Source organism: Solanum lycopersicum, chromosome 2 (assembly GCF_036512215.1).
Source record: "Solanum lycopersicum chromosome 2, SLM_r2.1".
NCBI lineage: Eukaryota > Viridiplantae > Streptophyta > Magnoliopsida > Solanales > Solanaceae > Solanum > Solanum lycopersicum.
In genome coordinates, this window is record NC_090801.1 from 62454266 (window position 1) to 62512311 (window position 58046).

The 58046-nt window shown below is 34.0% G+C and overlaps 1 protein-coding gene and 4 long non-coding RNA genes across 27 annotated transcripts; all 5 read left to right on the forward strand.

The window, feature by feature from the left end:
* The first annotated feature begins 4066 nt into the window (after nt 1-4066).
* LOC101259904 (uncharacterized) lies at nt 4067-13942 on the forward strand. 11 transcript variants are annotated; one of them, XM_069293804.1, is made up of 12 exons: nt 4100-4196; nt 4971-5085; nt 5155-5218; nt 5309-5455; nt 6034-6161; nt 6312-6610; nt 7128-7196; nt 7403-7533; nt 11051-11171; nt 11608-11700; nt 13290-13414; nt 13581-13942. In XM_069293804.1, exons 2-8 carry the CDS (start codon nt 5041-5043, stop codon nt 7422-7424), a joined length of 774 nt encoding a protein of 257 aa, XP_069149905.1. In that variant the 5' UTR covers nt 4100-4196; nt 4971-5040; the 3' UTR covers nt 7425-7533; nt 11051-11171; nt 11608-11700; nt 13290-13414; nt 13581-13942. The 11 variants fall into 11 exon arrangements, with proteins under 11 accessions (XP_069149908.1, XP_069149910.1, XP_069149912.1 ...); XM_069293803.1 differs by having other exon boundaries at nt 4114-4196; nt 4966-5085; XM_069293808.1 differs by having other exon boundaries at nt 4126-4196; nt 5155-5225.
* A 13682-nt stretch (nt 13943-27624) lies between these two features.
* Nucleotides 27625-43910, forward strand: LOC104645778 (uncharacterized). 4 transcript variants are annotated; one of them, XR_011214794.1, is made up of 11 exons: nt 27625-27764; nt 28169-28284; nt 28381-28482; nt 32760-32868; nt 32971-33157; nt 33344-33437; nt 37402-37513; nt 40190-40285; nt 40957-41176; nt 42357-42504; nt 43427-43910. It is a non-coding gene; the product is annotated as an uncharacterized lncRNA (long non-coding RNA). The 4 variants fall into 4 exon arrangements; XR_011214793.1 differs by lacking the exon at nt 27625-27764 and having other exon boundaries at nt 28145-28284; XR_011214795.1 differs by lacking the exons at nt 27625-27764; nt 37402-37513 and having other exon boundaries at nt 28145-28284; nt 43427-43713.
* On the forward strand, nt 34189-34989 carry LOC138341839 (uncharacterized). Its single transcript, XR_011214797.1, has 3 exons — nt 34189-34325; nt 34755-34779; nt 34852-34989. It is a non-coding gene; the product is annotated as an uncharacterized lncRNA (long non-coding RNA).
* LOC138341840 (uncharacterized) lies at nt 37583-37871 on the forward strand. Its single transcript, XR_011214798.1, has 2 exons — nt 37583-37689; nt 37792-37871. It is a non-coding gene; the product is annotated as an uncharacterized lncRNA (long non-coding RNA).
* A 2381-nt stretch (nt 43911-46291) lies between the features above and the next one.
* On the forward strand, nt 46292-57646 carry LOC104645777 (uncharacterized). Of its 10 annotated transcripts, XR_002026875.3 has the most exons (8): nt 46295-47217; nt 47790-47881; nt 48842-48938; nt 50382-50474; nt 50901-51089; nt 51763-51941; nt 52029-52134; nt 57410-57646. It is a non-coding gene; the product is annotated as an uncharacterized lncRNA (long non-coding RNA). The 10 variants fall into 10 exon arrangements; XR_011214799.1 differs by having other exon boundaries at nt 46292-46647; nt 47032-48938; XR_739928.4 differs by having other exon boundaries at nt 46293-47217; nt 47790-48938.
* The last annotated feature ends 400 nt before the right edge of the window (nt 57647-58046 follow it).

Genomic DNA, 58046 nt, shown 5'->3' on the forward strand with positions numbered 1-58046 from the left:
GCGCCAGATACATCAAATCGTTAAGTAAGATACATTACATTTTATACATGATACACTAATTTGATGCGCGAGATACATTTTTATACATGATATACTAATGTGATGCGGGAGATATACTAATGTGATAAGCGAGATACATTAACTTGATGTGTGAGATACACTAATGGGATATGCGAAAATAAGGCATTTGGAAATTTGTAAAATTTATTATGAATAATGATAGTAAATTAATAGGTGAGATTTTTGTAATTAATCCCAACGAAAAGGGCACCATCTTCTAATATGTCTTCAAATCAGATTGGGCCATCTTTATCGTGTCTCGGCCTAGGTTTTCTAAAGGGGAAGGGATGCGACACCTAGATGGGCCTGCTGGACCAACTTTAAAAGTTCCTTACATATGATGAATTCAAAAAAGGGATAATTGTATATAATAGCAAATTAATAATATAAAATAAATGGAGTAGTTATTGTTTGATTTAATTGTGCCTCATAGCAAACGTTTGTCAATGTTTGCCAGTCGCCTCTCTCCCAAAACTCTCACTCGCCGCTCTCCCTCTGCTTGCCTCTCTCGCTTTATACAACAGAAGTGTATAAGTTGTATTTCTGTTTTGTATAAAGCGAGAGAAAATTGTATACACACATGCAAATAACATATATGTTCATGCTATATGCTTCATTATACAATTTACAAACATTTTACTTCGATTTAATTGTATACAAATGTAAATTTTATACGAATATTGCAGCGAAAAAGGCCAGCGAATTATACAATTGCAGTGAAATACAATTTTCGCTCGCTTTATACAACAGAAATGTATAAATTATGTTTCTGTTTTTGTATAAAGCGAGAAAAAACATATATCTTCTTCCCATACACTTATAATTATACAATATACAAACATTTTACTTCGATTCAATTGTATCCGAAGCAAAATTTATACACATATTGCAGCGAAATAGGTCATCGAATTATACAATTGCGCATTATACAATTGTAGTGAAATAGGCCACCGAATTATACAATATAGGCCAGCGAATTATACAGTTGTATATGTATAGTGAATTATACAGTTATATGTTTGCTATGGAGCGCAATTATGCAAACTTTGCTATAAAAAAATACGAATTTTTTGTTTGCTATATGTGAAATTTGCCCTTATAGATGTGGTAAAGTGTATATTGTGATACACTTGGGTCTTTTAGGCCCAATACCTTAGGTTAGAGTAGGTGGTTCACGACATACTTTATGAAATATTATTGAGAAAATTTTATATATGGCAAACTTAATTGATTAAATAATATTATATGGGTATAGTTTACCTAATTATATTTTATGAGTATTGTTTAGTTATTTAGGTATCTTTAATTTTATATATAACGTTTCTTTTACAATTTTCTTTTAGAAAAAGTGGCTTGTAACTGAAGCGTTAAATAAGCTAACAACAAATTTAGATAATGCCATAATTTAAGGTAAACGTTCAAATTCATTATTTTGTTTCAAAAAATAAGAAGTATACAACAATTGAAAGACAAGATTAACTTGTTTGTGCGCTTTGACGAAGCAACAGTTCATCTTCTTTTTTTTCTGTATATTCGAATACATTTAATGGTTCATTGGATGAAAATTCATGTTTATTATTGCAATAATTATACAATGTACTATTGGATTTACAAATTTGGATATATGTGCGTTCCTTAGTGTGTTGAGAATTGTATATGTCCATAACATAAGTGTATATAATTTTTTGTGGAGTGTTTTTCTTTTGAAAACTGATTTTAATGTTTATCATAAACGGCAGTATGTTGTAGCAGTAATTTCAATTTGTAGTTGTATATTAAGTTTTTTTGTATACAAAGGTCGTGTTATTTTATTGTATATAAGTATGAAATTTTAATTTTGTATCTATTTGCATTACCTGTGATATAGTTTTGTAGTATACGTTTTGTGATTTCTAATTTTGCATATACAAATACTGAAGTAATGTATATGTTGAAAAAATATATAAATTTTTTAAGATGAAAACCCATAAGATACAATTATATACTTTTTTGACGTGGTTTTTGTATATTAGAAAAAAATCAGTGTAAACATAAGTTTATCACTATTTATTAATATGATTGTATAAAAGTGTTGTATTAATGGTATATATGATTTATGTGAATGATTTGAAAGCTTTAAAAACTTTCAACCAATATAAAAGTGTTTGTATCAATTTGCTTTAAAAGCTTCAACCAATCGACCTTTAGTGACAGGATAATTTCCTGGAAAATACTCAGCAATGATTCTATTGAGTTGATCGGTATCAAAGCAGAAGTCAGCAACATTATCAGAACAATTCAAACCAGAAATTATTGCAAACTCCCTGATTGTGAATTGAAGCGTTGTGCCATTTATATAAAAAAGTATTGCATTGACAGAACTACCTTTCAACTCCCTCACCATAAAGCATCTAAACAATTGCGCTTGCACATGACATCGTCTCATTGTTGTCAACTGTGCAAAACACAATGATGTAAATATACGATTATATTGATTTGGAGGCAGTTTATTCTGAAGCTCATTCAATGTATTGATTTGCGTATAACATTGCATGCGAATTGTCCTTTTTTCATGGTTCTTGCAAATAAACCTGACTACCTAAAAAAAACGGGAAAAAGCTACATTATTTCAATCAAGGGCTACATATAAATACATTTTTTGTATACATAACAAAAAAAAAGAATAAATTAAATATACATTTGTAATTGCGTTTCTTTTGTATATATATACAAACTTACTTTTTTTGTATATTAGTTTGTGTACGTGAATAGTACTTAAACATGTCAATATATTCAACTGTCTAAATGACTTTGTATGTATTACAATAATATATATATACTTAACTTCAATAATTTGCATATAACTACTAAAATATACAAATTATGATCATATATGAAATTTTTCCATCTCTATAACTAAATACAATTACTTTTTGTATATGTATACAAAAACAAAAATAATATGGAGCATTTAATATACAATCCACTTCTATCCCTATTAAAACTTAGTATATTATTCATTATATATAACTTAAAATATGTATAAACTAATCAAATCTACCGACACGTATTATAACTAAAGGAATATACAAATAAATGATGGATGATATATACAAATAACTAAAACATATGTGTACTAAACATGCAATATACTATATATAATTACGTGAATACAAAATTACTTAAACAAACAATTTTTTGTATATTGACACCTAAGTAACAAAAATATTGTATCTAAAGTTGTGTTTTAAGCCACTACCTCATGATTGTGATGTTCTTTAGATCCGTCAATTTCAAATGCACTCTCCTTTGAACCACTGTTTACTGTTTTTCTCTTTCTTTCTCCTTGTACAATTTTAATGCCTCTAGCTTTGGAATTGTTAAGAACTTTTTGAACTGCCGTAGGGTCATATTTTTTCTTTGATCTCAATTCTTCCATTGTTTGTTCATGTTGAACTTGTTTGGATTTTACCATAGACTCTACATCAACACAAAAATTTGAGTTAAACTCATTAAAAACGAAGGTAAATTGTCAACAAAATTGACATGCAATGGAATACCTCTAGTAATCGTCATAGATGAAGATGATTCATTCATTTTGATTTTGAAGAATTTGTAATTTAACAAGAACAATCGATTATTTCACCAAAAAAATATGAAAAAAAGTAAGAAACAAAATACATATACAATTGTTGAATAAGGAAAAAAAATTGTACACGACTAAATTTTAGGATTACCTGTGAAAGTTGAATTCAATTTCGAAAGGAATAAATTGAATTTTTGCCAATTGGAAATTCAAAATCGAATAGAAGTATTGATTATAGAAAAAAAAAGTGGAATATGAATAGGAGAGATAATATTGATTTGTATAAAATTATTTACAAAATTAAAAAAAAAACATTTTATATAATTAATTTAAGAATAGGTGGTGTACCTCATTAATTATAGTAAAAAAAACCCACTATAATTATATAAAGTAAATAAATTAAACTATAGCCTTTATTATATAATTTACTTGTAATTTTCCCTATAAATAACCTATTTACATTGTTATTTAATAAAAAATACAAGTTCGATAACTACTGTGATTTGGCTTAGACTTGTATGCTTCCTTGTTTTCTGTCGCTTTTCTGCGATTTCTGCGGACTCTCAGTCTGGTAAGATCATATTTGAAATTTGAGAGTCTTCTTTGATGTTAATGGGTGTTTTATCGTGATTTTTAATTACTCTTTTCATGGACGATGTATTTGTTTGTTCAAAATAGAGAATGAAACACAAAGATTGATTCGAGTTAAGCTAATAACTTACTAATCTAGTGATGGAGTTGCACAGACTTTCATTGACCATCAAAATAGTAATATATAAACCCTAGTTTAATGCCGAGATTAGTTGTATTATGTTGGGTATATTTGGTTTGGTGTATTAATGGTAGTTTTGCCTTTTAACTGTGTTTATACGTGTATTAATAACCCTTATATTGCTAATAGCCTAATAGCATGGTTTGCTATTTATCAGTTATACATCATAGGACATAGGCTGAATATCCTACCATCAAGGAATTAATAATACTGATACATAAATTTTCTAACGAAGACTATCAACATTGGTAGTTGGGACATAATAACATAATTTTCCATTAGGAAACATGGAATGCAGGATATAGAGTGGAAGGCTTCTTTTGTCTGATTTATTTTAGTTGTCGTTGATTCTTTTTTCCTGCTCTATTGTTCCTTCGTGTGTTTTATTCAAATGTGTTTTTTCTTGATATTTTTGTTATATATCCCTATTATTCTTTATGTGTTCTAACCTAGTTCAAGTATCCGACTTTGGTATGTTTTATGGATGTGGTGATGTTTTATTGATATGATTTGGTACAACATATCAAGCCTTTTTTCATCTATTAAAATTGTCACTGCCTTGTTTTAGTTTAGGTTTTTTCATTGTGAGAAGTATTGTCACATAACAGTGGTGATACGGGAGAGTACTTGATATGAAGCAGCGATGTTGAGATCAGATATCCAACTTTATTATTATTATTTTGATCCCGTATGAGTATTTCTGTTATATCTAATCATTGAGATAAATTTATAAGAGTAAAAGTGACTTACTTTGTAGGTAAATTATGAGTTTTCATGGTATCAAAAGGGAGCGAGTGACTCCTTGGAAGAGGGTGCCAAAGGTGCACTGTGAGTTTCATAATTTTTTTCTTCTATTTTCTTTTGATATTAAAATTCATTTGTTTATGTTGTTTTGTTGTGAAATAATATAGGTCCTGATGTTGAAAGGGAATCAATGAATAACAAACCAAAGCGACGAAGATTTTATTTATATCCGCAAAATAGGCACTTAGATGCTTACACGAAGAGGGCTGCTTTAACAGTTTCCAGATCTGTCGTCAGTCTTGAATCATACTCTGGTACTTGTTCATAAAAAAATCTTTTATTTTCTCATAGTTGCTTGCTTGGATTCTGATGGACTTGAAATAGTAAATAAAAGAACAAGTACTGCTGGTTCACACTAGATACACTGATATTTCAACAAGAAGTCTGTAAAAAACATATCAATAGAACACTACCAACACCATAAATTATGATTAAACTGATCATAACCTTTCTAGACATTCGAGAGGCTAGAACTCTCCCAGAATTTCCCATTTTTTTTTATTAATCAATGCATGGTATTGGAAAATTGTTGGGGACTGTGATATCATTAGAAGCCCGATAATCCACTCAAAATTGCCAACTTCTATCCTTCTTCTTAACCCATAAAACTAGACTAGAATATGGACTAGTACTAGCTTTAATGATTCCCGCAGCCAACATCTCTTTGATCAAACACTCGATTTCTGCTTTTTTTGAATGAGGATATTGATATGGACGAATGCTTCTTGTTTCTTTTATTGCTTGGAGACTTAATCTTTTCACTTTTATTATCTTTAGTCCTAACTTTTGTTTAGGTTTTACCTATTATTGTTACTTTTGTGTTTATTGTCAGGGGAAGAGATGATATTTCAATGTTCTGGAACTATTGTAGACAGTGTAGACACTTGCAACATAATATTAACCACTGCAAGTCTCCTCAGGTGTTCCACAAATAGAAATTCTGTAGTAGATAATATCAAGGTTGGTATATTTTTGTTATGTTGTCAAATTTGTCTAATAATTTCTTGACCAAATTTGTATTTGTCAATCTCATGATAATTGGTGATCCTTTGCATGTTATTTCTTGCCAAATTTTGCTAGATAAATTGATAATAATAACTATATGTTTAGGTTATCGTGCACCTATTCGATGGGAGATCATTTGATGGTCATATTGAATCATATGACTTCCACTACAACATTGCTGCCATAAAGATTCAATTAGACACACTACTCCCAGTTGCATCCCTGGCTTATTTAAATGATTCCATTGTGATTGATCCAAGCCAACTACAGGATTCTGAGAAGAAGTCATTTCAACTTTGCCCTCATTCAAATTCATTTGATCTTTTTCCTGGAGTTTCAATTATTGCACTTGGTCGGCTTAATAGGAAGCCATACGATATCATGGCTGCTCCTGGTGAATTCAGGTTGGTGTTTGATTTGAATTTTACTTTGATGCTATCACTTCTTTGAACATAAAGAGGTGGGATTTATGTGTTATCACCTGTTCATTTTGAGTCTTGGTTTGTAATTGCATGCCCTTAGAGAAACGGATTTATTCCTAGTCATTTGTGGTCCATAAGCATCACATCAATGTTTTTGGCGATTTTGCTACTGGTGTATATTTTGACAAAGCATGTCGAATGCATCTTTTGTGCGCATTGGAATCATTTTCATAAGCAGACAAGCCTTAGCTGATTATTGAGAGGGTAGAAATTCCCCAAATCCTTGCTTTATTTTCTAATATCTAAAAAGTAAGGGGTATGGTGGATTATGGGTGGTAAAAGTATGTTCACTCATTTACGTAAGTTGTTTTTGTTAAACATAATGTGTACTTCCTTCCAGCACACCGACTCTCACACATGTACACTCTCATTGCATACCTGTTTGCTATGTTGGTTATTGCGACTTATCTCTCAAATTTTTAATGGTTGATCATTGTAGCATTGATCGATGTCACTATGGCGATTTCTACTGTAAAGAGCTTTTCATGACGACTTGCAAATTACAATAGTAACTTCTTTCACACCCTTTTTTCTTTTAAACAAAAACTCTCTTTCACGCTTACATCTTACTTTGGTGGATAGTGGCACTGTTCATTTTGCTTTTGGAAATATTCTTAATCAATGACAAATGATATGCATATTTTATGATATCATGTGTATTTTTAGTAGAATAACTGCTAATTTAGGGATTTCTTGATTCATTCTTTATTGTAGTGCGGTGATGGGGGTCCACTGATTAATCACTATGGAAAAATCATTGGTATCTGCTTTTATGCCGTGGGCTGTTCTGTGTTCTTACCAATCAATATAGCTTCCATATGGTGGGAGCATCATAAGAAATATGGGTATGCTCTGAATCTTTGCCTTTATTGTTTGCTTGTTATGTGGTAGTACCATTTTTCTTTTTGCAACTGCCAGTAGAATACCTGAATCTCATAAATTTATTATTTTGTAAAGCAAGCACGGTGTCTCAAATTGTATAGCCGACCCTATTGACACACCAAAAATTTCTACAAGACATCTTACATTGAACATATTTTGTAGTTATGTAGGTTCTCTACTTCTTGAATGCGGCTTATTATATTGATGTGATTCAAAGGACTTGTTTTAAGTCATTTGTAATTAGTTAATGGTCTTTGGGATGCTTGATGCATTGGAAGCTGCCAAAACAGGCATGTGAAGTGAATATTTGTAGTGAAGTTCAAGAAATAGGAACTCGTTGAGTTATGTAAAATGTACTGTATTTTGTTTGTAGTTCAGAATAGATCTTAAATTGATGTTTGATTAGATAAGGAGAAGCTTAATTGTAGTTTAATGCACATGAGACCTAGAAGTACGGTCTAAATATTATATTCCACTTGTTTGTGTCATTAGGGGGATCTTCTTTTCTTTATATTGTCTTACAGCTTTTGTAGTTCAATAAGGTGTTTGGTTGATATTTAATGTTGGTGTGTATATTTCTAACTTCCATGCTGCTGAAGTACTTGCACATCCTGATTTTTGGTTCTCTTTATTTTTGACTCATCTGTTTGAGAAATGACAAATAATTTTCGAATTCCATGTCTAGAAAAATGGAATAGAATGAAATCTGTAGATAATATATGCAATTTTTAAGCTAATACAATTACTAGCAGTGGAGTCCTTGAGTTATTTGAGGCAAGTCTTGCCATGGTGGCATTTCTGGACTCTTGGTATGTCTCTTGACAATGAATATGCAAGAATGCTGGTTCCATTATTCTAACCAAAAAGTAAATTTGGATCTCCTTATCCAATTGGGATGTAATTCTGTATTGGATAATGACTTGTACTTTTGTTCAAACCCATTTACTACTTTTGCTTCACACCTACCTTACAAAAATAAGAAACGGAAAAAATAATCTGCAGCAGAACTCTTTAACCATAGTCGACCTGATGATCTGTGTCATTGTTAAATTTATCTCCCTCAAGTGTGTAATCTTACATCAGCTTCCGTCTCTTCATCCTCCTACTGAATTGAGAAAGGGCAAAAGCAGTTGGTGGCTTGAGAAAACTGCTAGCATTCAATCCAAGAAGTTGTCCAGTGACCATAGAAATACTTTTCACTATGTACTACTTCAAAATAACCAGTCCATCCATATAAGAACTCAAATAGGTAGCCATAGGAACAAACTTGCCTTTGCGTTTCTGTTTGCTGTGATGGCATTGACAGTGACCAAAATTAGCAGAAGGCTTTTTTTAATTTTTAGATGAGGGTAATTGTATATTCACAAAATCTCATCATCCAAAAAATGACGAGGTGGGAACTTACAATCCACAGGGGGCAGAGTACATCCTCAATATTTTCTATAAACTTTACATTTTCCGTATGAAATCAACTAAAGCTTCCTTCCCCCACCTTACTCTTGTTTACACGAAACATAGAGAAAGCTGAGGCAATCCATTCTTGATCTTCTGGATGGTGCTCCTTTTGGCTTCAAAACATCTTGCATTTCTTTCTTTATTTATTGTCCACCGAATGCGTATACTGTGATAATCTTCCACCAGTCTTCCTTTGCCCCTCTTCTTCCAATTCCTTTCCAGTTATTTAACACATTTCAAAAGTAGTCTTGGCATTACCCTACTAGAGAGCATGTTTCTAGTGCAGGAATAAATGGCCATTAATCACTGCTTCTTGGCCACTCAGAAGATACCTTGAGCAAATCTGTTAGCTTCTTCTTTTTAGCACTTCATGAGTTAAACATGCTCTTCCAATCACAAGCCATGTAAAACAAGAGACTGTGTGAGGAATTTTGATCTTCCAAATTAACTTCCAAGGCCAAGCCATTGTCAATGACCAATTATTATTCATCTTCCATTAGCAGGATTACTTTACTGTGAAGACTTAACTGAAATGCCCGAGGAGGTGTTCAGTACCCGAAGCAAACTTGCTACACTATCAACTTCTCAATCATTTAGAGCCCTTCTGGAGATTTGGTCCCATCTTTGTGGGGCCCACATCTGAGAGACAATGACATTTCTTTGTAGGCATATGATATGTAGATCTGGGATAGGGCTTTTAGACTGTCTTCTCCCTTACCAGTGTTCATTCCAGAAATTTTCTTGCATACCATCTCCCAGTTTGATGGACATGTTGGTATTAAACTTAGGCCATATCCTTGTGATGGTTTTCAACACACTGTAGTCCAGTGATTCAGTAGCCCATATTTCTCTGCAATGAACCTTCTCCATAACCATTTCTGCGATGGACAAGCGATGTGTAAGCTGAGGTTCTTTACCCAAACCCATTTGATTTTTTGCAAGGGGATTGATTTTCCTTTCAACGATCTTGGGTATAGGGAACAAGCTCATCATATATGTGGGAATGGTATTCATCACTGATTTTATAAGTACTCTACCTCCGAGGTATAGGTACAGACCCTTCCAACGCCATGCTGATAGGCAGAAAAACAGGAGCATGGGTTGGAGTTTATGGAACAAAAAAATTGCTTATTCTGCCCTCTATTAAACTAGATTATAAAGAAGGGTGAACTACTTTAGTGCTTTAGAAAATATACCTTGAAAATGACTAATATTAATTTGATAAATGAGAAGTTAAATGTTTTCCTGCGAACAGGTTTTGCTTTTATTTTTGAAAGAAAAAGACAAATCAGAAAACTACTATGTCGGCCAGCATATCCTCAATTGATACCTCACGTTGTAAGGTCTTGTTGTGTTACCTAATTCATCATATAGCAACTAGAGTGTCGGCTATACTGATCTTATGTAGACCTTAATATCTCTAATATCGCTTAAACTGTCACTAAGTTGTATTTTGGGGTTTCTGAAAATGCTACATATTATAGTCAGCATTGTAATAAGCTTACAAGTTAGAGTATGGCGATATTAGAAAGTAGGACAAATAAAAGGTCTGAGGATAGGGAAAGATCATGATAAATAATCTGTACACTGGCGTTCTTTTTTTTTTTTAAAAAAGGAACTTATAAACGATTAGCACTCTCTTTTCAGAAGAAAGACCCCCTCCCCCCGTGAAGTTCAAACAATTGTGTAAAAAAAAAAGAATCTTTAATAACTTTTGCAAGTGATTGAATAGAAAATTTTGCAAAAGAAATAAAATTATAACCTTGAATTCTGGATTTTTTGGTGATTATATATGATGTTGTGCCATTCTCATATCCATACTGGATCTCTGTTTCTTGGTGTGTGTCAGTCCCTAAAATGTTTATTCCTCTTATGGTTTTTCTAATGTTAGGAAATATTTTTTCTACTTGATAATCTGCTTGTACATACCAAAATATAATGGGGAAAAATGGAGAGAGTTTGTGCTTATTGAAAATCTAAGCACACAATACCTTGTACTAATCTTAAGTTTTATTTCTATCATAGTCAATCACGTCCACCTTGGCTCGGGATGGAAGTAACTAACCTTTATGCAGCTAACCTAGAACTTCTAGAAAGAATTATTCCGAAGTTGCCTGACGTCTTGAAAGGTGTCATTGTTGAAGAGGTATGCTCTCTATTATTAAAGATTTTTTTGTGGAGAATTGATCTCTTAGATGCTATTGATGCCCCCTCTATTTTATGATTGCTGAAGTAAGTAGGGATGTCATAGCACTACGGTAGAATAGGCCAGGTCTGGGTGCAAGACGTTCTGATGGATGTGAGGTGCCTGTTTGTATAAAAGGGGGCATAAAAGAACAAATCATCAATCCCAAACAAGTTGGAATCCTCATTGTCAATGTTTTTAAAATTATTATAAGGAATTGTATTTAGAGGATCAACACTAAGCAAGAGAAATAAAGTTACAAATTAACTCTTCACAAAGTTATTATGAACTGTTTCTAAAAGAGTCAAAGTTATTGTTCAACCATGTATGCTGTTAGTTCAAATTTTGTTAAATTATTCTTTCTAATTGCTGGATAATTTGATAAATTGTCGTTTAGGTCGTACCTGGTTCTTCTGCTGAATCCGCTGGGGTAAAACACAATGATGTTATAGTTCATTTTGGTGGAACAAGAATTCACAGTTTCTTGGAGGTAAATTATTACCTTTCCTCTTGTAAAACCTTTCTTCTCGTTTTTACTTGGAGGTACGTTATTGCCTTTCTTCTTGTTATAGTTAAGAGTGTATTTAATTGCATCATTTAGAACCTTCATTAAGCTAGGGAGAGAGAACTATTCACAGGTCACTTTTCCGCCTTGTTGGAGTAGTGATTGTGGATATGGTTGTTCATTATTATGGTTCAATACAAAATTACTAATTTTCATCAGGATACGGTGGTTGCTTCTTCACAAGTTTAGTCCTCCTTATATCTGTTTGCATGTTCATCTGTATCATCATAGTTGAATCTTTTTACTTGCTTTCTGTTTATCATCCAATGCAGTATGCAAAATGTCTTATCATGCATGTTGTTTTTTTGTCATTTAAATGGTGGATGCTATTGTTGTTAATGTTCATATCTTACTATTGAAACCAGTAGACCACCCTTCCATTTGTAGCTAAGAAAGGGCTGTTATGTCGTGGTTCCAAGGATGCTAATTATTCTTTTCCCCTTTTCATTTACAGCAGTTCTTACCTCTAATGCCAGGAAGGCATTAGTTGGTCTAAAAATTTATAAATTGTTTTTAGTTTCTGTGAGATAATAAAATCACTTGTTTTCATATTTCAGTCTTCCTATGGTCTGTTTGGGAGTTGGGACATGAGCTATAAATTCACTTGTTTTCATATCTCAGTCTTCCTATGGTCTGTTTGGGAGTTGGGACATGAGCCATGCTTTAATCTAGCCTATATTTGGTAGCTCTATGAATGTTGATTTGTATATTCTTCATCTTGTCAACTGTATTACATGTTGGAATTTTCAACTATCTGGCATCTGGCAACTCTACCAGTCGATGGTTTACAGGTCAAGAATAAGTTATTCTGGTGTTTTTATTTGTACACGACTCATAGTCGCTAGATAGCAACATATGGTTGGAACATAGCAAATGTAAAAAATTAGTGAAGAAACTTATTCAAGTGTGTTTTCCCTCTTTTTTTTTGCACGATTGTTTAGGACATAATAATCACTTCATTTGCATTAGCTTTTTGGTTATGAAGATAGTTGTCATTAGTTGTATGGTATGTTTTTGAGACTGCCTATGTACACCCACTCAATCCCACTTATTATGCATGTTAAAAGTATGAATTTCCCAAGTAAAAAGGGATGAATTGTTAGGCCAGGCTATGGCTAAGCCAACAAATCTGAGGCCAAGCCTGGATTTTTATTAGGTCTAATTGATGCTATTACTAGTTGAATATTGAGTTCCTTTACTGTACCTAAATGCTATGTTGCTCGGACTCTTCAAAATGTTGATGGGTGCGTGTTGGATCCTCCAAAAATACACAGATCCGACACAAGTGCGATAACATTTTTGGAAAGTTCAAGCAATATGCTTAAAAGGCTTTCATGTGCTACTCTGCCAAAAAACCCTCCTTTTCTTCAAGTTGATCAATGCAACTTAGTAAATGTACTTTGATACACAGAAACACTATCAACAAAAACAAGGAGTAAAGAAACATGTGATAAAAAATGCATTTTCTTATTGGTATTAATAATCTTATCTTTTCTTATTCAAATTGTCATTAGCTATTTGAAAACATGTGGAATAATGTTGGAGAATCTATGGAGTTGGCTGTGATAAGAGCAAGTCATGATGTTCCTGTACATCTTAGGATGGTGGTGGAGGAGGTCACATCAGATAAATTATACAGGTATCATCTTCTTCTTAACATACAGAGGTGTAATTATGTGAACTAGGAACGTCTGATGCTACGAGGAGAACTTTATTAATGGAACTGTTGTTTCTCATTTCATTTTTGTCATTTTTCATGATGATTAATAATCATTCTCCGTGTCTTGAAACATACATTTTTTCAGATGGCCACTTTGGAAGGAATGATGACATTCGAGGATAGTAACATCTTAAGAGTTGCAGGCAATGGGAAGATGTATGGTGGTTCTAACATGCAATGCGAATTAAGCTAGTTGATCAGTGCTAACTTGAGTCTGCTATCTATTTTTGGGAACACTTTTTGGAACTCGAGATAACTTGAAACATTTTCTTTTTGTATATTATGTTCTCCATGCATTTTGTTGCATGTGTTTACAGCAGAAAATCTAGTTTAGTTTTGTTATGGATAACAGTTATTCTACTTAACTGCAATTACTACGAGGACACACGAATTTGATTACAAATTGTGTCAAGTTTAAATGATTACTAAACCTTGATTTCTTTGTCAGTTTTTCTTTGAATTCTTGCATGTATTCTCTTTTAAGAAAATTTAAAGGAAATCAAAGAAAGTTAATATTCTTGCAGCCCTATGTTGAGTGAGATGGGAGAATTAAGCGAAAGTATGAGGCTATTTGGAGCTCAGTTCGGTCAGGGTTCTCTTGTATCAACGATTTCTGATCAAAACCCTAAACCCTGAATCAATTTTCTGTTCTACTTAAAAGGAGAAATAGAAAAGTTTGACAACTATCTATTGTTAGATTTTCTTTTGAATTCTTGCATGCATTCTATTTTTTAGAATATATTGGTATCAGAAATGTCAAGGAAGTTCAAGAAATCTATTCTTTTTAGAAGAATTGTGTTCTTATTCTTGTAGTGTATGTGAAATTGTTTTTACATGCATGTAAAGGTTATTCAAAATAAAAGATTATTGTTACATGAATTTAGCGGAGAGTGTAATGGTTAACATTCATGAAACTACGAAGAAAAAAAACCCATCTCCCCCTGTTTAGTTTACTCTTTAAGTTAACATCTCATACTTAAAATTACACATCCCTCTCCTATAAGACTCTTTCTTTTACTTATGGTGAATGACGATTGAGATTTCTCCACCCTTAATTAGAGATTTCAAGTTTTACAAATAAAATGAACCATGCAATAATATAAGAATTCAAATTTAATTGAGAATCAATATTGATATCGAACGCCAATTGTATTAAAGGGTTGCGGGCATAGTTGGATATACCGTTGAAGGTGACCTTATGCATTATTAACTTGTTTTCCAAGGCTTAAATATTTTGCTAGCTGTTGTAAGACTTTTTAAAATAAAATTTTTATTGTACGTGAATAAAATTTTAAAAATTAATGTGTACATTTAACATAATACGAGAAATATATAAAAATAAATAAATAAATTAGGAGCGTAGAGTAAAATAAGGTGGACTTGAATTTTATTTTTTGAAAATAAAATGATAATATAATTTTTTTTAACAATATTTTTTGGGTATAATATTACAATCTTTAATTTTTGAGAAAATGCATAAAAAAATCCCTAAATTTTGGTAGCACAATCTACTTTACCACTTAACCTATTTGGGTATTTAAATACCTTCTCATCTTTGAATGAATTAAATACAACTTTAAGAATAGAATGTTACTCTTATCTGCAACATCATAGTCATGTAAGTACTGTGTCATTAATTTTCGTTTTTTTTTTGTTTATTCACCTTTTTTTTTTGCTTATTTATCTTTGAAAATAAAAAGTTTAAAATCATATATTTATATAAATTAGAACCATAGACGCGTCTACGTGGCTCCACCACAAGCAAGAATTTCTTTTTAAATTTATTTTTTTTCAAAACTAGCATTCCACTTTCATGAAAAGATGTGACTTTTATGAAATTTTGCTACTTTAACGAGGAGGTGCGACTTTAATCAAAAGTTGTAACTTTTATGAAAAGTTGTGACTCTAATGAAGAGTTACGATTTTTATGAAAAATTGTGACTTTTGTGAAGAGTTGCGACTTTATGAAAAGTTGTAACTTTTACGAAAGGTTGTGAACTTTCTGATAGGTTGTAACTTTTCCAAATAGTTGTAACATTTATGATAAGGCACAATAAATATTTGTTCACACTACATTTTGTTGTCTATAAATAGAATTTTATATCAACAAATTTTGATCTTCTTCTTCTACTTCCATTAAATCAAATAGTCATGATCATTTGTAGGCTGCAAATTTTGTTCATAATAACTTATGATTTGAGAATTGTGAAACTTAATCATTATCACAGATTCTTTAAATGCATATCAAGATAAAGAATAAAGACATGCAAAGTGATGAAACTTATTGCAAGTAAGGCAAATCCTACATGAATCAAGGTTGTTGGCATTCTGAAATTATGTGAGTAATCATACAGTTCTACACTTTCATTTTTTTTTAAACTTTAATTTGATTTGTATGAAGTGTAGTATTTTGTCTTGATTTCTTCACTCCTTTTATTGATTTGAAATGATGGTGTATCGAACAAATATTGTGAACAAGATTAATGTGAACAAACAAACAAATATTGTGAACAAGATTAATGTGGACTAGGATATGATATTTCAATTTTTTTACTTCCTTCTCATAATGTGACAACCCCCCTCGAGATTCACATTTTTTTTGTGACAACCCCCTCGGGATCCACATATTCAGGTATTGTCTCTGCCATGGGCGGCCATTCGCTCTTTTAATCCCCTCTTATTGGCATGCAATCTCAAGGGAGAATCGAACCCGTGACCTATGGCTCCTTTACATCCCTCCCAAGGAGATTGCCTCTTACCAATTGATCTGCAGCTCACGTGTGGTCATTGGATTCCTGTTCACGTGTGGTCATGCAATTGCTGTTCTCCGGTACAGGAAGTTACATGAAGCAGATTTCTGTTCTGCTTTTTATAGCCTCAAGAATTTCAAAGATGCTCATGTCATTCCTGTCGAGCCTATCCCGTGCGAGAGTACATGAGATATACCAAGTTATATTTCAGATCCTAAATTGATGTCGCCTGGTCCAAAAAGAGCACCAGGAAGATCCAAACTTGAACGGTGGAAGGGGTTCGCATATGTGGAATTCAAGAGGACAAAAAGCACATGCAGTAGATGCCATCAGGTTGGATACAATAGGAAGACTTGTTCAAATTATCCTGTACAAAAACAATGATATCGTACTGTTAAATCTGTGTTTTTGAGGGTTTACATTGTTATAAAATGTTTTTTATTGAATAAAATTACTTTTCATACAAATGTCATACGTTGTATATACAACTGTTCATATATTAACAAATTTTAACAATAATAATTCATATAATCATATAACATTTATTAAGTTATTGCATTCATAATGGGGACTACATACAAAATTTATACATTTATACAAATTCAATACTTGCATATAAAAAAATAATGTATGTTTATGTTATACATATTAAATTATAATATGTTATAATTCATACAATTTTCATACATTATTCATACAAGTAATATACATACAATTTGTTTCTGTTTGTATTTTGAAATATATATTTTTTCAAAATACAAACAGAAACAAATTGTATGTATATTACTGGTATGAACAATGTATGCAAGAAGGTGATACACATTTATTAATATATAATTGTATGATATAATTCATACATTTTTCATACATTATTTATACCAGCAATATAATTAATATATGTTTCTGTTTGTATTTGAAAGTGTATAGTATTCATGCAAAACAAATTTATGGAATAATTTAACATTACTATGTACTATATATCAAATTTTAATATGGCATTCATAATTCATATAATTTTCGTACATGATTCATACAGTGTTCATATATGTTAAAGTGAGACACATTTAGTAATAATCAATAATAATTTATATAAAACCATCAGTAGTCATAATAAAAAAATTGGGAAAATACATAAATTGTTCATAAGTTAAAAAAAAAACAATTCATTCAAAAAAATGTACATTGTGCCATGAAGATTTTTACTTCCTGATACGGAATTTTGGAGTAGGATAGTTGGTGGTGTCCATAATTTGTTCTTTATGAGTTCGAGGTCCACCCTTCTTGCTAGCAACTGTGCCTGTAACTTCACTTTTACTGATTGCGCCTTCATCATTTTTTGATTTTCCATAATTCCTAAGTAATGTAGCATATCTTTGACGATGATATTTTGAATCAATATCAATATGTGATATATCAAAAACACCATTGCTCATGTATTCGGCGAATAGAGATGTGTATAAACCACAATCACTGTATATAAATTGAAAAAAAAAATTGTATGAAAAAACTTGATACAAAAAAATCTATACACAATTCATACACATTTTATATATACAGTGAATCATACAATGAATCATACACAATTCATACAGTGAATCATACACAATTCATACAGTGAATCATACATAAAAAATACATGTTTCAGCAATTGATATTGTAATATGAAGAAATCTGTAATTTCATACAGTGAATCATACACAATTTATACATTATTTATATACACAAAAATTATATATTAACTATTTTATACCAAAATAACAGAAAATAAAAATAACAGAACATAAAAAAGTTTTAAAAAATTAAATTTTACTAACCTTTGAACTTTTTTTGGGTTTAACTGTTTCTTCTTCTTCTTGTAAATGTGAAATATCGATTTCAGAGCCTCTTGGTTTTTTGGATTTTGATTTTATCAACTCTTCTACGAAATCAGATTCAGAATCTGATGAATCCTCGATTTCTTTTCCTTTCCTCTTCTTTCCTCTTTCTTTCGTCCTTTTCTCAGATTCATCTACTTTTTTCTTTTCTTTCCCTTTTCCCTTCTTCTCGTTTTCCTTTGGATGTTTTTTTTCTTTCTATTTTTGATTTTCCTGATCTAGATTTAACTTTAACAGATGAAGGTTGAGATTGTGTTTGTGATAAAATTTTGAAAGATGGAGCATGAAAATCGCCTGAGCTTGCTTCATCATTCAATCTTCTACTTTTTCTCGGTGTTTCATTGCCTCTTTTCGACATTGTACGGTTTGTTTAGCGTAAGAGTTGAAGATTTGAGTGCTAAAAATGAAGATTTTGAATGCAAATATTTGAGAATTCTTGAAGAAGACTGTTAAGAGAGAAGCGATTTTGAGCGAAATTTTGGTGAAAATAAAAATTTAGGCGTACGAAATTTGGTGAATAATTTTGATAGGCGTGCAAAGGTAATGATTTTGAAAGGATTTGGGGAAGAACAAAAATTTGGGGAATATAATTTTTTTTTAGATAACGTTTTACAGTTTTAAAAATAAAACTGTAATTGTTTTAGATATAAAATCCCTATTTTGTAGTTATCTTAAAAAAGGTAACTATATAATATTTAATTTAAATTACATTAATTAAGAGTTCTGTTTAAAAAAGGCAACTTAAAATAATAAATTTAATTAACTACATTGGTTTAAATAAGGTAATTGAATAATAAATGTAATTATTTAAATAAGTTAATTATTATTTTAAAAAATTAATGAGAATAATATATTTTTTCTTGATATGCTATAACTTGATAATAATATGCTATAAGTAGTTTATTATTAAAAAGTTTGTTTATAACTTGATATTTAACATCTTAAATGTGTGTGTAGTGTTATTTTTATTAATTTTAACCCTTTTTCGTATTTTTTTTATTAACAGTTCAAATGACAAATGAAGATTGTGTAAGAAATTTGATAGATCCATATTTTTTGGCATCACAGGTAATAGAATTCAAAATGAGTTAGTTAAAATTCAAGGGTATTTTTATATATTTTATTACTATTAGTAGTATATTATTTAATTTTTTTCAAGATAACATGTTTTTATTCATGTAAATTTCATATGTCAAAGTTTTTCAAATAAATGTCAGAGCACATTACACGTACTACTGGTGTGTGTTTCTAGACTAATAAATGATAGTTTATATATTAAACTCATACTCTAAATAATTTATGTATAAAATTAAAAAAGAGAATAGATTAGGTGTATTTTATTACACATATTATATATTGCTTAGTTGTCATGGTAAAAATTTATTGAATGACTAAAGGGAATGTAAGATCAACTTAGAATGATATATATATATATATATTTGATGTGATTTTTATTTAAAATACACCAATTTTAAATTAAAATTAAAAAGAGAGTTAGTAACAAATAAGTACTAGGATAAAAAAATATTAAAAATAATATATTTTTATAGTAAGTATTTTTTTTTCTTTTACCGCGTTTATTATTTTTGCTTTTTTAACCGCGTAAAAGAAACACTGCGTAGGTTAGAAGCCACACGGTTCAATAACTATAAAATGACACGCTGCGTAATTTAGAAGTCGTCAGCTAACTATCCGGCGACTATGTCCGACCAAAACCCTAAAATCAATTTCCGTCACCCATTGTCTTTTTGAAGCAATGGTTTTCTTTGAAGAAAAAAATAAAGAAGCAAAATTGTTGCCTTTTGAAGTAAAATTGATGCATGTTTTAAGTAAATCGGAAGGAAATTCTTATCTTTTTGAAGCAAAGATAAGCGGAAGTGTGAGGCTATTTGGAGCGCAGTTCAGTCAGTAATATTGAGCCTCTATTAAAAAAGTTTGAGAACTCTCTATTGTTTGATTTTCTTGGAATTCTTGCCTTTTTACAATAATTCAAGAACTTGCTTTTTGAAGTTACATTGTTAACTGATTTTGGGGGTGAAGCATAATTGATGGATTGTTTCCTGATTAGCTATTTTGCTTTACATGGTCAAGAATTTTTTTTGACTTTGATTGTTTCTTAAAAGTTGAAAATAGTGTCCTGTTAGAGGATGGGATTTATATAGTGAAGCGACTAATAATGGCAAGTCATGATTTGACGCAGTTTTAATCATTAAGACTAATTGCACCTGCTCCACAAAGGGCGTATGCTATATCTGAAAATTGATACCATGAGGTTTAGGAAAAAGTTCCACTTTTCTTGGCGTGTCTTGTCTAATTCCTAAGCTTACTTGATGCTTGCAGCCATGAAAGATCACAAAGCTTTTGAGTTGATTCTTGTTTCTGCTTGGCAAAGTTAAGTTTCTTTGTCCTTCCTCACCAAACCACCCTTTTCGTGAAATTACACATGACCTTCCTCTTTTTTAACCGCGTAAAAGAAACACTGCGTAGGTTAGAAGCCACACGGTTCAGTTTCTTTCACACCCCTCACCAAAAATCTCTTTGTGTGATATTGCACATGCACCTCCTCTTTTTGTATTCTTATCACTCACTCTGCTTTGTTTTTATACACAATGAAGATTTGGATGTTTTCATGCGTTGATGTTCAATCAAATATGTTGCCTGGCGAGCTAAAGACCCGTTGCTTGGCATGGCACTTCAGGTGGGTCTAAGAGATTTTGGAAAAAGTTCCGTTTTATGGTCCTTTTTCTCTGTCTCATGGGCAAACTGATGCTTGCAGCCATGCTGGGTTTCATAGCTTTTGAGGTTATCGTGTTTTGGCACTACGACACGACTTTCTACTTTTTTTCTTCTTATTGTTCTCTCTGGTATAACATAACAAAGCAATTTAACATGTTTTTTCTCGAGTTGAGAACTGTTGCTTGGCATGAGATTTAGGAGAAAGTTCCATTTCATGGTGGTCTTCTTTGTCTCGTAAGGCTAACTGAATGCTTGCAGCCATGACAGATTTCAAATCCTTTGAGATGATTCGTGTTTTTACTTTGTAAAGTTTAGTTTCTTTACTCCCCCTCACTGAACCGCCCTTTTTCGTGAAACTACACATAAGCTTCCTCTTTTCTTATTCTTATTAGTCTCTCTACTCTATTTTATAAGCAATGAGGACGTGAAGGTTTTATCTTCGGTGTAATTTCAATAGAACTTGTTTTCTGTCAAGATGATTAATTTGTTGTTTGGCACGGCACCTCAGGTGGGTCTATGAGATTTTGGAATTAAATTTCCATTTCACGGTGGTTCCTCTCTTTCTCATAAGCCTAGCTGTTGTTTACAACCACAATGATGTCAATGCTTTGGAGATGATTAATTTTACTTGGCAAAGTTCAGTTTCTTTCACACCCCTCACCAAACCTCTCTTTTTGTGATATTGCACATGCACTTCCTCTTTTTGTATTTTTATCACTCACTCTGCTTCGTTTTTATACACAATGATGATTTGGATGTTTTCATGCGTTGATGTTCAATCAAACATGTTGCCTGGCGAGCTAAAGACCCGTTGCTTGGCATGGCACTTCAGGTGGGGTCTAAGAGATTTTGGAAAAAGTTCCATTTTATGGTCCTTTTTCTCTGTCTCATGGGCAAACTGATGCTTGCTGCCATGATGGGTTTCGTAGCTTTTGAGGTTATTGTGTTTTGGCACCTCACAACTTTCTACCTTTTTTGTTCTTATTATTCTCTCTGTTATAACTTAACAAAGCAATTTAACATGTTTTTTCTCGAGTTGAGAACTGTTGCTTGGCATGAGATTTAGGAGAAAGTTCCATTTCATGGTGGTCTTCTTTGTCTCGTAAGGCTAACTGAATGCTTGCAGCCATGACAAATTTCAAATCCTTTGAGATGATTCGTGTTTTTGCTTTGTAAAGTTTAGTTTCTTTACTCCCCCTCACTAAACCGCCCTTTTTCGTGAAACTACACATAAGCTTCCTCTTTTCTTATTCTTATTACTCTCTCTACTCTATTTTATAAGCAATGAGGACGTGAAGGTTTTATCTTCGGTGTAATTTCAATAGAAATTGTTTTCTGTCGAGATGATTAATCTGTTGTTTGGCACGGCACCTCAGGTGGGTCTATGAGATTTTGGAATTAAATTTCCATTTCACGGTGGTTCCTCTCTTTCTCATAAGCCTAGCTGTTGTTTACAACCACAATGATGTCAATGCTTTGGAGCTGATTAATTTTACTTGGCAAAGTTCAGTTTCTTTCACACCCCTCACCAAACCTCTCTTTTTGTGATATTGCACATGCACTTCCTCTTTTTGTATTTTTATCACTCACTCTGCTTCGTTTTTATACACAATGATGATTTGGATGTTTTCATGCGTTGATGTTCAATCAAACATGTTGCCTGGCGAGCTAAAGACCCGTTGCTTGGCATGGCACTTCAGGTGGGGTCTAAGAGATTTTGGAAAAAGTTCCATTTTATGGTCCTTTTTCTCTGTCTCATGGGCAAACTGATGCTTGCTGCCATGATGGGTTTCGTAGCTTTTGAGGTTATTGTGTTTTGGCACCTCACAACTTTCTACCTTTTTTGTTCTTATTATTCTCTCTGTTATAACTTAACAAAGCAATTTAACATGTTTTTTCTCGAGTTGAGAACTGTTGCTTGGCATGAGATTTAGGAGAAAGTTCCATTTCATGGTGGTCTTCTTTGTCTCGTAAGGCTAACTGAATGCTTGCAGCCATGACAAATTTCAAATCCTTTGAGATGATTCGTGTTTTTGCTTTGTAAAGTTTAGTTTCTTTACTCCCCCTCACTAAACCGCCCTTTTTCGTGAAACTACACATAAGCTTCCTCTTTTCTTATTCTTATTACTCTCTCTACTCTATTTTATAAGCAATGAGGACGTGAAGGTTTTATCTTCGGTGTAATTTCAATAGAAATTGTTTTCTGTCGAGATGATTAATCTGTTGTTTGGCACGGCACCTCAGGTGGGTCTATGAGATTTTGGAATTAAATTTCCATTTCACGGTGGTTCCTCTCTTTCTCATAAGCCTAGCTGTTGTTTACAACCACAATGATGTCAATGCTTTGGAGCTGATTAATTTTACTTGGCAAAGTTCAGTTTCTTTCACACCCCTCACCAAACCTCTCTTTTTGTGATATTGCACATGCACTTCCTCTTTTTGTATTTTTATCACTCACTCTGCTTCGTTTTTATACACAATGATGATTTGGATGTTTTCATGCGTTGATGTTCAATCAAACATGTTGCCTGGCGAGCTAAAGACCCGTTGCTTGGCATGGCACTTCAGGTGGGGTCTAAGAGATTTTGGAAAAAGTTCCATTTTATGGTCCTTTTTCTCTGTCTCATGGGCAAACTGATGCTTGCTGCCATGATGGGTTTCGTAGCTTTTGAGGTTATTGTGTTTTGGCACCTCACAACTTTCTACCTTTTTTGTTCTTGTTATTCTCTCTGTTATAACTTAACAAAGCAATTTAACATGTTTTTTCTCGAGTTGAGAACTGTTGCTTGGCATGAGATTTAGGAGAAAGTTCCATTTCATGGTGGTCTTCTTTGTCTCGTAAGGCTAACTGAATGCTTGCAGCCATGACAAATTTCAAATCCTTTGAGATGATTCGTGTTTTTGCTTTGTAAAGTTTAGTTTCTTTACTCCCCCTCACTAAACCGCCCTTTTTCGTGAAACTACACATAAGCTTCCTCTTTTCTTATTCTTATTACTCTCTCTACTCTATTTTATAAGCAATGAGGACGTGAAGGTTTTATCTTCGGTGTAATTTCAATAGAAATTGTTTTCTGTCGAGATGATTAATCTGTTGTTTGGCACGGCACCTCAGGTGGGTCTATGAGATTTTGGAATTAAATTTCCATTTCACGGTGGTTCCTCTCTTTCTCATAAGCCTAGCTGTTGTTTACAACCACAATGATGTCAATGCTTTGGAGCTGATTAATTTTACTTGGCAAAGTTCAGTTTCTTTCACACCCCTCACCAAACCTCTCTTTTTGTGATATTGCACATGCACTTCCTCTTTTTGTATTTTTATCACTCACTCTGCTTCGTTTTTATACACAATGATGATTTGGATGTTTTCATGCGTTGATGTTCAATCAAACATGTTGCCTGGCGAGCTAAAGACCCGTTGCTTGGCATGGCACTTCAGGTGGGGTCTAAGAGATTTTGGAAAAAGTTCCATTTTATGGTCCTTTTTCTCTGTCTCATGGGCAAACTGATGCTTGCTGCCATGATGGGTTTCGTAGCTTTTGAGGTTATTGTGTTTTGGCACCTCACAACTTTCTACCTTTTTTGTTCTTATTATTCTCTCTGTTATAACTTAACAAAGCAATTTAACATGTTTTTTCTCGAGTTGAGAACTGTTGCTTGGCATGAGATTTAGGAGAAAGTTCCATTTCATGGTGGTCTTCTTTGTCTCGTAAGGCTAACTGAATGCTTGCAGCCATGACAAATTTCAAATCCTTTGAGATGATTCGTGTTTTTGCTTTGTAAAGTTTAGTTTCTTTACTCCCCCTCACTAAACCGCCCTTTTTCGTGAAACTACACATAAGCTTCCTCTTTTCTTATTCTTATTACTCTCTCTACTCTATTTTATAAGCAATGAGGACGTGAAGGTTTTATCTTCGGTGTAATTTCAATAGAAATTGTTTTCTGTCGAGATGATTAATCTGTTGTTTGGCACGGCACCTCAGGTGGGACTATGAGATTTTGGAATTAAATTTCCATTTCACGGTGGTTCTTCTCTTTCTCATAAGCCTAACTGTTGTTTACAGCCACAATGGATGTCAATGCTTTTGAGCTGATTAATTTTACTTGGCAAAGTTCAGTTTCTTTCACGCCCCTCACCAAACCTCTCTTTTTGTGATATTGCACATGCACGTCCTCTTTTTGTATTCTTATTACTCACTCTGTTTCGTTTTATACACAATGAAGATTTGGATGTTTTCATGCGTTGATGTTCAATCAAACATGTTACCTCGCGAGCTAAAGACCCGTTGCTTGGCATGGCACTTCAGGTGGGTCTAAGAGATTTTGGGAAAAGTTCCATTTTATGGTCCTTCTTCTCCGTCTCATGGGCAAACTGATGCTTGCAGCCATGCTGGGTGTCATAGCTTTTGAGCTTATCGTGTTTTGGCACCACAAAGTTCAATCTTTCTATCACTACTACACGACTTTCTACTTTTTCTGTTCTTATTACTCTCTCTGGTATAACTTTATAAAACAATTTAACATGTTTTTTCTCGAGTTGAGAACTGTTGCTTGGCATGAGATTTAGGAGAAAGTTCCATCTCATGGTGGTCTTCTTTGTCTCGTAAAGCTAACTGATGCTTGCAGCCATGACAGATTTCAAAGCTTTTGAGCTGATTCGTGTTTTGGCTTTGTAAAGTTTAGTTTCTTTCCCCCTCACTGAACAGCCCTTTTCGTGAAATTACATATGAGCTTCCTCTTTTTTTTTTTATTCTTATTACTCTCTTTGTTCTATTTTATAAGCAATGACGATGTGAAGGTCTTATCTTCGGTGTAATTTAAATAAAACTTGTTTTCTCTCAAGGTGATTAATCTGTTGCTTGGCACGGCAGCTCAGGTGGGTCTATGAGATTTTGGAATTAAATTTCCATTTCACGGCAGTTCTTCTCTTTCTCATAAGCCTAGCTGTTGTTTACAGCCACGATGGATGTCAATGCTTTTGAGCTGATTAATTTTACTTGGCAAAGTTCAGTTTCTTTCACACCCCTCACCAAACCTCTCTTTTTGTGATATTGCACATGCACGTCCTCTTTTTGTGTTCTTATCACTCACTCTACTTCGTTTTGTACACAATGAAGACTTGGATGTTTTCATGCGTTGATGTTCAATCAAACATGTTGTCTGGCGAGCTAAAGACCCGTTGCTTGGTATGGCACCTCAGGTGGGTCTAAGAGATTTTGGAAAAAGTTCCATTTTATGGTTCTTCTTCTCTGTCTCATGAGCAAACTGATGCTTGCAGCCATGCGGGGTTTCATTGCTTTTGAGTTTATCGTGTTTTGGCACCACAAAGTTTAATCTTTTTGTCACTACTACACGACTTTCTACTTTTTTTGTTCTTATTGCTCTCTCTGGTATAACTTAACAAAGCAATTTAACATGTTTTTTCTCGAGTTGAGAACTGTTGCTTGGCATGAGATTTAGGAGAAAGTTCCATTTCATGGTGGTCTTCTTTGTCTCGAAAGGTTAATTGATGCTTGCGACCATGACAGATTACAAAGCTTTTGAGCTGATTCGTATTTTGGCTTTGTAAAGTTTAGCTCCCCCCCGCGCTCTCTCACTGAACCGTCCTTTTCGTGAAATGACACATATGTATATTATAAACGATGGTGATGTGGAGTTTCTGTCTTCCGTGGAAGTTCAATAAAACTTTTTTTCTCTTGAACTAATTGAACTGTTGCTTGCACTGCACCTTAGGTGGGTCTATGAGATTTTGAATTTAATTTCCTTTTCATGGTGCTGTCCCATAAAGGCTAACTGTTGTTTGCCTCCACGACGGATGTCAATGCTTTTGAGCTGATTCGTGTTTGGCAAAGTTCAGTTCCTTTCTCACTGAACCACTCTTTTTGTGATGTTGCACATGCACTTCCTTTTTTCGCATTCTTATTACTCACTCTACTTCGTTTTATACACAATGAAGAGATATGAATGTTTTCATCTGTTGATGTTTAATCAAACATGTTGCCTGTCGAGCTAAAGAATTGTTGCTTGGCACGACATTTCAGGCAGGTTAATGACATTTTGGGAGAAGTTTCATTATATGGTCCTTCTTCTCTGTCTCATAGGCAAACTGATGCTTGCAGCCATGGATGCTTCACAGTTTGAGCTTATCGTGTGTTGGCCTACAAAGTTCAATTTTTTTGTCACTAAATCACCCTTTTGGTGAAACTACACAACTTCCTAATTTTCTTGTTCTCATTACTCTCTCTGGTATAACTCAAAAAAGCAATTTGACATGTTTTTTCTTGAGTTGAAAACTGTTTCTTGGCATGGCATCTCAGGTGGGCATATGAGTTTAGGAGAAAGTTCCATTTCACGGTGCATCTTCTTTGTCTCATAAGGCTTAACTGATGCTGCAGCCATGAGAGATTTCAAAGCTTTTGAGCTGATTCGTGTTTTGGCTTCGCGAAGATCTGTTTCCTTCCCCCCTCACCAAACCACCCTTTTTGTGAAATTACACGTGAGCTCCTCTTTTCTGATCCTATTACTCTGTTTCATCAACCTTGAGGATGTGGAGGTTTTGTTTTCTGTTGAAGGTCAGTAAAACTTATTTTCTCTTGTGCTGAAAAACGGTTGCTTGGCTCGCACCTCAGGTGGGTCTATGAGATTTTTGAATTAAATTTCCATTTCATGGTGTTTCTTCTAACTTTGAACTATTTCCTTGTTGTTGCATGCTTTCCCAGAATTATACTAAATCCTTTAGTAAGTGCAGTATTGCATGTGGCTTTAAAGTAGAGTCTCTGAGCTCTTTTTCTGACATTTCTTTGTTGAAAATTGTTACTAGAACTCATGGAATGCAAAATGGATATTGCAGGGTTTTTAAGTTGAAGTTATTTTGAGATATGACTGGAAGTATCCATTAGGATAGGTAAAAAAGTAAGTTGGTCTTTGTTTTCGCCATTGTTTACAATATGGCAAGTGTTTGTACCTTGGATTTGATGATTGTAGACATGAAAATCTTAAGAATTGTTTAATACCACAAGCTATGCTCTCCTCTTGGGTGCATGGGGACTTATGTAAATAGATTGGTGCTGGAAATCGAAGTAAAACAGATGAGCTTATAAGGAAGAATTAGAGTAGAAGATGTCAGTCAGCTCCTCCCTTTTACCAAGGCAAGAAAATTCCTTGCCACAAGTGAGTCTTGGCTGCTTGGGGACTCACATAAATATAATGGCTGTATGGAATAACAATACAAGACTGTTCATGATGTGCCTGCCACTCATACCAGGTAATGATGACAAAATGCGTGCAACATATTAATGATCTTTTCCATCATGCAGAAACTAGAGCAGTAAGGAGACTGCAGAAGCTTTCTGGAGTTTCCGCAGCTGTCATCCCATCAATGTGATCAATCTTCCACCCTAAGTTGTGGTGATTGTGTATTCTTTGATGAAAGGTAATGGTATCAAATTTCTTGGGAGGGTAAGGTACAATTCTGATACTATCTGAATAAGAAATATGTTAGTAGCTCAGATGATGTTTCTGTCCCCAGGCCAAGTGTGCAAATGAAACTTGTTATTTGTTAACACCTGGGATAGCAAATTACAAGCTCAAGGGGAGTGCACAAGTACATGTGATGGGGAGTAAAAAGAAGGTAAACCATTCCTTCCATTTGTTCCTGACCTCAATAAGAGCATAAGTTGCATGGACTCTTCATTGTTGCTGCTGCTGCACCCATGTCGACACGAGACGCACATGGGTGCAGGAGATGTGTGGGATTAGGTCAACCCACTTTTTGTATCCTGTTTAGCTTTTTCCTCTTGGTCACTATTTGTTGCTTCATGTTTTATGTCTTACGGAGAGAAACTAAGAGTTGAAGCGTTGTGTTTTGACCTCTGAAGGACAGTAGCAGTGATCTATACGGAAAGTTGGTGGAATTAAGGCCTTGAATTCCTTTTTTTTTTTTTAAGGGAACAACCAGATCTTGAAAGAAGATGTTGGGGTCTTGGGGAAAACGAGTTAGAAGATCTTTCAAAATTTTAAATCTCTGTAGTTTTATTTTATATTTTGGAATTTTTTAGTCAAATTCCAGCATCGGTATTGATGACATTATTCATATTTTAGGAAATACTCCACTAGCTAACAAGATTTAAGCACATATTTATTTCATAAGAAAATGATTTTTTTTCGATATGGATAGAGTGGAACAGATACAGAGGAATGGAGATCAATATAGCAGGCCAACTAATTGTGGGGGTGATCCATAATTGATGGATTGATTCCTGATGTGGCCATTCTATTTATTTTGTTTATTTATTTTCATAGGTGCAATTATGTTTGGAGATGCATTGATACCTTTTAAGTGTGCTCTCTCTCATTGTTGAGGAGTTGAAGCACACTTCGTTGTGTTTTCAAAATTGCATTTCAGTAAATATTTGTGCTGGAACTGCATTTGATGGTATGTTTAAGAGAGGAATTCCATATTACTAATGACTGCAATATCTTTTAATCTGTTATTGAGCAATTACAGTCTACATTTTTATAGGAGTCAGTGTATTCGATGTTATTTGTACTTGTGGCTTTCTCCACTCCACATTCCCTTCCCTGTAGGCTGTAGTTCCCCACCTACCTCTTTAAAAGGAGGGGGTGGGTGGGTATTTTGGGATGGGGGAGAACAAATTGTGGAAGGTTGGTTAGTGGTGTTATGCCGTCGTGTAGCTTTATTTCTTTCTTTTCTCTTAAGCTACTTTTGGAAAACCTAGGTAAGAATTCAGTTGTTGAAGTATCCTCCTCATCTATAGCTATCTCATTCCCTGCTCCTCATTTTAGATATACCTATCAATTATGAGATTAGGAGAAAGAGGTATAGGGCCCAGAGTTGCAAATTCGACACATCTACTTCCTTCCCCTCAGCCAAGAAACTGACAGGAAAGTGCACTGTTAGGATAGAGATTCGATCTTCTCAGAATATTCTGTGCGGAAGTGCTCTGAAAAGCATGATCCCGAATTCAGATTCCTCAGTCAGATCGAAAGTTCAAGTCGGTCAATTGATGGCTCTCTTGCTCATCGCAGTCTGTCTAAACTGGTAAATCCAGAAACTCTTCCAACCCCTTTCATCTAATGTTTTACTTGCAGAAGATGATTTTCTGGACAACTAATTCAGTGCTTTTGCTAGTTCCAGTTATAAATCTGACTGCCGGTCAGGTTCAGGATGGGATGATGAGTCATTTAGGGAATGTAACTTTAAAAAGCCAACAAGTTAATGTGTTAACACCAACCCGTCCATAGAATCGCCTTGAAGATGATTATAATGTTGACTTTGAAATAGCTAATGATGTTATCCAGGTCTTAAATCAAATGTTTCCTTGAAGCAAGGAAATATATTTTGAGAACTTCTCCTGGTGCAAAATTCAGAGCAAGGCATCGGAGAGGTCAAAATTTTTGTTGGAGATTCAGAGGAAAAAGTTTAATTAACCAAGTCATTCTGGATGAAGACGATCATCTTATGGATTTCGTTTTACAGACCAAAAATTATGGTTCTGACCTGCCATTTTTTGTCCAGACCGTCTCCTCTGCCATTAGATCCTTTGCTCGAGACCAGGTTTTGAGATGTTATTCCTTGCATCGCTGAAAATGAGATTGGAACTTCTGTCGAACATGAAGTTGTTTTCACGTATAATTTTGGAAAGAATGGAACATAGTCTCTTGGTACTGCCATAAATAATTTAGAAAAAGAGGACTGCTTGTTCCCAAATCCTGCAAAGTTTGATTTCAATTTTTATGCTCTTTCTTGAAAGGATATAGCCAGTATAGGGAGACATGATCCATGGGATGTTTCTGGTTCAGGTTCTTCTGAATTCTATAATGATGGAAATGATTTGACACATATGTATTCTCATGGTGAAGAGAAACTCAAGAATTATTTGATACTATGCTCTCCTCTAGGGTGGATGGGCATAAATGGATTGATGTTGGAAATCGGATTGCTGCTACTAACTCTCGGCGGCGATGTCCGACCAAAACCCCCAATCAATTTTTGTGGCCGATCAATCTGCGCAAGTAACATGGTATTCTTCGAAAGAAAGTTCAAAAAACTTGATTATCTCAGGATTCTACATATAGGAAAAAATCAAGAACTTGTTGGTTTTTTGAAATGCATGTTTTGAGGAAATTGTTTCATTTTTGAAGTAAAATGGGTACTCCTTAGATGCATATTTTAAGTAAATAAAAGGAACTTGTTGTCTTTTTGAAGTAAAATTGGTATTCTTGAATGCATATGTTAATATTAAGTGAATGTGTGAGGCTGTTTGGAGCGTAGTTCGGTCAGGGTTCTCTTGTATTGGCGATTTCTGATCAAAAGCCTGAACGCCCAATCAACAGAGGACTGGTGGCGGGATGCTTCCAAGGCTGTTTCCTGACTGGTTTTCGATGCCTTTTTAAGCTGTCCATGCCCTGTTAAAAGACCAAAAACAGAAATAGATGAGTATTTACCGGCAAAAATTCCCTTTATAGTAGATAGTCCCGGCATAGCATTACTCATTTATTATTCACCGCGTTAGAATCCCTACATTATTATATACCGCATGACAGTTTTTACATTATTATCACTGCATAAACATTCCCTGTATGACTACTTTAACCAAATAATGTATTACTATTTTGTCTTGCAATTTTGCGATATTATTGAAAAAAAGGAGAGAGATATAGGGTGCTTTATCTTTTCTTACATCACTTGTGTCTCGTGGAGTGTATTATTATGTAGATATTGAGGCCCATGTCAAAATAAATGTGTGTCCCTTTCTACATAGTCAAGGATTATGATCTTTTGTTTTGAATGTAGGTTAAGAGAGGAGTGGTTTGACTTATCTCCACAAAAAAAGAAAAAACACGTCATTTGTTCATTTTGTTCCATGTTAGATGTGCAATCAACTTGCCAGAAGTCATATTTTCAGTAGTTTCGTGACCGGCCAAAATGATTTTTTGTGTGTCATAGCTAGAATGTTTTTTTTGTGAGTCTTTTTGAGTGCTTGACACCTGGATTCTCTCCAATTTCAATGGATATTGCATTTTATGCATCACTAATTCTAGATGAAGGTGAGAAATTATCAATTAAAGTAGATGCGGCTTTCTTGGCTTAAGGTCTTACGGTCCAGATTCAACTATCTCTGGTACCACTTAATTAGTGTTGAGGAGTCTTCATGTTGACATCCATCGCAGCTCCCTATGCTAATAAGGAAAGGGTCAATTCAGTGACACATCGACATTAATTAGTGTTGAGGAGTCTTCATGTTGACATCCATCACAGCTCCCTATGTTAACAAGGGAAGGGTCAATTCAGTAACACATCGACGTTCTGAGTGAGTTAAGGCGATCTCAAACATAAGAATAAAATACAATATTCTTTAGACGAGAGATATGGATCTTTGTGTAAGTACCAGATATGGCGCTCGAATGATTTTTATTTTTGGTAAACTGAAAATCTTATGTAAAAACATTAGACCACTATCTAAAAACATTAATTAATTGATGAACAATAAGTTCGATCTAACATTTAGGTGCCTATCTGAAGCTCCTTTACTAGCTTCAAGATGTTCAGTTGATAATTTTTCTGTACATACATGTTAACGAGAGATGATCTGCAAGTTCATAATCTATACTGCCTTTCTGTTTCTAGAAAGGCTTCTTGAGAATGTCCCGACTGGGAGTGAATGTTATTTCCGAAAACTAGACAGTTTCAAGATTCATTCCGTTTTCTTTAATTATTCATTTGCTGGTCGTGGGAACTGGATCATGACAGGGAGGGTTGATATGTTTGTTATTTGGGACTTAAATCGCTAGAGATGCCTGTACCAACTAACACACTTGGACCCACTTTTTTCAACTTCTCATTACACTTTACAGATGCTCAAATTGATGATGTTTGTTTTCCAGAGCATGCTAGGTCTGAAAATGCTTGAATTTCAACTGAGAAGGCTTGGTGCTTTCGATGCTAAAGAAAGTATTATCTCACACCCCAACATTGACGAAATCTTCAAACTCTGTGAGAATATACTTAATATCTGTGTTAAAGCATCTATGCTGGATAAATATTAAGCTTTTTTACCTTGACCTGTTTATTCTTTTACCTTAAAACTATTTGCAGTGTGGGCCAACCATGGGGATGATATGAACATCCAGTATGAAGGCTGCATTCGTGCAAAGCATATATTTGGAGAGTGCAGTAATATAAATTCATACATAGTAGGATCAAAACCCTGAAAATCAACGAACATTATATAACCATCATAGACAAAGATACTAGGTTTTGGCCAATTTCATACATATGAAGAGTAAGAATCTGGGCCTGGATCCTTTAATGCTAACTGCACAATTCCATCGATAATCTATCTCTAGATTAAGATGGATATAGCATACAACTAAAAATGTTAAAGTCAAGAAATTGATATTATGACCTCAAACTTTTTCTTTCGTCGATCAATCTCACTATAAAATCTACATTGTTGTTTGATATGTAGATGTGGTCACAGAACAGCCCAGGGAGGTTTCGCTGACAGCTGGAATGCCCTAATATGATACTACTTGAGCAATTTTGTTGGTAGTACTAAATAGGTAATGATGCTTCTTACCAGCATTTAGTTGTTACCCAGATTTGTACATTATATGAAGTTGGTATCATTCATTATGCTCTGTCAGTTGCAACTTGGTTTCATACTAATCGGCCAGTTGAAATTTTGGAAAGCATTCTTTAAGTAGTACTAAGCTTCATGTATGTGAGCCATCTGCAAAGTATTAACTAAACCTAGTATTATCATTTGTAGTGTGCTGCCATTTTTTTGGATTAGTTTCTTGTTGACTACTAGGAGATACTCCCTCTGTTTCAATTTGTTTGTTTGATTTTGACTTAACACGGAGTTCAAGAAAATAAAGAAAGAATTTTGAATCTTCTGTTCTTTAAGTCAAGAAAAGGAAAAAACATTCTTGTAAAAACAGACTAAAACGGAAAGTAAAACAAACAAATTGAAATGGGGGAGTACTTCAATGTTATCCGAGAAAAAAGTACTTTGAACTAACACACATAATTTCTGCATTATTTTGTTCTTAGTTACATGACAGAGTTGCTCTGTTTGCACTACTAATTGCGAAGGATGTGACAGTGTACTGGTGTTGATACATCCATATATATTATTTGTATAAACCTAGCTGCATAACGCATACATGTGTTGCAAGTATCAGAGTTTACAATTCTTGTGTTGGCATGTTCTATATTTTGCGTATCCTACTTAAATTGATTCTCGAAGGCGATGATTTGGTAATCAACTTTGTGATTCAGTATCTGTAGTATTTAATTATGATGGAGAAGGTAGATCCTTCACAGAAATTATATACATGGATGCGGCTTTGCGAACTTTGAGATCGGTATGTTTTTGAGCCTACTGATGGATCCTGTGTTTCGTGCTTGGAGATCAGTTTCCGTGCATGGGTCTGTGAAACTAATAGGTTGCTTCTTTTACTGTTTGTGATGTCCTTCCGTACTTAAATTATTTATTAAGCTAGTTATATGTACTTGTGTTTTATGTTAGATGAGGTTCCAGAATGCTGTTTGATTCGTGTCCCACAATTCAGAAAATATTTGGTGTTATCAGCATACTAAAGCTTTTTGCTTATAAGTGTTATCAGCATACTAAAGGTTCTATGCTCATTCTTTGCTTGGTCCTGACCATATTATAATCCAATTCATTGTCGAGGTCTATATAGACACGTCTAGAATTAAACTGAGCAATTTTAACTCCCCCTCGAAAGCTGAGTTTGCAGAACGAAACTTTTTCTAATCAATTCCATTTATGGCATGGTGTAACTGAATTTCCCAATAAGAGTATATTTACACATAGCAGCTAATTCCCCCAAAATTTCTTCTTTCTTGAACAGGACAGCAGGTATACCTTGTTTGAAGGTAATTTCAGGGGTGGTCAGTTTAATGGGAAAATCATTTTTGGCTTGGTTGTGTCTAAATCTATCAGCACAGGTTTGGACAACAGTGCAGGTGCAGGTTCAGGGATGTGGTCTTTTCTGGAGGGATTGTTTTGAGGTTGTTCAGGGTTGTCATAAGTAGAACCTGGTTTGGGGGGGATTCTGTTCCTTTGGTTGAGATTTTGATGGTCAAAATTACTGAATATCTTGGGGAAATTACTGTCTTCTGTATTTCCTGCACTTCCATTGCCGATGTGCTTTGGTTCCCCTGCATATTTGCATCAACAGATTTCTCAAGCAAAGGTGGAAAATTACCTTGAACTGGTGGTACGGTGCTGATTGCAGAACGATCATGCAGCATTTCTGCATTCAATTGTGCCTGCTCATGCTCCAGCCTCCAAGTTATGCATTCCAGAGGAGAAGTTAGAAGAATTTGGCATTTGGTTAATGTTCTCTCCTTCTTCTGCCTGCTTTTCCTTTTTCCAACATCCTTATCCCTATTCTATGATTGTTCTTGTTCTGTTCCTCTCCCCAGATTCTCCTTTGTTTGTTCAAGTGTCAACTTGCTTGATTTTGCACCTTTTCCTTCATTCGAATTATTGTGTTGTTGTTCCACTGTAATGTATTGTGGAATCTCGTTGGTACTTCCCAGGCGCCCCTCTTGTCGTTGCTCTTTATCATTACAGGTCACTAGAGCTCCGGTCAAATCGCCTGAAAATTCATTGACTATGATTTTACCGATAAAATTACTTGAAATTTCAGTGAGATGTTCCTCTAGCATAGGGGAGCAATCCCCATTAAACATTTCTACTCGAATCTCCTCCCAAGTACATCCAATTTGAATGCGCGATTTGGGCGATTCCCCCATAAATCGCCTCTCGATTTCTCGCGATTGGGAAGGTGGATTCATGTGATTTTCGAGTATAATATAGGTCTTTGGCTTGTGAATCACCTTCACCACTCTTTAGAACTTGAATCTCGCCTGAGCGTGCCATGGAAATAATTTTTTGAGCCCAGTCCAACTCCCTCTCTGAAATTGCGGCGTAAATCTCCTCTTCTCTTCGTAATTTCGAGGAGTTGTAGGATGAATCTGAAGATGAGACTAGATGGGTTTTGCTCATATTAGGTCTGTGCATCATTTCCATTTGGTCTGGCGGTCTGGAAAGCTCTACCGGCGGAATATTAGCCATTCCGGCAGTGCTAGAGCCGTTGTGTAAACTAGCCGTTAGGGTCAATTTTTTTGGGAGCGTTTCTTAGAGAGAGAATGTAGAGAGAGAGAAAAATCAAGAAATGAGGGGGCGATGGGGTTTAGGGTTTAGGGTAAATCAGATGATGTTTCTCTCCCCAGGCTAAGTGTGGAAATGAAACTTTTTCACATCTGGAATAGCAAATTAAAAGCTCAATGGGAGTGGACAAGTACATGTGACAGTGAGTAAAAAGAAGGAAAACCATTCCTTCCATTTGCTCCAGACCTGAATAAGAGTCTAAGTTGCACGGACTATTCACTGTTGCTGTTGCACCCGTGTACGAGACGCGTGCGCGTATCGCACGCGTCCGAGGGATACGTGTGGGATTTGGTCAACCCACATTGGATACTTTGACCCCGAGTCCATAGAAAAATTTGTGGGAAAATTGAGATATCAAAAAAGATAAAGACAATAGATTTAAAACATGGTAAATGACTTACATTCAATATTATATTCCTTTTGCCTCCTTTTTAGCTTTTTCCTCTAGGTCAATATTTGTTGCTGCATGTTTTATGCCTAATGGAGAGAAACTAAGAGTTCAAGCAGATGTGTTTGGCTTCTGGTACACAGTAGCAATGATCTGTGCGGAGAGCTGGTGGAATTAAGTCCTTGAATGCCTTCCGTTTTGTTATTTTAGGGGAACAACCAAAGACTTTGAATGAAGAAGTTGGGGTCTTGGGGAAAATGAGTAAGAAGATCTTTCAAAATTTGAAATATCTCTATAGTTCTATTTTATATTTTGGAATTTTTTAGCCAAATTCCAGCACCCTTATCGCTGACATTATTCACATTTTAGGAAATACTCTACTGGCTAACAAGATTTAAGCACGTTTTTCATAAGAAAATGATTGTTTAGATATGGATAGAGTGGACAGATACTGAGGAATGGGGATCAACATAGCAGGCCAACTAATTCTAGGAGTGAAGCATAATTGATGGATTGATTCCTGATGTTGCCATTCTATTTATTTTATTTATTTGCCTAGGTGCAATTATGTTTGGAGATGCAATTTTTACCATCAAAATGTTCTCTCATTGTTGAAGAGTTGAAGCAGACTTCAGTGTATTCTAAAAATTGCATTACAAGAAATATTTGTGTTGGAACTGCACTTGATGGTATGTTTAAGAGAGCAATTCCATATTATTAATGACTGCACTTGACATTTTTATGCAACATCACTAAGGAGTCAATGTATTTAATGTTATTTGTACTTGTGGCTTTGTTCACTCCACATTCCCTTCCCTGTAGGCTTTAGATCCCCACCTACCTCCCTGAAAGAAGGTTGTTTGTGTTAATAATTAATGATGACAAAATGTGTGCAGCTAATTAATGTTCTTTTCCATCGTGCTGAAACTAGAGCTGTAAGGAGACTGCAGAAACTTTCTGCCCGAGCTTCCATAGCTGTCATCCCGCCAATGTGATCAATCTTCCACCCTGAGTTGTGGTGATTATGTATTCTTTGATGAAAGGTAAATGTTACAAAATTTCTTGGGAGGGTTAAGGTATCTTTCTGATATTATACCACAGCTGTCATCTCAATTTTTTTTTTTCGGTAAAGAAGTTTGATCTCAACTCATATGCTCTTTCTAGAAATGACATAAGCCAGTATATGGGGGACATGATCCATGGGATGTTTTTGGTTCAGGTCTCTCTGAATTCTATTATGATTGAGATGATTTGACACATGCATTCTCATTGTAGAGAATCTTAAGAATTGTTTGATACCACGAGCTATGCTCTCCTCTAGGTTGGATGGGGACTCACGTAAATGGATTGATGCTGGAAATCGGGGTAAAACAGATGAGCTTATAAGGAAGAAGATGAGTAGAAGAAGTCATTGCTCCTCCATTTTACCAAGGAAAAAAGAAGTTCTTTGCCACAAGTGGTCTACAAGAAAGGCAGCAGTAAATAACAACATTTAGACTGTTCACGATGTGACACTCATGCCTGGTGATTTGTCCTTGAGTGCTTTGACCAAGCTTTTGCTGGTCATGCCTGAAATTGGTTACCAATTACTACACCACTGTGCTGACCAAATTCAAAACTGGGGATGGATCTGCAACTTCCGTTCTCAAGTTTCAGGATCATTTACCAATTACAATCTTTGTTTAGATTTTGATCACACAACGAGTCTGTGGAACTCGAAAAATTGCCATTTACCAGAAATTCCATTGCCCTAAATTTTGCAACAATTTATCAAAGTTAAACCTAACTCTGAGCATGAAGTTATAGGTTTTGAAAAAAAAAGAAACTTAAATCTGATTCACCAGAAGTCAACGTCAGTCACACTTCTTGATGTAAAGTTCTCTTATACTTGTCTCTGTCATATTATATATTCAAAATGTGAAAGTACATGTAAATCAATTTGCAGAACAGTCTTCGAAGGGAAAGGTATTGTACTATTATTGTACTGATTAGAGTTGTTAATACAGGACTAATTGCTCACCTGCCTTCTTAAACCTTTTACTACACTTTATAGCTTATTCTCTTTGACATCCACATTCCTTCCTCTGGAGGATATATGCCTGTCTAAATGTGGAAAACAAAGCATGACAAGCACTTCTTCTCATGCTAGTTATTCCATTCTGAGGTATCAATAACAGCTTATATCGTTCTGTGCTCCATCTTGTTAAACACAGGAAGAATTTTCAAGGGTTTAATCCTTTCAAGTGTCATTTGTCTGCATTGTCATTTAAGTTCTATTTTTGAGGGGTGTTTGCCTCCCTTCTCTGGTAACCCCTGATTTTTTTTTTTTACGTTTTGCACTTATGCTAGTTTTGCATTTCCATTTTGCTAGTAATTACTTGTGAACCCCTTTTCGTTTGATTAATGCTGAATGAGGCAGCAGAGAGAATAATGGGATTTCTATTAGAGGGTGATTGCCCTTCTCTATGCTTTGCATATGATTCTTCCATTTTTCTAAACAAACCAACAGCCCTTGAAAAAAAGAAAGAGACAGATAGAGTACACTACAGTTTCTGGGTCCCCCCCCCTCCAAAACAAGTCATTTAGGTTCTGGACTGTGATTTTCTTGAGCTGAGATCTATTGGAAACAACTTCTCTAGTCTCCCACAATGGACCGGGGTAAGGTCTATCTGCCAATGCTAACTTTTAATCAATAATTATAGGGTAAGGCTTTGATGATGACAAATGAAGTTGTATAGTGTTGGGTCAGGCATTGGAGCTACCTTTATCTTGGCAAGGCAACCGGGTAAGGCATCTTCGTTTTGCAACTGAGGTCTGCAGCCATGGCAGTTGTTTTGTCTCCTTTTGCCTGGTTTTATACCAAATCTGAGCCTCAGGAAAAAGAATTGGCAATACACACAACTATACTACAACAACATGAATATGAAAATTAGTGAAGAGGCAGTGATGATTTCTGGGCTAAGTAAATTCGGGCATTGAGATTACCCTACCCGTATCTTGGCGGGGCAAACCGGCATGGCCTGTAATTGAGACGCATAACTCACACATGCAACTGTGTTGCATCCATGGCGTGATTGGCTTCTCGTTGGCCTTATCATAACACAAATCTGAGCTTCAATTTTCTAAAGAGAAAATGAAAAAGGGTCAAATTTCCCCTTTATTATGCATAAGGGGCAATATCTTTTCCATGATTAATGTGGGAGACACCGAACCCACACTGTTTTGATTTGCAGTTTTAATGCTTATTTATAATGTATCTCCATCTTTTGATAGCTTATTCTCTTCAACATTGATTGTAGTTGTTAATATCCGTTAGGTTTTCACCTACATTTTCAAACCTTTTACTACACTTCATAGCTTATTCTCTTCAACATTCATATTGTTTTATCTGAAGGATGATATGTCTGTCTAAATGTGCAAATCATAACTTAATTTGTAAAACTATTCATACATCAGTCATGTTTTAGGAAATACTCCACTAGCCTAGAAGATTCTCTTGCACATTTTTCATAAGAAAATTGTTGTTTTCTTTATAATATTGGTTGTGTATTTTATGCGTTAATCTATCTGATGTGGACCTGTTAGAATTGATTCAACTAGTTGGTCCATCAATACTGACTAGCTCTCATATTTTACTCCTTTATTTAATTCTAATCTTTCTTATGGAATCTATCTTAAGTTCTTGCTTAATGTTGTGTCATGTTCTCTGAATAATGTAGTTGCTACCCAAAGGCCACAGCTTGCTGGTACAGATGGATCATCAATAGGTACCTCATCAGTAAATTGGGTCCTGAAATTAAACGAGGCTTGCAGGAGTAAGTTAATACTTTTGATTTATGAATTTGGAGCTACCTTGATGCTCTCTTGCCTCCACCCACCCCCACATAAGAAAAGGAGAAAGACAAATGATTTAGGAAGAACCGGAAGTGGTTTAAAGATATTTTGCTTTATTCCTGAGGTCTTTTTTTCCATTTGTATTGGAATAATAACTCCAATATGGATGAGTATGTCTAGAATCCATGCTAGGTGGTGTTCTTATGTTGACTACTAGGCCAAAACCCTTGGATGCAGGATAACATGAGGAAGTTGAAATGAATAATTAGCCTCCAAAAAGTATTATCATTTACTTGTTCCTTTGAGACAAAGGTAAGCACAAACAAAAGGTTTTGATCAACAAATTGTTCTTTACATGTGAGATATGGCTTATGTTGATATTTGTTCGCGTCAATGTTTCCTAAATTTGTAAAGATTAAGAATTTTTTTGATCAAGTGTGAATGTCTTGACATACTATTTGATGTTCTTCACAAGTACGGGAACTTGATGGACACAGACCATGCATCACTGTATGGTATCTTTGTTATCAGTTTCTCTACATCTTATGAGCTTTAAATTTCGAATAGAAAGTGTATCAAGTTAAAATAGTGTTTGTATTGATGGCTTAGTCATAGAGGATTTGGGAGATAGTAACAGCAATTTCCGTTTCAGACATGGAAACACGAGTCAAAAAAGATTTCTTCGACTATCATGTACAGTTGGATTGGTCGCCAAGCTTTCAACTTTTCCCGCAGTAAATTCAGTCTAACCTTTTCTCTATACAACATCTCTCTGTCTTCGAGTTTGTCGGATTATTTGCTGGCAAAGGCTTAAGTGGTTTGCCTTTTGAGCAATAAGAGCTCAAAATCGGACAGATTATTGGCGCCTTAAGGTATCAAATCCTAAATCATAATTGATGCTTGCACTATTCCTATCAAATGCCACGTAATTATGATTTACTTGTTTGCGTCGTCAGCTTTTAGACATGCCCAAGGACAATATAGTTTTCTCAACAGTAGGTATAGACTAAGTGGATACTCATTTAGCAGATTCCACAACCAGTATTTTTTACCCTGTTGGCTGTTGGAGAGCATGCTTGTCGCTGCCTTAGAGAAACTATGACATAAGTTGATCGAAAAAAGAAGCCAGGTCATATATTACTAGTGTCAAAAAAAGAAGTCAGGTCATATGTTACTACTGTCATTAAGAGAAGCCAGGTCATCATTTGATATGATTTTGACAATCGGAAAGCAGACAGAGGAAGACAAGGGAATCGAGTGAAAATATTGAATATTCATTTCTTTGGCTCTCGTGTACCAGAAATGTTCATAGGAGGATAAAAGCAAAGTATGTTCAGTATATAAATATGGTTATTTTGCCTGGTCTTCCTGTGGGTTAGTTCCAGAAAGGCTTACTTGTATCAAGTGAAACAAAAGACAGCTGAGTGACTTGTATCTGGGGCTATCTGATGCAGCTGATTGTTTAATGTTTGACACTCCTAAATGGAGTCTGGAATTAGATAAATGTGACATAAAAGACTAAGAGCTTGTTTGGATTGACTTAAAAGTTGATCAAACCTACTTTTAATTCCTTTTTCGCTTTTGAGAGAGTTTGGCTAGATAAGCGTGAAATAGAAAAGACTAAAAAGTATGGTTGGATTGACTTTAAAGTTGGTCAAACCTACTTTTAATTCCTTTTAGCTTTTGAGAGTGTTTGGTTAAGTTCAAAATAACTTGAAATAAGTTAAAGATGACTTAAAAAAAGTTTAAAGTAGGTACTCCGCTACTTTTCCTTTTTTAACTTAAAAGTTATTTAAGTTTGACTTTTTTAAAACTACTTTTAGAAAGCTACTTTTTTAAGTCAAGCCAAAAAGTTTAAAGAGTGACACATGCATGCTCACTCTTGACCGTCCCTTTTCCATTTAAGATCCTCTACTGTTTCCATCTGAGATGATGTGCTTCCTTTTAGACCTTTCCTCTTTTATTATCTATCTATCTATCTTGTTGACTAATTTTTACTTAAGTTTTCTAATTGTTGTTCCATCCGTGTTGGTTAAGTATTTCCATTTCCAGGCTTTTTGCTAAGGTTTACCTGGTATATTTCTTCCTACTGCGATTAAATTTTGCATCTCACCCTGGATTGGAATATCTCACCTATGATCCCAACTTCACTGACAAATATGGAGGAAAATATTTATGAAGAAATTCTCGAGGAAGATGAGTATGTTCACTTTTATGCTCAGGAGCTGCTAAGGCCCATTAGGATTATACATTTCATATTCGTTGCATTTATCGTCTAGACCGGAAGTACTGTTGAACTTGTAGATTATTAATCAAATATTTGATTTAAGTTCCTTGAACTAGTAAAATGCTAGAATCTTGCAATCGTAGAATATACATTGATAGAGAAGCCTACCAACTGAAGAAAATGAAAAGTGTGTGGTTGTGAGAAATCTTTTTGAGGTTCAGTTTGCATTCATTGAGAAATTATTTGTTTATGATTTCTGGATTACAAGGAGAAGGAGAAAAAAGTAATAGGCTGCTTGAAGATGGAAGAGAGTATTTGAACTTGATTTGCTCTTTTGCTTTTCACCTTTGAAATTGATCCTTACTCATTTTTTTTTTCTTTTGGTTGTGGATATATTGGCTCTGCAAGCAATACAAGCAAATGTTCAACTTGAATAATGTAAACTTTTAGCTCAGTGCTGCTTGGAAATATCTCATTATTTTACTCTTATCACATTGAGTCTACTTCCAAAAAGATTCATGAGCACTGGTTGGTTTAGCTATCCTATAAAGAACTTTGTTCCAAATTTTCAAACTGAACCTAAACATGATTTTTATCTGTCTTTTGGAATGTCCATAATATTGGTTTCAAAAGTTCTATCTAGTATTTCTCTGCTCAAACCTTTATGACTAAGTGTATTTTTAATCATGTAACTAATACTTGAAGAATTGATTTTTCATGCTCAAACACCTTACACTCCCAAATGGTGCCTCCATGAAACATGTTTGTGTCAAGTCTGTCGCTGATATCAATTCAGCCTATCATGTTAAAAATTGACATCTCTAAATAGCTCTGATGATCCTTTGTGCATGCCACAGCTATTCTTATAAACCCTATCCTGGTATATTGAGCACAGGTTCCTGGAAGCAAGCCACGGAGGAATCTGTTGAAGTTATCTTGTTTGATGAAGAGGCTGTCGGAAGTTAGAACAGCTGATACCGTTGGATGTGCAGCTTTGTGGTTTGTGCTTTTCTTTTTGTTTTTAATCATTCAAAGGAAACTTGTTTCTCTCTTTGCTTTTAATGAGAGAGAAAATTGTGTGAGTACTGATCATTATATTACCCACATCAGTACCCAACTCTAGGATTTTAGATCTCGAAAAACTCGCTATTCTTTTATTATAGAAGTGTGAACTGTTAAGAAGCTTGTTTTGCCCATTATAACCAAATTTCAGTTTCACCTTGATGCTTCAACGATCAAGTGTGGAATTGAGAGGTGAATGATTTGTGTTTTAAAATTATATGTTTTGTCTATAATAATCAAAAGAAAAGATCTAAAGACACTTGAAAGTTAAATATGAATATTTTGGATCAAAATAAAGAGATGTGTTATTGCCTAAATCATTTGTGTGTCATCTGTCTCCGATGATCTTTTTTTATTATATATACAAGAATTTTATTTCCTATCTGAAACATTATTATGATGGTCAGTTGTATCTGTGTGAATCAAATAACTGTTTGCTCAAGATTTAGGATTGTGAAGTGTTAATTCTATTTTCCATACTTGGGACTTGGAGTACGATGCTCCCACAAGAGCCTTGAGCTTATGACACAGTGGTCTGTTTCTTTTCAATTTCCAAATTGAGCTTTTATACAAGTTCACCACACCTCTTCAAAGATCATAATTACTACACAATAAGCATCTTCTTGAGATTATTTTTGGAGTAATTTCCCTGTATAGTCAACCATATTTGTTTTGTCGAAAAAAGAATGTCTTTCGGTGAGAGTCTTATCTGGGTGGCTGGTTCAATCCAATTTGACGGGAAGTGAGATAGCATACTCGGAAAATATACAGTAATGTCGCTTATGATTGTTTTAGGGATACAATATTACTCAATATTGCAGATTTTTCTCGAAAAACATATTAGAGAAAATACCTAATAATGTCGTTTATATTTATTTAAGGACATCAATATAACCCAACATTGCATAATTTCCTCGACACAATTTTTTTTATTAATTTAAGTAAAAGAAATTCTTAATTGTTTATCATTTTTAGGTTTTTACTTTAGCATATTAATAGATAAGACATTTTTTTCGATTATTGCAATTAACATTAATTATTTTTGTAAATCATTTATTCCTTAATTATTTTTTTCGATTATTGCAATTAACATTAATTATTTTTGTAAATCATTTATTCCTTAAGTAAACAAGTAACAAATGAATAATGAATAAATAAAAATGGGTAAAAGCGAATACTTGTTAGAAAAAAAAACCGTAGAATGAGTTAGCTAATATCATGCCCTTGATTTTTTTTTGAGTTAGTAAGAGTTTCTATAACGCGTCATTTTTTTTCTTGTTTCGTTTATTTTTATGTGTTTTTAATGTTCGCTTTTCGTATTTTATAAGGACTTAAAAGAATAAAAGATTTAGAATCAATCTTGTTTTTATTGTTTCGTTCACAAACTTGTGTCATTCGTCAAGTATATTGTGGTTATAAATTAGACACATTCCAGTGAATTAAGATTGAGCAATGGATCGGAAAGGGACTATCAGGGAACGAATCGGTACGAACCGATACGGGACGAGTTGATCGGTTTCGGGACAAAATGGATCGAATTATCGAGACGAATACTCGATTATGTCCCATCTCACTATGTACTGGAATGGATGGCACATCTAGTTATTTCAAAAAATAATTTTTTTAAATTACCAAACTATAAAGATTTTTTTATTTTTCTAAGTTTAAATTAATAGTTTTTAAATTTATAATGTAATTTTTTTTCTAAGTTTATTATTACTTATTATTAATTAATATGTTATAATTTATAAGTTATATTTATAACTTGTAATTCAAATAAATTAAATTCATAATTTTAAAAAATTAAATAAAATAATTAAAGCAATTACACAAATTAAAAAATATCAATTTAATTTATTTAAATTTGTATTACAAATTACAATTTCGATTTACAACTATTAGTAGAGTGCATAGTTTACGCAACCACCTTCTAGGAAGAGTTTTGTTTCAACTAAGTCTCGAATGTAATACTAATGTAATACAAATAGGGGATAGTATTTATTGTTTGATATAAAATATAAATTATAATTTTTATAAATTTATAATTAATTAACAAATATTAATTAATGAAAATCGAACCGGAATCGGGATAAACCGGTACAGGTACCCCGATACCAAACTTCGGTTCTATTCCGTTCCGTGTCCCATCGACAACCGAATCGAAACGATACCCGACCGATTTTGATACATCCCGTTTTATTGCCCAGACTTAAAAGTGAATATAAAAACACTCATTACGTTTAACCCTTTTGATCAAAGTTACAATACAAAGATTCTTTACTCCTTGTAATTATGTACTCAATGCACTTAGAAAAAGATTAAATTTCAATGTATTCTAACTTAAAATGTTTTGACACTTATATTTTGTTCAAATTGTCCTTCACAATATGTCAACTTAGCCTAAAATTATATCCACAATTTTAAAATGATTTAAATGCGTATATTTCAATGTATTCTAACTTAAAATGTTTTGATACTTATATTTGTTAAATTTATTGACAGCAGAGATAAAAATAACTTTCTTTTTATGATGAGAGTAAATCAACCAATAAAACAAAATTAAGGGGTAATTTTGACCTTTTTTCCTTAAAAAAAAAGAGGTGGTACTATGACGATATATTGAACTTTGGGGACCAAAGTGACATTAAACTACTCTCGCCGGAATTTTGAAGTCTATAAATAGCATATATATGAAATTAATGCTTTCAATCGTCTCCCTTTCTCTGTCAGGAAGCTCTCTCTCTCTTTCTTTCTTTTTCTTCAAGATTTTCCGCATTTTATGTTCTCTAGGGTTTAATATTGGAGAATTTGACTTCATGATTGGTATTTAACAATGTCTTTGTGATTTTTTTTACCAAGATTCTCAATGTCTTTGTGATTTATCTTCAAGATTCTACGATGTCTTTTTTTATAGCGAAGAATATATCGTACCTATAGTCATCGATGGATGTTTTGGTCACTATTTTTAGGCTTTTCTATAGGGTTGTAACTGTTTGTGGAATCTTTAATGGTGAAGTACTTGATTTAGATCAAATAAATTTTTGGGTTCTTCAAGTAAGCTTTCTCTTCTTTCTTTTTTTGATGGATTTTCGTACTGCTATTTCAAGATTTTCTTATCCCTGCTGTATTGTAATTGTGTCTTGGGCTCTTTAGGGCTTTAGGTTGGAGAATTTGACTGTATTGGAATTGAACAATGTAATTGATGTTGTTGTGCTGTAGTGGTTTATTATTTTCAGAATTTACAATGTCTGTGTGAATTTTTTCCAAGATTCTACAATGACTTCTCTTTACTGAACTATATGGTACATATAGTTGTCTGATGGATGTTTTAGTAGCTCCAGTGATTACAGTTTAGTACCTTTGCTATATCTTGGATGTTTTTGCTTCTTCTCGATTTTTTGAAGATGATGAACTTTACCTTTTCCTGTTGAGATGCAGAACAGAGAATCTTAATAATCAGTTTACTGTACTCAGTGTCACTTCTGGCGTCTTGCATGTTGTTGGTGATTCATTATTTCCCGATATTTTTGATAAAAACTACCTGGAGGGTGCCATAGTTCTCCAACAAATTGATAAGAAGTTATTCCGATTGTGGCGAGCACAACAGATGATATAACTGATCAGGTCTATTTTGTCCTTTCCATAATCGGCCATTTTCGGTTTCTCACGAAATTCCTTATAATGCATTTACTTTACTTTTCGGTTTCTCATGAAATTCCTTATAATGCATTTACTTTAAACGATTGTTTCTCTTAGGAATAGTTTCGTTGGACTCATTAGCAAATATACATCTCAGCATAAACTTCCGCATAAATTGTGTAACATTTTTTGGCTGCATAAGAAAAAGTAATATCCGCATAACTATGTACCACACAGTTGTCAACATATAAGAAAAAACAAGCTCAACATGACTAATGCAACAGTTTGTTGACGGTATTTACTGTTCATTATTAATATCCTCATGACTTATGATTTTATGATTTTGTTATGTATTTAATGGAGAGATGCGGAGAAAATTCCATTTCTAGGTGTTTCTTCTTTGTCTCATAAGGCTACTGGTGCTTGCAGTCATGAAAGCTTCCTAAGCTTTTGAGCTGATTCGTGTTTTGACTTGCAGTCATGAAATCCTTTTCGTTGTATTTCACATGCACTCCCTCTTTTCTTATTCTTAGTACTCAATCTGCTCTGTTTTATAGACAATGAATATTTGGAGGTTTTCATCCGTCAATGTCCAATAAAAAATGTTGCCTGTCGAGGCAAAGAATTGTTGCTTGGAATGGCACTTCAGGTGGGTTAATGATATTTTGGGGAAAATTCCGTATTTTGGTCTTTCTTCTCCATCGCAAAGGTTAATTTTTTTCGTAACTAAATAACCCTTTTGGTAAAATTACACGACCTTCTACAGTCCTACTCTTGTTGTTCTTAATTATTAGATTTTGATATTTGCTACATCAATCGTTTTGGAGCCTTGCTATCTGTAGGAGACTGTTACATCCAGCTATATACTAATTTTTTGATTTCTGACAAAGTATTTTTTGAAATAATATGGTTCTTTGTTGTTTCTCTCTGATTTCTTGAAATTCCTAATAGATATTTATTGCATGCATTGGTAATGCTTGTTAATAAGTCTGTTATATTTTTATCACTGCACCACGTGAAGAATAATTTCCATGGTATGTATATTTGTCCCGTAAGTATCAATTTTGAGTTGTACTAGCCCCAGGGCTTTGGTCAGTGACGAGGACTCAAAATGGGATTGTGATAGGGAACATGTCATAAGTTCTTTATTTGATGAAGCAAGTAGATTCATTTATAGGCATCAAGAATATGGAAGCTTTACAATGATAGATCACTTAAGCTCACAAAAATATGGATTTTTAGCTTCTTCCTAAACAGTAGAGCTAACAGAATCCAAAAAGAGTTCTAAATTACTTATAGGGGTCAATTTGGACCAGCTAAAAAGGCTAACTAGACATCTACCTCGCAAAAGATTTCTAGAAGTTGAAATTCCATCAGAACGTCTTTTGTTCCTCTGTCCATTAACACAAAAAAATAGCACAAGGGATCATCATCAAGATACTCTTGATGGCTTTGTCAACTCCTGTGAACTCCAACTTTCAAGAGCTTCCCTATCTTTGAAAGGCGTGACCCAGGAAAGACCAAAAAACAACAAAACATGTTCCAGAGGTCTGAGACAATCGGGCAGTGCAATGGGAAGTGGTTGACACCTTTTGTGTTCTTGTGGCAGAAGTAGCATCGGCTGGAAAGATGAAATTTCTTACTGGAGAGATTGTCCTGTGAGGCATGAGTTGTGCAGTACAGTCCAGCTTAAACAGATCACTTTGGTAGGTAATTTTGGTCTTCCATATATGCGTCCGTAGCTATTTCAGTCATTGAGTTCCTTGAGCATAAGTTGTTATAGCCTTACTTGTCGGTGTAGAGACCTTTTCTTGAGTTACCCCATTTTAATCTATTAGGCTCTTGGGGTGAAAAGGAGCAAGGCTGCAAGTTGGCAAAAAGGGTCAATATGTCATTAAGTACAGTCATGTAGGTTCCTTAACCTTAGGTCCCAAATGTCGTCCAATCTGTTGGATGCTATGGCAGAATTTCGTTCAGCTTGGCAATTCTTCACCCAAAGTTAGGTCTCCCAACCATATGTCCTTCCAGAATTTGATGTGAGATCCATTTTCCCACTCTAAATGTGATGTTCTCAGCAAAATCAAGCCAAAGTTTACTGATGCTTTTTCATAGATCAACTCCATATGCATTTGCCAAAAATTTTTATTACCCGTGAGTAAGCTCACCATGTTTTGCTTTGATCACCTCTTTCCACAGTCCAACGTCTTTAGTTGTTTCATACCTCTATAATTATTTCAATATCATTCTTTTATTGTTAGTTGCAAAATCTTTGATACCCAGACCCCCTTGAGATTTAGGTTATCACTGTTGCCCATTTAACCAAATGCAACTTATGATCCTAGTTGTTGCCTTCCCATAGAAAATTCCTTCTAATTTTGTCAAGCTTTTGGAGAACTTTTGTTAGAATAGGGAAAGGGACACATGAATTATAATAAGTTGGGATTCTGTCCATTACACTATTAATCAATGTAACTCCTCCTCCGAAAGAAAGATACTGCAGTTGCCATGTTGCTACTCTTTTTCCAAACTTCTCAATCCTTCCCAACCAGATCCCGTTAGACTTGAATTTTGCACCTAAAGGCAGCCCAAGATAAGTTTTTGGAAAGGACCCTATGTTGCAACGCATGATTCGTGCTAGCTTTGCCAGATTAAGCACTGAATTTACTTGATAGATAGTGCTTTTTGACATCTTTGTATGCAGTCCAAATACAACTTAAAAAATGTGCAAAATCAAGTTTAGCCTAAGCATTTGTGATCTATGATCTATCTGCCCTACAAAATAGCAAAGTATCATCCGCATAAAGCAGATGTGAAACTGTAACATTGTTTCCGATGGGACTGCCTCCTTTGAAGCCTTCAATCCATTGTAGTCTACTTGCTTTTTGGAGCATCTTGCTAAGACCTTCTATAGCAAGGATGAAAATAAAGGGAGAGAGTGTGTCTCCCTGCCTTAGCCCTTTTTTAGGAGAGAGAAAACCTGCAGGCCCTCTGTTAATGAGTACAGAGTATTTTACCGTTTTCAGTCTTAATTTGATCCACCTATTCGGTATATTCTCTGATGAAGTTTATGTTATCAAATTTCTTGGGAGGGTTGTTTGGTCTCTTTCTGATATTATCGCAATCAAGTATGTCAGTAATTCTCTCTGCAGGTCAAGTGTGAAAGGAAACTTGTTAACATCTGGAATAGCAAATTACAAGCTCAAGGGGAGTGCACATGTTCACACGATGGGAGTTAGAAGGAGGTAAACCATTCCTGCCACTTGTTTCTGACTGGAATAAAAGCTGAATTTTCCTAGTGCATGTTTAAGTTAATTAGCTTCATTTCTTTTACCCACTTTTCAAGATTATCTTAGGCTGCATTCTTATTAATCATGAAAGCATGAGATTATAATGTTTCTTTCCAAGACTCCTGTGACACACATCCTCTTTCAAATTCCATCTTGCTTATGTTCTGATCTTGTAATAAAATTGTCATGCCTGGTCTTTTATTTAATCATATTTTCAGAATTTGCACCAATAAAAATTAAAAGTTTCTTAAATTCTGGGATAAAATGGAGGGACTTCCGACCAGAGATTATAGTTGAGTACCGTAGCTATATCTCGGATGTTTTTGCTACTTCTCTATTTTGCTAAGATGATGGACTTTTACCTTTTCCTATGAGATGCAGAACAATGCTGGACAGTATACTGTATTCAGTGTCACTTCTGGCGTCTTGTATTTTGTTGGCAATTCATTGGTTTCTGGCACTATTGATCAAAACTGCCTGGAGGGGGTGCCAAATTTCTCTAACAGGTTGATAAGAAGTTTATTCCGATTGTGGTGAGCAGCCAGCACAACACCTGATATAATTGATCAGGTTTATTCTGTCCTTTTCATAGTTGGCCGTTCTTGGTTTCTCATGAATTTCCTTATAACAAATTTACTTTAACGATTGATTTCCTTAGGGATCGTTTGGTTAGACTCGTAGCAAATATAAATCTAAGCATAAACTTCTGCATAATTAGTACAAAGTTTGTAGGCTGCTTAAGAAAAAGTTCTATCAGCATAAGAAAAAATAAGCTCAACATAACTGATGTAGCATTTGATTGGTGGTATTTAACTGTTCATTATTAATATTTTCATGACTCATGCAAGTACTATTTTATGCGGAATAGCTTCTGGAGTAACAACACATTTGTCAACAATGCACGGATATGAGTATTTACAGTCAAAATTCCCTTTTATTGTAGATAGTCCCTGCATAGCATTACTCATTTGTTATTCACCGCGTTATAATCCCCACATTAATATTTACATCATTGCAGTTTGCATAACCAATACTTTAACAAATAACTTCCTCTCTTATATTGCAATTTTGTGACTTTACTGCAAAAAAATATAGAGTGCTTTGTCTTATGCTTCATCACTTTGTGGCTATCTGGTGAAGAATATTCTTGTGTAGAAACTTAGGTCCATGTGAAAATAAATGTGCGTCCCTTTTTACAAAGTCAAGGATTGTGATTTTCTTTTATCTTCGTTGAATATTACAGTCATCGTCATGTTCTTCAGCATGCTTCAGATGAGCGAATTCGTTTGGAAGAACTAACGACTGTCTAAAAATTCATTGAAATGTCACTTCAACTTGGAGGCTGCACTTCATTGAATTATCAGGTCCTATCTGACCTATCTTGATTCTGAGCAAGAATTATTACGCTTATTTTAATAATAGGTAACATTGGTTTTAAGTCTTGTGTGGGAGTCTTGAAACTCTTTATAATAGGTAACATTGATTTTGAGTTTGACCGTGCCTTTGCAGGTCATGCCTGAAGTTATTTACCAATTACCACACAACTATGCTGACCAAATTCAAAACCGGGGTTGGATTTGCAACAATCATTCTCAAGCTTCAAGATCACTTATCAGTTAAGTACGATCTTTGTTTACATTTTTATCACACCAGAAATTCTATTGCACTAAATTTTGCAAAATTCATTTAAGTTAAACCCAACTCTGAGCATGAAGTTATATATTTTGATTAAACCGGGAACTTAAATCTGATTCCCGAGCAGCAGACATCCGTCACAGTTCTTGCGGTAATATTCTCCAGAACTTGTCTCTGTCATATTATACATTCAAAAAGCTCAGAAAATGTAAACCATTTGCAAATCTGTCTTAGAAGGGAAAGGTATTGTAGTAATGATTGTAGTTGTTAATACAGGTTTAGTTGCCCATACATTCTCAAACCTTTTACTTCACTTTATAGCTTATTCTCTTCAAAATTCATATTTACCCTCTGAAGGATCGATGCCTGTCTAAATGTGGAAAACAAAGCATTAAAATCACTTCTCATTAGGCTTGTTATTCCATTCGGTATGAATAACAGTTATATCAGGTCTGTTCTCCATCACGTTGAAAGCCATTCTAATCTATCAGGCTCTTGGGGGGAAAAAGGAGCAGGGCTGCAATTTAGCAAAGAGGGCCAATATGTCATTAAGTACCCAGTCATGTAGGTTCCTGAACCTTAGGTCCCAAATGTCGTCTAGTCTGTTGGATGCTGTGGCAAACTTTGGTTCAGCTTGGGAATTCCTCACCCAATGTTGTGTCTCCCAACCATATGTGGTATCATCAACAGTTTATATTAGTTTTCTGCTCCATCTTGTTTAAAGCAAGGACTTTCAAGTGTCATTTGTGTGTGCATTGTCTCTTAAGGTCCATTTTTGAGGGGGGGGGGGGTTGCCTCCCTTCTCTGCTAAGCCCTGATTTTTTTTTGTAGTTTTGCACTTATGCTAGTTTGCATCTCTGTTTTTGCAAGTAATTACTTGTGAACCCCTTTTTGTTACATTAATTCAGAATGAGGCAACAGAGAATAATTGGATTTCTGTTCAAGGGTGGTTGCCCTACTCTATGATTTGCCTGTGATTCTTTCATTTTCTAAACAAATCAACAACCCTTAAAAAAGTGAAAGAGACATAGATTGAGTACACTACAGTTTTTGGGCTTTCCCCCCCATCATTTAGGTTCTGGACTGTGATTTTCTTGAGCTGAGGTCTATTGGAAACAACTTCTCTAGTCCCCCACAAAGGACCGGGGTAAGGCCTATCTACCAATGCTAGCTTTTAATCATAGTGTAAGGCTGTGATGATGACAAATGAAGTTGTATTGAGTTGGGTCAGGCATTGGATCTACCTTATCTTAGCAAGGTAACCCGGTAAGGCATCAGCGTTTTGCAACGGAGGTCTGCAGCCATGGCGGTTACTTTGTCTCCTTCTGCTGGTTTTATTACAAATCTGAGCCTCAGGAGAAAGAATTGGCATTGGCAGAAAGACACTTGAAGTCTTGTGAATTCCCTTTTGTTAGTTTAGCCTAAAAAATTCAAGAATAAGGCAGCAGAGAGTATGGGATTTCTATCAAGGGTGGTTGCCCTTATCTCTATGCTTTGCCTATGATTTTCCATTTTTTAAAACGAACTAACAGCCCTTAACAAAGGAGACTCTCTGGGTTTCTTTGCATTTTGCACTCTTAAATGTATGCTCACAAGGCAATAAACAACTATAAAACAACAACAGCATGACTGTGAAAATTATTAGAGAGGCAGTGATGATTTCTGGGCTAACTAAATTCGGGCATTGAGATTACCCAACCCGTATCTTGGCGGGTGAACCCGGTATGGCCTGTAATTGAGACGCATAACTCACACATGCAATTGTTTGTTGCATCCATGGTGTGGTTGGCTTCTCTTTGGCCTTATCTTCACACAAATCTGAGCCTCAATTTGCTAAAGGAAAAAAGAGAATAGGGTCAAATTTACACCTTCACTATGCACAAGGAGCAATATCTTTTACATGATTAATGTGGGAGATATTGTACCCACGCGCGTTCTGATTTGCAGTTTTAATGCTTATTTGTAATGTATCTCCATGTTTTGATAGCTTATTCACTTCAACATTGATTGTAGTTGGTAATACATGATTAGGTACTCACGTACATTCTCAACCTTTTACTACACTTCATAGCTTATAATCTTCAACATTCATATTGCTCCCTGTCTAAATGTGCAAATCATAGCATTCCAACTTAATTTTTATAACTTAATCATATATGTTTTAGGAAATACTCCACTAGCTAACAAGATTCTCTGGCACGTATTTCATAAGAAAATGATTGTTTTCTTCATAATACAGGTTCTGTGTATTGTATGCGTTAATCTATCTGATGTGAACCTGTTAGAATTGATTCAACTAGTTGGTCCATCGACAATGACTAGCTCTCTTATTTACTCCGTTATATGATTCTAATCTTCTTGTGGAATCTATCTTAAGTTCTTGCTAAATGCTGTGTCATGTTCTATGAATAATGTATTTGCTACCCAAAGGCCACGGCTTGCTGCCAACAGATGGATCATCAATAGATCCCCTATCAGTGAATTGGGTCCTAAATTAAACGATGCTTGCGGGAGTAAGTTAATATTTTTTATTTATGAATTTGGAGCTACCTTGATGCTCTCTCTTGCCTCCACCTACCCCCCCCCCCCCACCCCCATAAGAAAAAGAGAAAAATGATTTAGAATCGAAAGTGGTTTAAACATATTTTGCTTTATCCTTGATGTCTTTGTTTCCATTTGTGGATGAGTATGTCTAGAATCCATGCTACGTGGTGTTCTTATGTTGAAGCAAGCAATGCTATGAACTTGGAACATTAACAGTGTCCTTTTGATTGTGTATAAATGAGCTAACCCAAGCCAAGCCCAACATTAGTCAGGTTCATTTCAACTTGGTGCATTGAGAGATGAGCTCAAGGTTGGCTCGAGTCTAGTTCAAGCCCGAGCTCAAGACAAACAGTTTTTTTTATAGATGATTGTGATGTCCGGGCCAACTTGCGTGCACCTCGATAATCAAGTTTTTGCAGAGCGAAATAATGGCTCTACAATTTTGGTTAAATTTTACAACAAACTATTTAGCAACTTTACCAAATCAAACTAGAAATGGTATAAATTGTGAAAACAACCCTAACATAAATAATCCTTCAACTCTCTTGTCTTGAATAACCACACAAGAACTGAGTTCTACAAAGTGTTAACATATCCTCAAATATTCAAACTACAGAAAAAAAAACAAACATAAATGCAATGCATCTGATGCTGAAATAAGACTGGATTTGTTGCTGTCTAAAATCTGAGTCCAAGAGAGATATAAAGGATGCTTGAGATTTTAGTAGGAGGGTTGTTTCACTAATTTTATATGGCTGGCAATATATATAGCATCTAACTATGTGGGAGAGAGGTTGATGGGAAGGAACAACACTAAGAGAAGGAGTAGAGGCGGCCTACTGGTAATATTATTACCTTTTTGGCCTACTTGTAAATGCGGAAAAAGAGTTGAAGATATAGCTTGGTACTTAAACCTGGTCTGCAATTGAAAACAAAAAGAAAAATGAAAATAAGTTGGTAGTCTTCAAGGTTGAGTCTAGCAGAAAGCTGATAAAGGTTGGAGTATAGGGTCCTCTCCTCCCCAGACTCAACTTGTAGGATTAAAATGGTGTTTGTTTCTCTTCAAGGTTGTGTGTCTAATGAGCCATTTACTTTGGAACTCAAGCTTAGTATACTTTATTACTCAAGCGGGCTCAATTTAGTCACAATTTTGGATTGGTCGTGACAGACCAAAGCTTGAGCAGTGCTGAGCTTGCAACAGAAGTGTTGTTGACCTTTAGTCCACCAATATATCATGTTAATCATTAAAAATAAATGACCAGTAGTGTTGGCTGTTTTGAAGAGTTGAAGCAGACTTCATTCTGTTTTGAAGTGAGCGGAGAATTGCATTTCAAGAAATATCTGTTTTGAAACTGCATGTTGATGGTAAGTTTAAGAGAGGAATCAATATATATATATAAATAAGGAGGTGATGTGGCACCTCTATATGGCCTCCATTTGCATTTAGTTTTTTTATTTTTTTTAAAAAAAAATAATTATTATATATTATAAAAAATTACTTAAATTTATTATAAATAAATATTTTATTAATGGTGGGTCATTTATAACAAAAACTCTTCATATTTTTTATTTATTTATCTCACTTATAATTAAAAGAGAAACATAATTTATTTATTTTTGACTTTTTTTAATTTAAATTAATTATTTTATTGTAAAAATATATTACTTCATTTATACAAATATACAAATAAATACTTTATTAATGTATGAACATTTATAATAATAAAAAAAATCTATATTTTTTTCTATTTGTTTATCTCACTTCTAATCATGAAATCATATTATTATTTTTTTACATTTTAAGTATTTTTATTTTTATTTTTGAATTTATTCACTAGGAGTTACTGCCCATGACTTGCCCTTCTTTAATTTTTACTTTTAATAATATTCATGACTCTCATAATTTTTATATTCATAACCTCCAATTTAAATTTATAAGTTTATGTGTCTTATAAAATTCCTTTATTTTGCCTATAAATTTATATTAGTTTAATGAAGATTCACTTTTACAATTATTCTTTCTTTTTTCATCATATAAGTTTGATCTGTAACAAAAAAAAAAGTACATGAAGGTAAGAAATACTTCATTGAACTTTTTATTTTTTATTTCATCTATTTTTTTCTATAAATTCGTATTTGATTTGTGAAGGAAACTAACATGTAACCAAAAAAAAAAGTACATGAAGTTAATCAATATATCATTCTCAAGTCCTTATTTTTTTTCATTTCCTTTATTTTGTCTACATAGATTCATATTTATTTTCATGAAGATTCACATACAAAGTTATAATTTCTCTTCTCCATAATACTTGTTTGTGAATTAGCTAACATGTAACAAAAAAAAAAAGTATATGAAGGTAAGATATATTTCATTCTTAAGTCTTTCTTTTTATTTTTATGGACTTAGACATGCTTACTTAATATATATATTTTTATGTTTGTATTATAATTTATCAAGTAAGTATGATTAAAAAAATCTCTTTAATTCTTAACAATTTTTTGTCCGTATGCAATTACTTTTTTTATAGTTAGTTTTCCATATATAATATAGTTTGATTATAATATTTGTTAGATTTCAAAAAATAATTATTATTTAGTATTGTTATTACTATTGAAAAGATAATATATAAATATATTAAATATGATTTATATTTCGTTCTTTTTTTTTGACATAATTATTTTTAATTCGTATATGCTTTTTTTTTATTCAGTTGGTTGCATATATGAAGAGTTTGGCATATGGATCAAAACATGATGACGGATCTCTTTGCAAAGGAAGATGGTACTAGGAAAAAAAATTAAGCATAATTAGAGATTATTTTTTCACTTTAAAATTTATTAGCAACTTAATTGCGTTTGCTAGAGTTTTTAAAGTTTTAATTTATGTAAATAATTTAGCTAAATGTATTATATTGTCAATACTAATCATTTGATCCTTTAGTATTCTATTTTCTCTTTGTTATGAAAAAAAAATAAATATAATTATTTCATTTTAACAACAACAAAATTTATGATGATTAGTTTCACTTTTATTATAAATTATAAAAAGTAATTGAAAAATATATTATTATTTTCATGATGTCATTTTTTGCGTATGTAACAATCTGTCGTCGTTCTATTTGCTTTGAAATGTATTTATAATTTTTATGTAGTCACCAATTATTATATTTTCTCTGTTCATTTTTTGTATTTTCACACCTTTTTTTTATTTTTTTATTTTACAAATAAAATCAATACATAATTAGTAATACATTTAGTGGCTAATAAAATTATACATTTGAATTATTTATAATTCATGTCTCTTCATCTTACTTGTAAAGTTTAATATTAAATATGAATCATGACTTT

Bases quoted from the DNA above. Each gene is read 5' to 3' on its own strand.
- LOC101259904 (XM_069293804.1), top strand. From the start codon at position 5,041: ATGTTGAGATCAGATATCCAACTTTATTATTATTATTTTGATCCC. The intron at 6,162-6,311 runs GTTGGTATATTT...CTATATGTTTAG, and splicing joins CTGTAGTAGATAATATCAAG to GTTATCGTGCACCTATTCGA. The intron at 6,611-7,127 runs GTTGGTGTTTGA...TGATCATTGTAG, and splicing joins GCTGCTCCTGGTGAATTCAG to CATTGATCGATGTCACTATG.